Here is a 71,394-nt window from a genome sequence, read left to right as displayed (position 1 = left end):
GCTTTTAGCATTCTTCTAGCCTGCATAGTGATTATAAAAGAAGCATAACGTCATGGGTCTTTCATTTTTCCCGTGCTTCTTTCATTCTTCTGATATAAAAGCACTTTCCAGTGAAAGAAGCATCCATTCTTCTAGCCTGGGTCGTTATGCTTCTTTCAGAAGTATTACAATTCTAGCCTGCATAACTAAAAGAAGCATTCTTCTAAATTACTTTTAGTTATGCTTCTTTCATTTTTATGTAGGTTGCAAACATCCTGGGTCGTTTCCAGTGGCTGACTTGTCCAAGGCAGGCAAGTTTTCTGACACATACATCTGTTCCATGTAAAGAAACAACAAAAAGGTATGCCATGTTATTGCAAATAATTTATCCAGAGATGTATGCAGGATTTATCAACTGGTTGGCTTCAATGTGACCCTGGCCCGCTTTTCAAGCTGGAGTATTATTCTTTACCCAGATGGGTTCCTCAATGGGTGAGCCTAATTATTGAAATAATTATATTTAGGTTTTCCTTATGGTCCTTCCTAGAAACTGAATTTCTACTTGTGTTTATCTGACAAATGATAATATTTCCATTTTTATAGGTTCTAGTATGACCTTTGAAAGGTTAAATCAATTCCAAGAAGTTGAAATAAGAACTTGTCTTGTCTTTGGTTTAAGATGAAATTGCTAAAGCTTCAGGGTCCTCAATTTCCTCTACTAGCTCATTCATTGCTTATGCAGATTGAATTAAAATTTTGTCTATTGAGTCTGAGAAACTCAATTTAAGTATCTGAGAATCTATGTTTTATGAGTGCTCAAATCCTTTATGAAAATATTTGCAAGCTTTCTGTAGCTAATAACTGTGGTGAACTCCATTGCATAGCTGGCCAACTTGTGGTAGGGAACAGCCAATAACTGCTACTTGGATCTGTTCAACCTTTGTGGATGGGGAGGTCTAAATGGATTAGTGTGATGCCATAAATGGTCCTTTTTTTGCAATGTTGTTCCAGTGCTGAAGTCATCTTGTCAACCTATCCTACTATTGGAGTGGGGATCCTAAACCATTCAGGCCGCCCACACACACACACAAAAGAGTTGTTTTCTTATTAATTTCTCACTTTGAGGGTCTAGGTTTGTAGCTCGTGTGATACAGTTCTATGCTTAGTAACCAGAAACATAATGGGGAAATCATAGTTGAAAAGGGCAATAATGTGCAGTGATAAATACAAAGTATATTTTAGATATTTTTATTCCTCTAGAAATTACTAGACTCTGCTGTATTGCTAGCCCACAGATTCATATTATTGGAGGGAAGAGTACAAAAGATGCTATAGATTCATAATTAAGTACATACAGATTCATATTACATGATATACCACATGTATAGGCGCACTCTTCTATATTAAAATTGTGGCTGTTTAGTGGAGAGGAGTCTTCAATTGATTTGTCTGATTCTTTTTTGTTATGCATGCTTGAGGGAAGGAGGAAAAAAAAATACAACATCCAACTTACTAAACTAAACAGCCAAGTCAACCAAAAAGTCCTAAATCCTTCTTGCCCCTAAGGCTGCTATACTGTCATCAGGTTAGGTTGACTTTTTGTCCCATAGTACATTTTAATCTGATATAAACTTATTCAAGACCTCTCTGTTTTCCACCCTTAGGATCATCACAAGCCATGGTCAAGAATATCTTAACCTTTTGGAGTATGTCACTGGTAACTTGCTTTTTTACTGCTCAAGCTTGACTAATTGAAGCTAACAAGCTTGCTTACCTCATTCCCACCTAAGGCAGACAATATCTTTGTTGGCATTCCTGGAAATGGAAAATGGCACAAAATATACTTATTTCAGGGGTGGGGGTGAGGGATGCGGAGGGTTCAGAGTGCCAGTTTTGAAGTTGAAACACAATGTTCAGTTTTTCAGTCTTAGGCTGTGTGGAGGCATCCTTTCTATATAAATCTTTTGTTGATTTTCTGAGAGAGATGTGATGCAAGCTCTGGAGGAATAGGTTTCCCTTTCCCTGCATATGTATATTACATGTGCATTAATTGTGACCTCTTGTCAATTGTTTTGCAGAGATTTTAAGAAAAAGTCCAAACCAAGATAAGCTTGACAGAGGCCGTGGTTTGAGTCGGCTGGCCTTCAAACTTTAGTCAAATCCTTAGACCAGGGCCTTGCTGCTCCTATATTACTGTTACCTGACTGTGCTATACTGCTAGCCCAGTTCCGTTTACCTAGATTAGATAATCACACAGACCGTATACACAAATATTGAAAGTGAGTGTGAATCAAAAGATATGTTTTCAGTTTCAAACAATGCCGCATCTATTCAAGTATTGTTAATCTAGAAATTCCAGAATGGCCAGCATAACATTACTGGAGCTAGATTAATTGTGCAGGTTTGCTATTGTTACTAATAGGAGCATCCATTTTTTACTTTTTGTTGGCCAGACAAAGGATCCATTTCCATGATTTCATCTATATCAAATCTTAATATTAGAAGATTTACATAGTGATACTCAGTTCAGGTATAACTCTTTAGATTCTAAGCTTTTCCTTAGTCTAAAAATTTGTTTTAATTTTTTTTGGATATATATGTTTTATATTTTTTTTATCATAAATCTTTTCAATGATGACACTGCTAATATTTTGTTGAATCTTACAGTTTCCTTGGACAGAGATGTCAATTTTGCCTGTACAGTGGCATGCTTTGTGTCTGGGTTTATTTGCATCAATTATAGCTCCTTTTGGAGGCTTCTTTGCAAGTGGCTTAAAGAGAGCTTTCAAAATTAAAGTGCGTCTAGGTCATTATTTGCTTGCTTAAAGTTATATCAACAGTGAAATAAGATTTATGGCATTTGATCCTGTATCTACTTCTTGAATTATTGCAGGATTTTGGTGATAGTATTCCTGGACATGGTGGGTTTACTGACAGAATGGACTGCCAGGTCAGAGGATGAAAATTTTCAGTTTCTGTAGGCATAAATTTATACCAATTCAAGATTCCTGACTGAGATTCTTATGATACTATATTGTTTCATCCTAATACCTCTCTCTCTCTCTCGCATGCGCACACATGCATATTATTGAATTTTTAACCATCATCTCATCTAAAAGTTTAGGCTAGTAGATAGAGGGTTTAATTTATCTTTTATATTCTTATTTTGACTCTCAACATACCCCCTCATGTGGGACCAGGCTTCACTATATAGCTGGTTGCAACAATTTAAATATTGGATTAGCGGTGACGTTTGAACTCAATATCTTTGTATGCTTTGATACCATGTTGAATTGTTAACCACCATCTCATCTAAAAGCCTAAGCTGGTAGATAGAGGGTAAACTTTACCTTTTATGTCATTTATTTTAACTCTCAACACATATCTTGTGTGTAATCAGTGAGTTCAAGGTTGCCTGACATTCTCTTCCTAGTGGTGCCTTTTCCAGGTTTCTGTTAGAATTCTTCTTCTTGCAATTGTAAATATAATGTTGCTAAGTCTACAAATATCTTCTTTCATTTCCACAAGGCTGGTTAGGATGTTTCACACTATATCAAGGAGTGTATTCTGAGATGCACCACCACCACAAAGTTTTCTTCTGTGGTGTCATTGCATGCCAGTTTGATCTCACCTTTTATGAGTGATTCATAAATAAACCAGTCTGTGAGCTTATCTTATTAATTGAGTTTTCTGAGGAACCAGTTTAGTTCCTTGGTCTATAGTTACACATGCATATTAAACAATATGTGCTGGGAATTCACCCATGTATATGGAGCCCATTAGAGTTAATATATTGCATGCTGAACTTGTGAAATATCTTGAAAGATTTATGCAAGTATACCAAATCTTTAGACAACCAAAATCATGCCATAGATTCAGCAAAAGATTGCCAAGACCGAAATATTTGGTGAACTGAAATACTAACAGATTATTTTTAGATATGATCGTCTCCTGGCAGTATAAATATAGGATTGTCAGAAGAGGGAGATGTTCTTAGTGTGTGGAAGGTGAGAGACAGATACAGAAAAAAATAGTAGCAGACACTAGAGAGTAGGGTGATGATTGTAATTTCAGGAGCTTTGATTTGGTGTTTGAAATTATTGGGTATTATGGGGGAGTTTCTCAAATTTGTAATATTTTTTTGGATATAATCTCTTTCACTTGTGGACTTAGGTAGGCTGTGCCAAACTATTAAACATAGAATATTGGCTTTTCTTTTTGGTGCGTGTGCATGTTCATTTTTTGTATTCATTTTCACTACACCTGTGTGACAATTGTTCAAAATTCCCAACAAGTGGTATTAGAGTTCACTAATCAGATCTAGTTGGTTAAGTTGGTCTTGATGGTACATGCAGAAGAGAAGATAAAAGATATTGTCTGAAGCTACAAAGAGAAAACAAATTGTAATCATCGGTTGGCAGGTTGTAGTTGAAAGCATTTTTTAAGGAGAGAGTCATCCACTATATTGCAAAATACTGGATTTTCTTTTCTTTTCTTTTTTTTTGTTTGGGGGGGGGGGGGGGGGCAAGGGGCGCCAAATCATGACATAAAATGAAGAGCAAAAAAATCAAGTGTGTTTCTAAAGTCTTTGACTGTTGTGGATTCACTAGTAGGTACAGATTTTTCAAATTCTGCTTGCAAGATTGGACAAATCAATGGAGATCAAGATTGATTTAGTGCGATTGAATGAGATCAGTGATGTTCAGTAGTGGTCGGGTTTGATAGCAAGTGATATGTGACAAAGCTGGTGTCTGTCTGACATAGCAGAAAGTTCAGTCATTATAAAACTCAGTAACATCAAGGTGACAATGAAGATGTCAGGTTTTGTAATTGAACCCTTCAACAGGAATGACTTCTCCTTATGGTAGGAAAGAGTGAAGCATATTTTGATGCAAATACTGGTGAAAGCTCTCAGGAAGATGCCTGAAAAGCCAGAGTTGATCATGAACAAAGATTCATAAGATACAAGGTGGCCACATAAATAGTAGAATCCAATTGTACTTACAAATAAATAGGTCATAAAAAGAAATGACCTAGCTGAGCTTTAGGCCAAATTGAAGAGCAGTTATAATTCCAAGTAGTTGTTAAACACTCTAAAGATACAGTTATATATACTTCAAATGATGAAAGAAGCAAACTTCACATAGCATCTAGACATATTCACTAGACTAACAACAAAATTGAATGCAATTGGTGTCCAAATGGAGGAGGTGGATTAGGCACTTCTCCTATTGGTTTCCTTACCTCCATCACATTAGCATTTGAAGACTACACTAATGCACAGAAAGGATGCCCATGAATTAGCTGAGATAATTGATACTGTTAAATTTCACGAGATGATCAAGAATAAAGTGGGTGGTAAATCATCAAGGGGTGGAGTCATGGTTGCATTAAGTAATGCTGCAGTGGTCAAGGCTGAGACAAGACAAAAGAATGCAAGGATGGTACTGTATAAGGTCATTCTAGATCAAAGGGTCACAATATAACATATTATTCTTGTAACCAAAAAGGTTTTTCGAAAGGAATTGTGCAAAGTATTTGGTAGATATGGAAAAGGTTTAGTTGTCAGGAATGTTAACAATTGTAGAAGAATCTTTTAATGAAGAAATAATTATACTTGTGAGTTCTTCAAGAACAAATAAGCTAGGTTGGGTATTAGATTCTCGATTTTTTGGTTGGATAACATGGGGTGTCTGAACCTTCGGTCCGACTGATCCCCATGGGTCTATGCAAACCACTCCATCCACATTCACCGAGTAAGACTCCACCCAAGCGGATGGCTGGTGTGGCCTGAAGGGAAAGAAACTGGCAGTTCCCATGATTCAAACCCAGATCAACTCTGTGTTCTTTCCACTTCCTTACCAATTGTGCTGCCCCTTGGGGTTAGATTTTGGATGTGATATCATGTGTTCAATTGAAAAACACTTCATGATATATTATGATGCAAAGGAGATATCGTCAAGGTGGCAAAGAATACAAAAAGTACAGTTGCTTTGCATTCATGACAAGACAATTCTGACTTCGATTGAGGTAAAGTATATCCTAGATATAAAGGAAAATCTAATTTCCTTGGGCACATTGGCTTTGAAAGGATGTGTGTTCTCATCTTAAGGACTTCTCGAGGTTTTTTGTGGGAAACAAAGTTGTGGTACAGGGTTAGATGATTGGCAACTTGTATAGGCTTGCGGAAAGTGTTGTGATAGGTGGAACTACAGTTGAACATGGGACCAGTAGTGTGAATGGGTGACATGTGCAGGCAAAGTGTTTTGATAGACAAGGTGATCATCAATTATAGAGGCATAAACATTACATAATGATTGCTAGTTAGCAAAAATGGCATACAGGTGCCATGGTGAGCAAGATATATCATGCACAGGATATTGGCCAGAAAGAAATGCAAGAATTATTGAGTGTTCACAGCATGTTATGAACAAAGAGACAAAGTCAAGAAGGCAGTGGGAGATGAGACAAGGCTCTTTTTTGGTTCGAGGAAGAATCTCTTCAAATAGCTCAGTCGGTGGGAAGAGATGGTGCTACTGTGGTTATCAAAGCATTAAGAACTGTAGGGCAACCAGGTATGGCTAGCATCTCAATTTGGAGGGGTGTGATGGCCAGACTGAATGGACATTTTGAAGTCAACTGCAAAGTATTTTTGGTTGGTGATGCAGCAAAGTCAGGTGCATTTGGATAATGGATTGGGATACCCACGTGAAAGATGCAGACATATTTGTTTGGATATACAAGATCATAAGAAGCACTTACGTAATGAAATGCAGGCATCTCGATGAACAGGGTGCAGGCATTTGGGCATGAAGGTGCAGGATATTGTAGTGATGGACATGCCAGACTGGCATTCCAATCATATAGCACCAATATCCTAGTGAAGGGATGTGGGTCATGGAGATGATGATTGATCATTACACGATCCACCCACATGGTGGAGAGGATGATTGTTGGGTGTCTGCCCATGGATGGAGCCTGTTGAAATCAGTATGTTGCATAATAAATATCTTGTGAGATCTAAGCAAGAATACCAAATTTTATAGTTGACCAAAATCATGTCTTCTTTTTTCCCTTTTTTGAGAAAGATGTGGTCAAGCATGAAACTTTTGCAATTTGAAATTCTTGTATATTTGATGTTCAATGTATGGTTGTATAAGTAGTGGACAGTTAGAGGACAAAGAGATGTAGAGACTTTGTAAGAGAAACATTAGTGAGGGAGGTGAGAGATAGATATAATATATATATATATATATCAGTAGGCACTAGAGAGCAGGGCAATTGGCTGGTTTCAGGCGCTTTAGTTTTTGTGTCAGAAATCATTGGTGGTTTTGTAAAGTCTCACATATCAGTAATATTTGCTTCATTATATTGATAATATTTCTTTCACTCATGCACAGACAGGGTTGTGCCAAACCACGTAAATATTTTGCATCATTTTTTTCTCTTTGGTGTGTATTTATTTTCTCATTGCCACATTGTTCTTTTTGCATAGATTTCTATTGTCAATGTCACTTTTAGAAGTCAACTGACATTATGAATATTGTGCCAGTGACCCTAACTTCGTAAGATAAGGTGCAGTTGATGATGATTTATGTTCTTCCAGTGGTTTCATCGTCAAAAAAACCTAACGCTTTCTTTCAACTACATAAGAACATCAAGACTAAATCCTCCTAGGTGAAGTTAGTGTTCTTATTGCGTCCCAAGTAGATCTGCTACAAAATTGCATTTGATAAACTTCAACATGTTTGAGAAGCCTTGTCTTAATTCAAACATTAATATTCAGTAAAAGCTGCCCAGTACAAAAGCCTTGCTGCCATCCTTACTAATTCAGTCAGATGCTTAACTCTGATTTTTTTTTAATTTTCTGATATTTGAACTTTGAAGTCTATGCTGTGAACTTTTGGCTTCTTTTATCTTCACCTATTCTGTACATTTACATTAATTATCTTTTGTTGCTTGATATGCTAGAAATGGAAATTCGAATGTATTAGCTGATGTTCATAAATGGGCTTTAGGGCAGGTCTCTTGTTTTCTTGACACTGGTAATTGTCAAAGTGGTGTTATTGCATTGAACTATAGAAATATAGAAGACTTCCTTTTAGTGCCTAAGCAATGTGTACTAAGCTAAACGGATCCTGTTCCATTAATTTGGTGTTTATGCAAACATGTGTCTGTTGTATTGATGACTATATAATCTTTAAAATATACTTGTTACATCAAAAGATAGTTCATTTGTCCTTACCTTTACCTTCAAATGTTATTCAAGTTGAACCAAATCCACCGCTCTGCATGGGCAGCTTTGTTGCAATTATTATGCCTTACAGACACTGTTGAAGTAATTTACACATTTGCAAATGTAACCGATTACCTTGCAAATCTGCAGATGGTTATGGCTATCTTTGCCTACATCTATCATCAATCATTTATTGTCCCTCAAAGCTATCCGGTTGAGGTGCTTTTGAATCAGGTTGGTTCTGCACCTTATATTCTGATACAAAGGGTATTGTCAATTTGGTGGAAATCCAAAAAAAACTGTCAATAGGTTGAGTTTAAAAATAGTGATGGTAATGAGAGGATACCAATTGCCAAGAACTGATATCTTTTTTGGATGCTACTATTATCATAATCACATTCTTTTTTTAGATGGTATTATTATAAGCTTTAGATCCATTTTTCTAAATGGCAACAAAGTATGAAGCTCAGTTAATATGTTATTATGTTATGATTTCTCTGATTTAGATAACAAGGAACCTCAGTTTTGAGGAGCAGAAAGCACTATACATGAAGCTTGGGCAGATATTCCAGGAGAGGCTCCTTCTGAAATCTTGAAGCATCATATTCTCTTATGTAACTTATAGTCATTGAGTAAGCTCTGCATTTGCTTATTTCACACACTTTCTATTCATTCTTTTAGTATAAAACTACAAGCAACTTGCTTGTAGCTGTTTGATAGATGAGTTTGGTTTATACATGTTTCATTTATTGTATTGAGGCTTTTTTTCCAGCTGGCTCTACAGTTCTATCGCATTAGACTGCCAAACAGACTTCTTTTCCTAGTATAGCTCTTGCTCACCAAGGCAAATCTCTTGGGTGTCTTCTAGTTTTTACGCTCCAAAAATTTGAATCCATGATTCTAGTGCCTCAAATCACATGACGGGCACTTCACAGTAATTTTGCAATATTTAGTATTTCCATTAATGCTCAGATGATAACATTAGGTAATAGTTGCAGTGCTACTGTTAGTGGAGCTAACACTATTTACCCCCATCCCACCATCTCATTATTGTTTTAGATACCTTTGTTTATCTTTAATCCCTCATTTGTTAGTAAGCTTACTAAACACCAGAATTGCTTAGTAACATTATTCTTCAATTCTGTCATTCTTTGGATGTGAAGACAGGGACGAAGACTAGCAGAGAACATGAAGCAAGATGACTCTCTAGTTTGCTTTGATATGCCACTACCAGTCCAGCTGGGGCTTCTCCCTTGGATATTCATTATCATCTTGATCATCCAGCATTAGAGAAGTTGGAAGTTAGATTTCCCCAATTTGATTTCTTTGGACTGTGAGTTTTGTTAGAACTTTGTTGAGAAAGCACCGTTATGTTCCCTTGCTTCCTAAGTTAATAATAGGCTGTTAGGCCCTTCTTATATGTGAATTGATTCAGGTATGTCTTGTAATTTTTGAATTAAGGCTTCAGTATTTTATTACTTTTATTGATGAATTTGCCAGAGTTTCTTGGGCTTTATTTAATGAAAATCGTTCTGAGTTACTTTTTAACACAGAATACTTCTCTAAACCTCTTCAGGATTTATGATTGATTTCTAGCTGTATTCATTATTCCTCTAAAAATAGGTATCTTGTTGAAACAGCTCAGTTTGATTACTCTTTCTATCGACGTGCCCAAATTCTCCACAGTGATGCTAACTTTACAGCTTATTACCTTATTAATCAAATGACCTCCTCAGTCTAGAGGATCATCTCCTTACTATATCCTATTTCTCTATCAGTTGTTTCTCTTTGTCATATCTTCGATTATATCTCATTTGTTCATCAACTAGGTCTGTGGGGGTCGATAAGTTATATCCTCGAACTCATAACTATATTTTCTTAGGCTGCTGTCAGTCACAGGCACTCGTGCACACAAACAAAAAGAAGCATCTTCTTAAAATCCTATCCTTTGCATGTGCTTTCCTACTGATTGATGCTATATTTCTTTGAATCAATGCTGTATTTCACATTTGCCCCTATTAAATGTTTCAAATCCTCATTACAGATGCATCATAGATGTTGAGTAGAATAGCCATTCTCTATTGCTGTTCTGAAATGAACTAATTTGATGACAGGATTCCTTATCTTCATCATGTTATTCTTTTGCCAGCTTCTTGTCTTCCATATCTATTTCTAACTATTTTCTAGGCTTTGCCTTTGGGTGAAAAGTTGCAAGAGAAGAGGAGATATCTGCTCTTTGGCTAATGATACTTTAGGAGCTTGTACAGTTTCTGAAGGATAAGTCTATAGTTGGCTGTTGATATATAGGCCTATATATATTGTGAAAGTGTATGTTAATGGTATAATGGAAGGATTAAAAGCTTGTTTTGATGGCCAACTTCTATAGCCAAAAGTTTTTGTGTTGAATTTGTCTTGTGATCATTAGTCACTATCTTTGATTAGTCTTTTTTTTATCAATTCCATATTAAGAATGTATGCTTGCATGGAGCAACTTTAAGGGTTGTATTGCTCAGGGGGAAGGCTAGACAAGCACATATAGCCTCAAGTAGTCTTTTTTCGAGTTTGGTTTCACAAATTCAGTGATATTTTGATGTAATTTAATCTAGTGATCACCATTCAATTTTTGTCTATAAACGGTAAATATGATTATTTCTTTATTATATATGATGTTTGGATTGTATTCTTCAAAAGGGTAATCTTAGTGCATAAGGGTTTTCATTTTGTTAGAGTTGAGAGAAAATCATTTTTTACTATTTTGTAAAAAGGTTATTATTACGATTTGAACTCTAACATTTGGGATAAAGGGCTACCTTTAAATCACTTTCGAATTGTTTTTACTATGATTTCATATCTTTTTCAATGACATGTAATGTAGAGATCAATCCACTCTTTTGCATCTCATTCTCTTTTTAGTAAAAATTAATTACTAAAGTTTGAATACAACTCTTAAAAGGGTTTTGCTTGTTCTTTGTACATAAATCTTTGTGAGGTTTCATTAATTATTTAATTTTATTTGAACCACTAATTATTTTTATAAGTTGAAAATATTGAATTAAATAGATATAAAATACAATTATCTTCCAAATTAATTTTATTTATTTCTATCTTAATTTCTCACCTTTTTTTTCTTATCAAAAACATGCAAGAATAAACAAAGAAAATAAGACTGCGTTGTCTTTGCTTTTTAATTTTTAATTTTGAGTTTTGAATTCATTTTCAGTTTTCTATTTTGATAATTTATTTTTAGAAAATTAAAAACGCGTTCTCTTTGTCATTTTAAAAAATTTTTTCTCAAAACAAAAAATTAGAAAACGCCTTCTCTTTGAAATTTTGAAAATTATTTTTTAATAATATTTTATTCAATAAATTTGATTATTCAGTAAATTATAAATATTTAATGTTAATATATTATTAAAAATATATATATATTTTAAAGTTAATGAATTTTGTAATATTTTTTCATTACAATAATAAAATATGAATAAATAAATAAATAAATGTGTTTTGAATTTAGTGTTTGTTTTGGATGAAAACATTCAAAACAATTTTTTGTTATTTTGAATTTTCTTTATAATTTTTTTTTTGTTTTCAAAAATACATTTTTAAAAATAGTAAAATGAACACGTTTTCATTATTTTAGAAAATTAAAAACTAAAAATGACTTAAAAACAACAAAGAGAACACGTAACCTAATATTTTGATGTAGTTATAAAATAACTTTTGTTAAATTAGAATTTTGTTAAATAATTTATCTCAAATAAAACAAGAATAATAAACTATCGAACTTTAGTTTCACTATATGGGGTTAATTACATGAATTTTAGATTTTCATTCATTTTATTTATATAAAATTCATGTTTATTCGGCACTGATAACTTTGTTTAGTTTTTCAAACTTATAGTATTAAAAAAAGAGATCATTGCCCCCACGAGTATGGTGTAGTGGTAAAATACTTAGAGTTTCATATGAAATATAGGGGTTCAAATCAGTGCGGCGACTTGAAAGATAGAATTATTGTTGGAAGACAATAATAAAGTTAGAAGACAAGTCTCACATGAATTGCGTTGAATGTCCAACTCAAAGAGATCATTACATAAATATATGAGGTTTGTTAGTTTTAAAGAAATATGTCTAAATTATTTTTAATTTAACCTTAAATGTGACATAAACTTGCTAAGATCTATATCTTTTATGAAGAAAAGATAAGACTGCTAAAATGATAAGTAAAAATATAAATCATTTGATGGATTTTATCTATTTTCTCGTAATTGACTTTGTGATATAAAAAAAAACTCTTTAAATGCTTTTCTTTAATTAATAACTTTACTGTTGACGTTTAGAATTGGTTGATCGAGATTTGTCGGCTCGTATCGATCAAATAATCAGAAATACGAGGAGAAGAAAGCAATAACACTATCAGCAAACAATATACAAGAGTTTTTAACGTAGTTCGGCTAGAATGATGCCTAGTCCACAACTGTTCTCTGATCATCTTTTAGTAGAGTAACCGTATGTATTTTTTTATCATGTATGTACAATGATTTTTGACCCCTTATTTATAGTGCGAGGTATTGACAATTTACACAAAGTTCAAAATGGTGGGGCCACACCGTGAGGGACAATGTGCCCTTATTATCTCCCTAAAACAAGGAGTAAAAGTTCCGCACCATGTGGGGACGAGTTTTCACGAATAATGATAGGTAGACATAAGATCCAATTATTCTGCTTTGTGGTCTTCTTTGCGAGCTGATCGAGTTGACCAGCGAGCTTAGAGTCATCACTAGGAGCTTGCTTGCTATCGTGATCAGAGCTTGCATTTTAGCAGTCATGCGACCTCACAGATATAACTTCGGCCTTGGGCTTATTGGGCCATTCTCAGCCCATAACAGTCCTGTCAATGGCTCAAGACGATTTAGAAAATGTCTGTAACATTTACCAACATTTTTATTTTGTCCTAATTATGTATATTTTATTCAAGTAAATTTCCCGCTCTATCCTTGATGTTTAACAAAAATGCTTTGTCGTTTTTGGAATAATACACCTCCACTAAGTTTTATAACTACGAATTATTTGTTCTTGCTATTACTAAATGATTATTAACTCTGCGTAAATTTCTAAAATGCTGTCATTTTTTCTTTCAATGTAAATGCATAAAAAAATTATTCTTCACCACCATTGCCTTTTATTGAGTTCCTAATATATATATATATATATATAAATAAGGAATGAATATATAGAATAAGTTTTCTCTAGATTCGATTTGCACTAAGAAAGATTCAAAATTTGTAATAGGGTTTTGATTTTGATTTTGAAACCCTTCTTTGTTGCATATTGAACCTTGACCCCAATTTGATCCATAGAAAAATAAGAAATGAGCCCTAGATGAAAGAATATACATATATATATATAGTGTGTGTGTATGTGAATATAAAAAAGATAGAGGGTTTTATTTGCAAATTAAATGTTGATTGGGGTTCACTTACAGTGGAAAAAGGGTTTGATTTTGTACCCTCTTATTAAGGGTTCATTTGCAGTGAAGAAAGGTTTAATTTTGAATCATTTTGTAAATTGAACCCTCAATTGGGGTTCGACTTACAACAAAGAAAGTTTCAATTTAGAACCCCTTTTCAAGTCCAACGTTGAGCAAGGTTCAATCTTCATTAGAGAGAGAAAGAGAGTTACTTGCATCTAGTGAGAATACAATATTGAAAAAAAAAAAAGGAAAGACTGGAAAGTTTTTCTTAAAAAAGAAAGAGAAAAAGTGATCGCTGTTAATGATACTCATGGTGAAAGAAACAAAAAATGAGAATAAAGAAAAAGAGAGAATGTGAGGAGAGATAAATATGTGATAATTTAAATATAAGAACAAAATGATTAGTTGGCCTAATTTGTTAACCCTAAGAGAGGTCGATAATAATTCTGAAAAATATAGGGTTGTTGGTGACTTTTTGTTAAATTTTAGAGGTGTCACGTGAAATTTATTCTAATTTTTTTAGCAAAATTTAGACTACATATAAGTTTTTGTTAGATTCAAAATCATTTATATATGTTTCTATAAGGTTAACAAGAAATTTTAAAAAAATATATATTAAAATAAGCTTTAGGTATATTTATGTAATTATCCCTTAAAATATCAAAATTACATGTTTATAATAATTTGGCTAAATCTAAAGGAAAAGGTTGATGGATGGACCAAAATATTGGTGAAACTAAAGAAAGAGAATATGTGATTAAGAGGGAGAAGAGAAAGGGAAGAATAAGACATTCATGGTATGTTAGGATAATATTTGTTAATTAAAATATAGATTGACAAAAATAAGATATAGAAAGTATTCTAAACTTTTGTCATTTATAATGTATTTGTTAAACTTGTTTGGTGACTTCTTGAAAAAGAAATTACGTGACTTCTTATTTGACATTTTTTCGGATATGTTTATATCTTTTTCTTCTAAATAAGTGTATTTTGAACCTTACAACTAAGATAAAATGATACATATATCCTTCAATGCATTCTAAAAAATTTAACAAATAATTTGATAAAAATCTTGTAATGCTTCTCAACCTTATTTTAACCATTTCATATTTTGATTCAAAAAATATTATAATTTTATTTTGATACAATATTATGTTACTCATTTTAACAAACGCTACCCTAAGTAAGTCTATAGACTAAAAAATCGTATTATCCAGAACTCGGCTGTACCCAAACTTTTTTGGTTCACCTCGATATTCCCCACTTGTCTAACTTGGGAAGAACACGAGAAATGCCATGCCTAGGCAAATGAGATACTCTTCTATAATCGCGTAGGCTATTATTACCACCATGCCCTCCTTGAAATAATTGAGGACCAAACGCGAAGGTTTATTTTTATTTTTTTTATATTTTGGAGTTTTTGCACCAATACAAATGGTGATTCTTTTTTTATAAATTTACTTACCCTTGTTAATTCATTTATAGTTCCAACTTTTTACGTTTGAAATGGGAAAAGTGTGGAATTCAATCATAAGTTAAAAATAAAATATTAGTAGATAAAAATATCCCTTTTTTCTCCGTCACCCATATTAGTTTTTGTTTCTCACTAATGTTGACACTGACACTCATTATTCTGGCATTATTATTGGAGATTACAAGTCAAGTTGTCTTTGAGTATAATTTTATCTTCTCTTTATTTTATATGTAATTAATTTTATTTAATATATTTATTTATTATTTATACTTTTAGAATTAATTTTAAAATTTAATATACATATATAAATACACATGGAAAATAAAAATTTGCATATATGTTATTTAATAGTTATTTTTCTCCTATTTTAATAAAATTATTAAATCAAGATATTTTAATGAATTACTATATTTACAATGATATAATTTAAAATATAAAATTTAATTATATATTTATCAATTATTTTAATAGTAGTAAAGAGGGAAGTCTGGCAGTTGCTGACAGCTGAATACCGACTCTCTCGCTCTTCTCTAAATCCCACCGTCTCTCTCACTCCCTCTCTCTCAGCAATCTCCGTTTCTGGCAGAGGAAGCGGAAGGGAATGGAGGGAGCGGGGTCCAGGCTGGGGAGGGTGTCGTCCAGGTACGGCGGCTCGGCGGCGACGTTCAGCGGACCCGTCCGAAAATGGAAGAAGCAATGGATCCAACTCCCATCTTCCTCGCTCGTCTCCTACAACCACCATAACAGCACCCACACCTCTCGATCATCTACCGCCTACGCTTCTAATCTTTCCGGCAATGGAAAGCTCAATTCCACTAACAACTCCAGTTCTTCTTCCCCTTCCTCTGCTCCGCTGCTCTGCCGCTGGGCCCCCGCCGCGGACTCGGAGCCTCCCCGCCGCAAGTTCCGCTATACTCCGGTAATCGAATAGATTTAGATGGCGTCCCTTGTTTCTTGAGCACTTCTTCTTTTAATCTTGTTGTCTTTTGTGCTTGAGTTGGAATTTTATGGTATCTTTCAGTAGGGTTTTTAGGGTTTATAAGGGGTGGGTTTGAGGTCGTGTCCGTGGATGCGTATATGGGTGAAGTAACGGGTCTCTGGTGAGATTTTGAGGCTGATGGTGGAGAAAGCCATACATAAGGGTTTGGTGGTGATTCTTGAGCGGGGTTATTAGGGTTTAGAGAACGTGGGTTTTGGTTCCTTTACCTGTTTTTGTGGTTGGTGGATCAGAAAGCCAGAAAATGGATACAATTTTGGGTGTGGGTTTGGGCATATCTGTATTCTTGTGTTGTCGATTAAGCCTTTTAAGGTTGCTTTTGGTCATTAGTTGATGAACACAATGAACACTTTTCATGTGTTTCCTGGTTTTGGCATTTCCTGTCTTTCAATGCGGCTCAGAAATGTGGATTCTGGATAATTGGAAGGCAATTAGATTGGTTGAGTTACATCTCCAACTGCTAGTTATCCTGTAATTGATGGGAGATTGCTTGGTGTAGTGATTTCTAGGAGCTGCAATTTGGGACTGATAATAGTGATCGTTCAAAGAAGTTAAAGGCAGGCACAGGCTTGATTTGGGAAAAGTTAGTCAGAGAGAACATAATGTTTGGGGTTTGGGGGGGGGGGGGGGTGAGAAAAGGCATTGGAAGGTATGGGCAATAGGCATTTTGAGTTATCTTTTCATTTCTGGAGTACATTTGGTTTGATTCTCCTAGATTGAAGGCCAAAAATCTGGTGGAAACAAAAGAGAATGCTTTATGCATTCTGGAAAAGATTTAGATTATAATTGCTATTCACTTTTGAGGGTTTTAAGAAAGAAGCGGGGTGTCCATGCATCCATCATATGGCAAAATACTCAAGTTATCCAAAAAACGATTCTGACTGTTGTCTGTTCTCCTTTTAGTCTGGTCTTGTTTGGAAATGTAAAACAAGCACTGGAAGGGTTGATATTTAAGTTCACTGACATGGAATAAGTAGTAGCTGATGACTTTTATTCTGCAGATTGCCATCCTAGAAGAACAAAAAAAGGAGGCTGGAAAGGTTGATGAGAAAGCTAAAACAGGCATGTTCAAGGTGGCTACAACTGCAACGGAATCTGAGGCTGATCTTGCCTTTGAGAAAACCAACGCTGAGATTGCTTTTATGGAAGAAATTCTGGTGAGTTATTTTTTTTTTTTTTTGATTTGTTTCCCTCACAAATGCTAGATTCAGTTTTTACTGTCATTCTAATTTGGGTGGGTCTTGCAATTCAATGTATCTCCAGTTTTTGCATTTGTTAATAGAATGTTGGTTTCACCATATAGCTATGCTTAAGAATAAGGGATAATTATTTTTTAAGTTGAGGAACCATTTATGTTTGTTGGGTATCTGCAATAGATGCACATGCACTTGTACGTTGCTTAGTTTGATAGTGCTATGTCTTGTGAATTGCATTATGCACGAACAAATCAGCTCATGTAGTCATGTTACATATTTGGATGGTAGATTTAGGATTCTGCACATGTATGTTATGGTAAACTGAAATTGGTAGAAATGAATTATGTTTAGCTTATCAAGGGGGAACAAAAACTGAAGAAAAGATTTTAGGACGATGTATGCATAAAAAGAAAAAAAAAAAAAAAGGGTGAGTTTAGAGGTTGTTAACTAAATCTACAGAACATGAACTAGAAGCAATTGAAGAATAAATTGCCGAGCCAATTAATTATTCTTCAACTACTGGGTTTGACTGTATGGACTCTTTCTTTATTTTTCTGCGAGGTCATAATTTCAATTATAGATCACTATAAGTCATGTTTTTGTTTATTATTTCAACTCAAACTAATTTTAGCATCACCTAGCTTTAGCATATGAATGTTATTGCCTCTTAATCTCTCCATCCTTGTGTAAAACCGAGTGTAGGTACAAAAACTATCTGTCGTTTTTATATTTTTTTCACCTTTAATATTGATTACCCTTCTGTTACTACTTTGCTTTCTACTGAAATTGTATTTTATATAATTTAGTTTTTGTTTCATTCATGTTTTTGTCTTTATTTTCCCCTTTCTACCAATTAGTAACTGGTAGTCTTTATTTAAACGGTAAAATACACCGTCCACCCTTGAGGTTTGATTTTAAAAAAAAAAAGAAAAAAGGGAGTACCCTTCACATTTCAGAAACTTTTAAAAGTTGTATCATATAACCCCTACCATTAGCATGATTTAGTTTAAATAGAATATATCATGGATTGCCCAAAAGGCCCTCTCTCCCCACCACCCATCAAACCGAGACTAAAACGATCCCCACCAATGAATTGGTGATGGTGGTTTTGCATTGCCACTAAATCTGTGCCTCCAGCATCATTCAAACTGCAAGCATATATCTAAGTGAAATTTTGTTTTGTCTTGTGTCTCACCAGTCTTGGTAGAACCAACAGATGTCCCAAAAACAACAATAAACCTTCAAACTCTGCTTTATAAACCAGAAGTTCTAAACATGGAATTGTGGATTTGGATGTCTAGCAAAACAAACAAACAAAAAAGTTTATTATTAGGCAAGTGTGTCTATTCTCAGAGAGTGTTGTAAAATTGTTTGTCACATTTTTGGGGTTTTTCCTGGATGAAGAAGAAAGCATAAATGGAATTCCCTTCTCTGATTTTTGTAACAGAAGTGGCTCTTTGTAAATTTCTGGAATGTGCCCGTGGGGTTCACTGTATGTTTTTTTTTGTAAAAACCAAGGGGCGTCTAGATTGGTCAGTTCTATTGGATTACTGAAGGCAATGCGGTGGTTGTATTCTAATTTTACTCAAAATATATACTTTTTTATATTAAATACAATGTTTTATTTAAAGGACAAAATAGTAATTGCATTTATTCATTAATGCCTGTCAAATGCAGTGGTGGTTAGTTTAATTTCTGAAATGTGGTTGCTCTGTGTATTTCATAAAGCCACGGGTGCACACGGCATGATATAAATTACTCTTATTTAAATTATCATTTTAATGTTTTAGTCAAGAACCTCATCACCACCATGTAGAGTGGCAATCCAGTGGCCCGTGCAATCAGTAGGTAGTCCAAATTTTATCAGTCTGCTTCTAGTTTTCAGTGTATATTTTTGACCCATCTTGCATGGTGGCATTTATCGATCCCCTTTTTGTCGAGGGTAAAACGTTACATATGATTTATAGCATTCTATACATGCTACATAAGGTTTACCCATTCATTGTTGAAATATTTGTTTGGCAACTACTTATGATTCATAATAGCATTCCCTTCATAGCGTTTTAGACCCATCAAATACTTGTAAAGGGAGAGTTTAGATGGTTGGGAGTATCTAGGGTCTATTTTTTCTCTTGCGGTGGGTCAAAATCTAGCCATGGCCATGAAGAGAGAGACTTGAAAAGCTAGAACTTCTGCAGCGTATCTCCACCTGTTTGGATCAGGAATTGTGCATGTTGCTGTAGGTGGATCAAAAGTGGCCTTGCCTAGAGGGGTTCCTCTTCGGCATAAAATATATATATGAGAGAGAGAGAGAGAGAGGGGGGGGGGGGGGGGGGGGTGCTTTAGGTGGGTTCATATAACAGACTTCTAACAGCGGTGTAAATTGGTCTAAAGATAAGATCAAATCTGTGTGTATTGGCATTGTGTGTGTGTGTGTGTTTTACTAGTTGGTCCTGTAATTTCTTTACTTGCAAACAACTTTGCCACCATAAATTTCAGAAACATTACAAAAATGGTGGTGGATTCTTTTCATTTATCATACACTTTATAGGAAGTGAGAAAATTAAAAGAGGCTTCTGAACATCAAAACAGTTTATTTGTCCATGATTTCTTGATGAAGCATGGTGGTTTCATGGTGCAGGAGGACGCAAAGGAAGATGAAGTGGGAGTGGCATGGAAAGAGTCAAAGATGAGCTACCTAAATGTGGATTGTTGCCTCACACCACACTGAGTTGTTTGAAGTTTATCTGCATTTCTTTTTTTCTTTTCTTTGGTTGGGTGGTAGCTAATGTACAGTTCTTTACCTTTGAGTAGTAGTTTTAGGCTGTTTTTAAATTTAGTACTAGGTAAATATAAGTGAATATGAAATGATGGATGATTTTGCATATAATTAGTGGCTAATAGTACATGGTAATAGGGCTTGAAGTGTCACCCTCTGCCTCATGCAATCAGAACCCTTTTTCTGGGTATTTTTACAAGAATGAGCTAAAAAAGGTGTTGAACAAACCCTTTGAAAGATTTTCAAAAACATGGGAAACCAGCCCCAACCATTACCATTCATAAGTCTCTGATATAATGAAAATTGAAAGATTTTCGGAACCCTCCTTGGGCACCTCCTCATGACTAGCTGTGAATAACGTGAGAAGTTACTCAAAAATTGTCCTAAAAACACACACTGCTGTCACAAGGGCGCAAGCAGATGTGCAAAATGCAAAATTGTTTCTGAATTTTGTGGGTTAGGTTTAGGCTTCTGAGTCTTGATCTGTTGTCACACCAACTTCAGCTGGCCGAAGAACTCGATCATGCAACATGTATCCCGCCTGAAAGGGCAACAGCACAAAGGATCAAAGCTTGTTACTGCCATGGAAATGGATGCATTCTAATTTACCAATATATAAAATCTCACTGCTATATACGTTTGTATCAATCTATCAATTAGAGTATGCAACTTTTTGTTTAGTTCAAAATCCTAGCCTATCATTTACTACAATTACATTTTACTACTAATTGCTGACTGACAAGTGTTAAGACACCTAAGGGGTCGAGAGCCTATACAGATACTAGATTGGTGACAAAAACTTTACTCATCTATCAAACCACGTTTTAGGTTGTCACCTCGTCAAATCTAACATAGCTTACCACGTTAGTAATTAATTGTAAAATGCAACGACAGCAAAAGGTAGTCTAAAACTGAAACTAAATAAAAAGTTAGATACCTCAGATGATAAAATTAAAAGTTGAGTCTAAACTTAAAATCAAGGTGAAAGTTAAGTTTTTTTTTTTCCGGGTAATCTACCCATAAAAAGAAGAAATTGTTAAAGGCGGGGCCCTGGGGGTCAGTAACAAGTGCAAATGGACACATTTCAACTACAATGCACGGAAAATGATTTAATTTTACAAACACATCGAAATATGCTCTAAGCATGTTAATTCATACAAAATGCCCAGATGAAAATGAAGCAGGGACACATTCCTATATAATATAACGATAGATTTAGGGAGAACAAGGAAAACATAAAAGGAAATAGTTATGTTTACCTTCAAAACAACAGCTATAGTGCCAGGGGGCTTAGAAGCATCTGTAACTTGAAATACTGCATTATGCCTATTGGGGTCAAACTGCTCATTTGTAGGGTCATATTTTACCACTTCAAACTTTCTAAATACCTGCATCAAGACAATAAACAAACCTAATTAGAAAAAATGCACCTTATAAATTGTACATGTGATAAATCTAATCTCTATAGTGCATGATAGCATGTAAAATGTAGACTACATTTCAAAAAATGGGCACAGGACTACCAGCTGAATGTGGTTCTGAATGTTATTCATGAAACATAGATACAGGGACCTATCCCACTTATTTTGTAAAGAAACACAAATATCTACCCATAATTGGATTGAAGCAATGTTCCTCATAATCAGAAGGGTAGGAAAATTGCCGACTATATGCATTATGCACGCATGAGGAGAGAGACGGAGTAATATACCTCTGCAAGCTGTTTTTCAGTCATTTCAACACCTTCCAGAAGGGTTTTGAGAAGAGGCACTGCTCCAGCAGTGTCTGTTGTCACATCGATCTTTAAAAAACTTTCTTTCACAACAGAGGAAGCTCTACCCAGGTTATCCGCAACATCCAATAAACTCTTTGCAAAACTCTGCAGCAAATTCTCATAACAAATAGCAAGTCAGACTCCCTAATGCAGGGCTTAACACACTTGAAAGGGCATATCACCAGTTAAAAGGACAAGCCAACCTGTATGGAAAATTTTTTTGAGTTATCTATTTCACGTCTTGTCCGGTCCATGACATTTTCCATGTCTGCATAAGTTCGAAGAACTTTATCTTGCATTTTCTCAATCTCTTTGTGCTTTGCCTTTAGAAGTTCTTCCTTCTCTGCCACAAGTTTCACAAGATCCTCCATTGATAACTCATCCTCTGAATCTGATTCAGAATCAGAAAAGGCAGTTCGTTTAGGACCTCCTCTCCTTCTTTTGACAGATTGAGACATGTTAGATTCAGACTCCAAATTAGCACCTGATTCTCCTTTCTGATTTTCTGTTTGCTTAGGAACTTTGGTATCTCCACTAGTTTTGCCACCAGTCCCATGCTCAGTTCCAGACTCGGTATTCCCCTTTTCAGTAGTTTTAGGAGATGCAGATGATGAAAATCCAAACCACTGAAGAACAGACATGCTGGGGGCTGAATGATGTAAAAGAGAAACTTGGCTGGGTATGACCTGGATCAAAATAAGCATGTGCCTTTAGTTATTATTTAGATGAAATGATTAGCACAAGAAACACGGAAAAAGCAGGAAATATCTCCAGAACCAGCACAGGTATATGGCCATTGGCACAAAAACAAGGCGGGTGAGTTCCCTAATAGAATGGATTACAAAATAGGGTTATGGACAGATTAGATTATAGAACAAAATTATAGCCTGAAACTGACTTGGGGCAAAATATGATTAAACTCGCTCTAACCTGGAGCCACTCCAACTACGCTATAAAGTACGTTAAACTACTGCTACTATGTCATACTGTGTATATCTATACACATTACACCCCAAACACTATACTATGAAGTATGTTACAACAACTGCTACTATCTCATATCACATATGTATTACACCCCAACAATACCATAAAGTTTGTTATAACAACTGCTACTATATCATAATAATAAAAACACACCCTTAATACATGAAAAGGTTTAGTGTTTCATTTCCTAGATTTTTAAAATTCACTATCTTCATATTTTGTTATATTAAGGTTGTTATGCTTTGCATATTAGTATTGCTTCTTGTTTTGGGAAAGTAATTTTTCATTTCTCAGTTTTTATGTGGGTTCAACCTCTTTGAACTTGAACTCATTATGGTTTTTGCTTGGGGTATTGGGAGATTTTGTTCCCATCAGGCATGGGCCACTGGGGTGCCATTGATGACGATCAACAATATATAGAGCTAAAACTATTATTGGTGTTAATAATGACAACCAATCCTTAGTAACATGATCTATATTCAGAACCTTAGCAAGTAGATGTTGCTGATACATCATCCTTGCAGTATTGCACGCATCACACCCTCTACGATTTCAGTCTGATCTTTTGTGCTAGGGGGTGCCACCTCACCCTTTAAACTGGTAAAAACAAAAAGAAAAAAAGAAAATGAAAAAGAAACACACCAGATGTAGCCAACTTGAGAGGGGAAATATTTCACTTTGGATGCATATGCGACAGTGCACATGATGTCCAATAAATGCTCGCATCTTGGTCATACGACTTTGGGTAATAAAGAGTTTGCAGTTCCTAAAGTTCCACCCACTATTTGATAGCTTTCTCAGTGAACAACTCCATTCCAAATCCCAGGCAGAAAAGAAACACAAAGTCAATAAACCCCAGTGACCTTATCAAAAAGCTAGAATGACTTTCATGAGCAGGGACCAAACAATATGCACTCACAAACAAGAAGTCATGTTCGGAAGACCAATTTCATCTATGTGGGTATCAATGCACATTTACTCTGCTCTCACAAGGATAGTTTAATTCTGATTTGAAACTTTAAGCCATGGCCAAATGGGCAGCCCATATCCCGAAACTTCTATATAAGACCCAAAAAGGGCACCTTGGTAAGGAGTAAATACCATGTTCTTGCAAACCAGACCTAATGGAGCTGAAATCGTTATTGTCACTCATCTCAGAATTGTGCTTGTTTATGTATCTGTGCTAGCTAACATGGATCATTTTTCAGCAAGACTAGTGTTTCCTCCAAAGAAAATAGCAATTAGTTAAAGTTGGTACAGTTTGCAAAGGAGAATAACTTCAACTTTTCTTTTCTAAATCCTATACGTGAATAATATAAATTGTATTATATTGCACTATTTAGGATAACATCATTAAGTGATAAAACAAAGTCCCAACAAGCAAAGATGAAAAGCTCCGTTCGGTAGTACATTCTGAACTGGACACTCCTGCTCAAGGATAAGAAAAGGAAAATGCTATTGATAAAATTGCAAAATACGCGGAAGAAAATGGCACATCATACATGCAAAAGGGCTTATGTGGCTTAGTCCACAAAGTGTATTGATAAACATATGCATTGCACAGCTGAAAAGGCCATATTCTTTTTTAGCATTAAAGATTTCAGATATATAGATGTGTGTGTGTGTGTCTAACATAGACAAATGAAAACATAACATTTAGCTTTTTTGGCTGATCAAAAAACGAGAATGAAGTTCTTAAAAGCTCCAAATGCGAGCCTTAAACCCTTAAAAAAACCCTTGCTCGAATAAGAAGGGAAATTCTGGAGCGCTCAACGCGGCGTACCTCAGCTTGAGGAAGCAATTGATTGGAGCGAACTGGAATTGGATGGCGGGAGTGTTGTTTACTAGCATAGACCAGCAAGGAGTTTCGGCCCTGAGCCAATACGGCCCTCATCGGAATATGCGACGAAATTCTCCTACACAGCGCCATCGACGAATGCGGCTCTGATTTGAACGAAAAGAGAAATCGATTAGAAGAGGGATACAGAGAGAGAGAGAGAGAGGAGGGGTTTTGCGGAGAAGGAAGAGAGAGAATTCGTGCTTGGGAAGGAAGAAAAGAAGAGAAAATGGCAGGGAAGGAAAAGAAAAGAAAGTGCTAGCGACTGAACGGCGATTTTGTAATTACAAACTGACCAAACTACCCCTCACCATTCCTAAATGGACAATGCTGTCTGGTCCGAATTTGAAAAAGAATGGGTTAAATGCTTAGTTTACATATATTTTAAGGGAGAAGGTATAAAAATATTTCTATATTTTATTAACAAAATTGTGTGACATTTTAAATTTTCAAAACTTCTCCTTAAACATCTTTACTCTAAAAAAAATAAAATTATTAAATATTCATTATATACTAGAAATAACTTAAAAAAGTAAAATACATATATAAAAATACCATAAATCGAGTTAATGAGAAGACACCATGTGTGATGTGATAATCGTAAATGTTGCTTAGGGAAAGTTTTATTTAGACATTTTATATTAACATTTGTAGTAATATTTAATATTAATATTTTATATATTTATATTAATTTAAAATTTTAATACTTAGTATCACCACTAATATTAATGCAAAGTGCCCCATAATTTTAAAATCGTGGGCAAAATGCACATTATTATAGTGTTGATAAAGTCGAGGGAAAATGGACATTTTGCCCATTCACTTGGCCTTTTCGATCTGCAAACCCTAGCAAGAACATTTTTCTTATCAAGTTTCAGACTAATTTATTTATTTTTAGTGAGATTGCTTTAAATTTATATTTACATATTTCAATTTCAAGTAGAATAAAAATATAACTTTTAAGTCTTCGGGATTACTTAATTGATCTACTGCACGTGTTCATAAGCTTAAAATATCGTAAGATCGTATACTTAATTTTATTTCTATGTAAACTGTGAATCAATAGTATTTATCTAAAAGGACAAATCTCGAATTTTAACCCATGACTAACTTATATGTTCACTTAGCACGAGGAGCAAGTAAATCGTAAATTTATAGAGAGAGAAAGATGATTCGAGTCTAAAACTGACTATGTATCTCATGTTATAAAAAAAAAAAAAAAACTTTTGTAATTAATCAAAAACTTTGAGTTTAGATTTTTTAATTAGTGTAATTGACGAATCTTATTCTCTTTATAAATAGAGTTATCAATCTAATTATCATATCACGAAAAGTTTTTTTTTTTTTCAGTGTCTTTTTTCCTTTTTCGTAGACATGGCTAATTTATCAAATTATATTAAATTTAAATATCTTCAATTTTGGTCTTATGAGAATTAAGGAAGGTATAGAATTATTTTGTTCCTTAATGTTATTGTATTTTTTGATAAATTTTATCCTTATGAAAATAATTTTTGAAATAAAAAAATTATTTCCTCATAACCATTTTCTTTTATTTTAATTTTTATAAAATATTTTTTGAAAATCTTATTCTTTTCTTCTTTATCTAAAGAATGAAAAGTAATTTTTAAAAATGAAAATAGAGAGAATTTGGAGTAATAAAGGGTAATGTCGTCCATTCATTATTAGGTTTAGCGGTACCATGACTAGTTTTGGAAGTATCCAGAACCTTCGCCGAACAGCCCGTATTTTTTGTAGGTATAAAGTATATTACAAGAGTATAACTAATTAAATTATTAATTTATAAATTTTGTATAATAATTAAAAAGTAAATGAATTTAATGATAATAATAAACTCTATTTATTTGGATGTAAATATTTTATATTAAAATATATTTTTTAAAATTAATTATACATGTAAAACATATATATATGTAATGAATCATGAATGTATATGTGTTTGTAAGTATGTATATATATGCCTATACATGTGTCATGTGTATGTATACATGCGTGTATATAGACTAAACCTATAATTTAACCTTTATAAAAATTTTCGTTATTTTAATTATATCACTAGATTATACATTTTAGAGTCAATTACATATATTATTAGAATTGAGTTAGAGTGTGTAATACACGAATACTGAAATATTTAAATTATCGCTCCATCCTCTCTAACTCATTCCCATGAAATCCTCATTGGTAATTAGCATCTCAACCACAACTTCTTCCTTTAATGGTGTACAACGATGGGGATGCAAAGGATAAAGAAAAAAATATGTTATAATAAAATGGGTTTGTAGGGGGGTACGGGATTAGCGGAGACTGTGGCTTGTAACGAGGTTAGGTGGGTAATGTGACAGGACAAAAAATAGCCAACAACGAGATAAGAGAGATAGCTGACGACAAATGCAAAAGATGAAGAATGTGTGGTAAAGACGGTGGCACCGCATCTCTACCATACCTTTCGCGCCTTTTTCTATAAAGCCACCACCTCTACCACACCGTCTCTTTCATCATTTGTACTTGTCGAGTCAATTGCATATCTTGTCTATCTCCGCCATTTATACATCATTCTAATATTATAAATTAAGTAAAAGTAAAAATACCAAATCTGCCCTTTTAAGTAGAGGAAAAATAGTAATAATTAATGATTCAAGAGGAAAAAAATGACGGGGAGAGAGTGAACTGGAAGTGGCAAATGAGCTGTGAGAATGGAGACGCATGCCTTTGCTCATGACTCTTCACGTGGAGAACCACTACTTCTCACAAGCAAGAAAGGTAACAAGAATGCCTTTTCGTCTTTAATTTTCTATCAGGCCGTTGCAACCGCCCAACACATTCCGTCACGCCAAAACGCCATTGATGTTTTGGACGGAACGAGACCAGAATCAGCAGCGGCTGCAAGCGACAATATATACAATGCGCAACTGCCGCTCAAGAGCGTCGCGATCTACAGTTCCGCATCGTTGGGGCCAATGCGAGATTCGGAAATCGCAACAGATCTGGTAAGCGTAGTTTCATGTTATCTCTGTTATTATCAATGAATTCTCGATCGATTTGAGTTAAAATTGACTTCCCGTTCGAACAAATTATGATCAAGTGAAGAAGCTTCTCCGACGGCAGCAACCGTGACAAAAAATTAAAAGAAAAGAAAAAGGACGAAGCATGATGTAATCGCATGAATTCGATGAAAAACCGGTGAAAAGCTTCCCATAACTGCCAACTGCAGACATGAATGCTTTACATTTATTTCTGCTTCGACATTCTGCGCGTGCTATCCATGAAAGTTCTTTCTTCCTTCTATAAAACTCAAGATATGGAGAACCTGTTCTGAGTTAGGAAGAGGAAGCCAAGGAATCATGGCAATTCCTCTGCTTCTATTACTGCAATTCCTGCAAATACTCAGCGTCCAGGCTAAAGTTTCGTCCCTGATTGTGTTTGGAGACTCCTCTGTGGATTCGGGGAACAATAACCATATCTCCACGATGCTAAAGAGCGACTTTGTGCCCTACGGCCGTGACTTCTATGGCGGCAAGCCGACGGGGCGGTTTTCTAATGGTCGAATTGCCACAGATTTCATCTCCGAGGCTTTTGGTCTCAAACCGACCATACCTGCTTATTTGGATCCAACGTACAATATATCGGAGTTCGCTTCTGGAGTTTCCTTTGCTTCAGCTGGGACCGGTTATGATAATCTTACCTCCGATGTGATGGTAAAGTTCTCAAATACTTGCTTTGAATTTAAGCATTTTTGTTACCAAATGACCCAACTGTTGATATCTAGTAAGATCTTGCCATAGCATCCATTTCTTTTTTCTTTTTGTGCTAGGGCAATAGCATCCATTTCAATCCATAGTCTAGATCAAGATCAGACTCTGATCTTCGGTTTGAAGTCAACTGTTGCAGAAGCAACAGATTTTATCTCTCGGCCCGTGCTGATCATTCTAGCAAATTTGATAAAAGCCATATTTGGACATGTTAGAATCGGATCACAAGCATCACACATAAATTAGAGAAAGACAGACATGGAAAATTAGCTTGGTTCGGTCTGGATAAACCTATGCTCACAATCTCACAATAATGTGATAAACTCAATCAATGTTAATGTAGTTTTGAACAAGAAAATTGTGAACTCTCACTATCGCTAACTGGCCACTAATTGTTAAATTGGCCCTAATTATTGAGTTGGTACACTCTTACTTGACTTAATCACTACTGCTAGGGAGGTCTATTTAGAGGCAAATTCCCCAACGATTGTGTCGCCTATCTCTATTCAAAATCAGATGAGGTTTACCAAGATGAGCTCACCCCATCTCTATCTGAATTGAATTTGCGTAGTCATCTACTACAAGATTCGAAGGCACTGAACTAATATTGACCCAGATCAAGTTCAAGTAAATAGGCATAGCGTAAATCATGTTGCATGCATTTGACTGAAAACACATTCCATCTTCTTTTGATCTTCAATATGATTATATCATATATAAATTTAGTCTCAAATATCTTTCATTACCTTCATTACTTGCAGTCAGTAATACCTCTGTGGAAAGAACTGGAGTACTACAAGGAATACCAGATGCAGCTACGAAGTTTTCTTGGCGACGAGAAGGCTAACCAGGTCCTGAGTGAAGCACTGTATCTGATAAGCATGGGTACCAACGATTTCTTGGCCAATTACTATGCAGTTCCAGGAAGATCGACCCAGTATTCCATTGAGGAGTACCAGAATTTTCTAACAGGAATTGCAAGCGACTTCATTATAGGGCTCTACAAGCTTGGAGCACGGAAGATATCTCTAACTGGCCTTCCTCCTATGGGGTGTTTGCCACTGGAGAGAACAAGAAACTTCATGTATGGCAGTGGTTGTATAGAGCTGTATAACAATGTAGCCAGAGATTTCAACGAGAAGTTCAGAGGATTGGTTGACGTGCTGAACAGGGAGCTTGCTCAGATCGACTTGGTTTTCTCAAACCCATATGACATCCTTTCAGAAATCATTCTGAATCCTTACTCTTTTGGTAAGTTCCCAATATTACATTTCAAAGTCAATATATTGCATTACATTTCAAAGTCAATATATTACATTGCATAAAATAATTCTATACTACAAAAGATTAATCAACTATGCCGGACAGCCTCACTGAGAGGCTGACCGAAAGGCGTGGAAATGATAAAAATATCCTCATCTAAATTGCAAATTTGCTTCCCCAGCCCCTTCCATGCTCACCTCCTATCTCCTCTTTCTCTCCTTCCATAGTAGTCGATCGTCGCTGCATTGCCTCATTACCTCGTAGCGAGGCTGAAAGGCGAAGGTGATACAGTAGTGATCGGCTCTTGCTAGAGACGACTATAGAAAAAGAAAGAGATGAGAGAGGACACGGGCAAAGAAAGGACAAGGGACCTAAATTTACAATTTAGGTGATGGCATTTTTTTCATTTTCACACCCTTCAATAAGCCTATCAGAAAGGTTATCGGGGGCTCTATAGTATGATCCATACTACAAATCACATGCATTAATCAATGTCTAACAAGCCCTTGTAGAATAAAGAAATTCTTCTGGGGGGTTACATCCACCGCGTTGGTTCATGGATTCAACTAATAAAAATACTATATATGTCGACAAACTTGTAACATCTCACATGAAAGCAAAAATTTATATGACAAGGATAAAGGAAACATGAGGTGTTTTAAGTTTGCTGATATGTGGTGTTTTTATTGATTGACCTCACGAACTGATTTGGCGGTGGACATCGGGTACTCACAAGAATCCCCATATCTCACTTTTCTTTGTACCTGAATTTAGGGTTTAAGAAAAGGAAATGAAACATATAAATTCTCTTGATTTTATTATTTCACCACTCTCATTTTTGTGAGAATCCAACATTATTTTAAGAGAGAGGGATATGGTTGCCACTTTGTTTATTACTTTATTATTATCGTTCTAATCTCATCCCATTCTTTGTCTAAATAAAGGGAAACTTCACTGCTTTGCATTCCATTCTTTTTCAAAATGGAGAGAGTAACACCTCTTGTGTTATTTTATTAATTCATGTATTTTGATTTTTTTAAATAATTTAATTTTTTTATTTTAATTATATTTTCGAATCAATTTAATACATATACTTTTATGTGCAAAAAAATTTGAGATGATAAAATATATATCACATTATGTTCACATCAAAATATAAATGTTAAATTGAATAAAAAATACAAATCTAAAGGTATAATTAAAATAATAAAAAATTAAATTATTACATAAAAATAAGAATTAAATTAATTTAAAAATACATGATTAAGGATGTAATAGAAACTAATGAAAAAAATCAAGTAGCCACATGAGAAAAAAAACTTAAAAATATAAGGATAAAAATATAAATTAAGCCATTTTATAGTAAAAAGGGCTGCCTTTTTTGGTGGGAGTAAAGTTTAACGAGTCATGTTATTTGTACATTATTTATGTACACTTTGAGCTACACAAGACACATAAATAACATAAATACCCCTCGTCTCATTGTATCTCACTGTCTTGGGTAAGGATATTTTAGATATTGGTATATCATTGTGTAGTCCAATATGTACACAATGATATACTAATAGTATTTTCTAAAGTTTAACATTAGTTGGTGTTGGTGATGGCAGGGTTTGAGAATGCAGCAGTAGGCTGTTGTGCAACAGGGATGTTTGAGATGGGCTACATGTGTGGCAGATACAACCCTTTCACCTGCACGGATGCCAGTAAGTATGTATTTTGGGATTCCTTCCACCCCACAGATAAAACAAACGCCATTGTGGCTCATCATTCTGTCATGAATTCCCTGGCCAAATTCCTCTGACCCTTCCCTTAATTTTGTACATTGTGTGTATCATCACCATTAATGCTAGCTTCAATACTACTCACTACTACTGCATGCATGCAGCTCTGTACACAACTTATATATATATATTATATACATGTGTATTTCCTTCCGTAAATTCCTGTAAAAGATTTTGTTCCTCAATTGATGTGAAGAGGTAGAAACCTCCGTAACCAGAAGACAGGTAAGAAGGAAAATGAGACCAAAATTAGAGAAGAAGAAAGATTTCCCCTTTCAAAATATTCTTTATCCGGTGTTTAATCATCAATATTGATACAAGATAAATAAGGTGCCATGGAGACCTACAGTTATAATAACTTAGATAGCTATTAATTATAATCATAACCAGAGAGATCTAGGAGTAGATTTGGGGGAGGGTTGACCCTCATATCCATAAGCCATTTCAACCTTTCTCCCCTCAAATGAGTCAGATTTGCCTTGCAAATTTGGGGGAGGGCTGCAGCCCCCCCCCCCCCCCCAACCAAATGAGCCAGATTTGCCTTGCAAATATGGGGGAGGGCTGCAGTCCAAATGAGCCAGATTTGCTTGCAAATCTGGGGTGCCCCCCCGCGGGGCGCCCAAACCCGGCCCTGATCATAACAAACTAACAGTAAAACTAAGCTACTAACAGACTATAACAGATAAGGATAAGCAATCTTTGAGTTACAAACTGGCCGACTTTCTTTCATGAAAGTGTGAGAAAATATTAGTTTTACGTGTTTGGACATGCATAATTATTATCAATTTTTTAATGACAGCAAAATTATTGAAAAGTTAGAATTTATGGAGGTGATGAACCCCCCACACACAATAATAATAATGAAATTAAAGTTTGATATGTTGTGAGTAATTCAATATATGTTGTTTACCATCGCAAGAACAATCATTGTTGTAGAATTTAATTATGAATTAGACATTCAGCTTTAATTATAACAATAAAAAATGTTCAGAGTTGATATAATGCTATTTAGACATTATGGATATAATATATATAAAGTCAACTTATTATATGCTTTCAGACTTTCAGTCATCTTATTTTTCCAAGTAGATCAATTGAATTAAGTTAATAACTTGCATTGAATCTCTTCTCACTTGGTCTCAATTCATATGTTTATTTACATAACATCATTACAGGACACGTGCCCTAATTTTTTAAGTTTATTTTGGTTCATTTGGCACAAGTGATTTGTATTATAAATGTCGAAGGGCAATTAAGCTTTTGTGTCCCAAAAAAATAAATTTTAATTGTACTTTAATTAATGTTAAGGGTAGGATACACTGAATTCAAATTTAAACTAAAATATTTTGAGTTTAACTCTTATGTTTATTGTACCTCTATTTTTTTTTTTTTTTTTTATCTTTACTTGGGTTCCCTAGGTAGATATATGGCAAAGCATATAACTTTCTTAAAACAATATAACACCTACTTGATTTGTGATGTATCATGAATGAAAGCATGCTAAAAGACAAAAAAACCTAACAAAAAACAAGGTTTAAATTAAGAACGAAAAACAAAGACACAAACTAGTCTTTGGGAGATTAGGTTTTTTGGAGACCGTAAATCGCCTCTAGAAAACTTCAGACACCGTAATTGATTTTAAATGATATAAGAAATGAGTTAAATGCTTGATTTACTTTTGCTTAAAGCCATGAAATATCTATTTGATTTGAATTACAGTATTTTTTTTTATTTTAATATGATATCAAAAGCCTTAATATAATTATTCAAACAACAACTTTTTCCTTTTTAGATTTAGGAAAAGACAATGATATTAAATAACAGCTTCATTATTTATATTTCTAACAAAATAAATTAAAAAATAAATAATTGACAAAAAAAAAAAGAAAAAAGAGAGAAAGAAAGGCATTAAATATTGGCAATGGTCTTTCCAAGCAACCAAAGGACGAGGGACAACTCAATCCCAAATATAGTGTGGAGCGTACCCCTGTCCAGCATAAGTCCATATGACGTGATTCCTGCTCTGTTGTGCTCAAAATATGTCACTGCCTCCACCAACAAAATAATAAGTAAATAAATAAATAAAAGCACAAATTAATCAGAGAAAAGAAAGAAAACTTCAAATAGTAGAACAAGGTTATCAGTGTTAAATGTTAATGGTCTGATTTGATTAGTAATAAAAATAGTACTTTTTTACTAAACAAAAGAGAAAATTATGTACTAATAATATGATGTATTAAATCTCATATATTAGAATGTCCTTTATTGAGCTTATCTGTCTCCAAATCAGAATATACTTTTCAGAATGAGCCTAAATTTTAGAAAACAAGTTCATTTCTAATTCCATGTGAACTTGAGATAAAAAAAAAAATTATTTCTTACTTCCTAAATTCGAAATATTTTAAAAAATCAAACTTTTGTAGAACAGCCTACCCGAATTTGGGATTGACTTTTTTTTTTTTTTTTTGTAATTTAACAAATTTCTCTTTCACAAAAGCTAAAAAGAAGAGAGAAAAAGGAAGATTTGGGAAGGGAGAAAACACACCTAATGCTTGTCTTTTTTGGAATGAGATTGTGCTGTAGGCGTAAGCTGGGATAATCCTGGTGTTGTCAATCTCATCTTCTTCATAGCCCACATCTTCGGTATCCGATGTTAAGTCTGCGGTCACGGGCACAGGTCTAGTAGAGCTCACTTGAGCCATTGGAGTCTCGGATTCGATTACTGCCTCAAAGGACTCTATCGTGGCGCACACGTGCCATTTGGCTGCCAGGCTCGTTATAGACTGCGCCTTGTGCGTGATCTTCGTAGCACTTCTTAGAAGTATCGTCAGCCCGGCGAGGAGGCTGACGGAGCATAGCTTCAAAAAACAATATAACCGTGTTAAGGAAAAGGTACGTAGAGATCGAACGGGCTGACCCTAATAGGGTGGTTCTTGGCTCTGGGTTATTTGGGTCTCAGAATTTACCTAATCGCCAAAAGAAAAAAAAGAAAAAAAATTCTAACCAATCTTAACTTAATTAACTTCGACTTAAATTGGGTTCTATCTCGATCCTAAAACCTATATATTCTGACGTAAATTTTAGCACTCAAAGCTCAAATAGCGAATAACGACTAATTCTTGTTTACTCCAACATTGAAGACACGACTTTCTGTGATTTCACATAGTGGAAAGAAAAAGGAGTTGGGGCAAAGCAAACAAATTTGAGACGGACCGAAGTAGGAAAAGAAATGCAATTTTGGTTATATGGGCTCTGTAATTGTGTATTAGTAAGGTCCTAATGGTTTAATCCAGACACGCTCTATGTCTCTCAATAGTCTTGTCCAAAAATAGAAACCAACACCCAATAATGTTAGGAAAAAAATTAAATATTTCATGATATTGATTCGATTCAATTCCATTCTCTGTCAACTTAGACCCAAAAAAACCTCTAGGCCATAACATGCAAATATCATATTAAGAGCGTGGTTCTTACCGCAAGTTCTCCGGCTTTGAAGACGCTGACATCGGCGCCGGACCTGGTGGTCACGACAAGCGACGCCAACTGACTCACGGTGACGAAAATAAGGGCCCACATTATGAACCCCCGGTATCGATGGCTTATGATGCGGAGATGCCTCCGGATCCTAAGGTGCTCTCTGAGCACCGATTCGACGTCGGATTCGGCTTGGAACACCTGGGCGAAGTCGTGGAGCCGGAGAATCTGCAAGTAACAGATCAGACGGAAGAGGACGCACACCAGGAAGAAGACGACCGTCCGATAGAGCCAGGAACACAGCTCCAGGATGCACGCTGCTGTGTCGCTCACGTAAGCGTTGCCCAAGAAGGGAATGCGAGTGGCCCCTGAGGTGTACCACCATATCTTATATGCACTCTCTGCAGCGAAGCAGGGCAGCACGACGATGAACAGGATTTGCATGGACCCCTGCATAACATAGCCGGCCAAAATAAGATATTAAAAAATTCTGATAATTTTACAAATTTTTTGTACCATAATTTTATAGAACAATGCATATGATTATAATATTATTTTTACAAGAATTTATGATAATTAATTATGCATCGATTTTTAAAATAGATTATACGTTTCTTGCCCTCAAAATTGTAGAAAGCTAAAGATAATTACTGTAGAGATCTCCGCGTTTGGCGTGACAAAAGAACAAAAGTTTTGTAGATTTAACACATCGTAATCGGAAAATCATCTTTGCCTTAACGATTACGTATTATCGTATCGCCATTTTCAAAATGGAGATGAAATTGTGATGAAAAAGGAAGTGTTTTGTAGATCTGAAGGAAAAGGATGTTATTCGCCTTTCGTTTGCGTATCGGCAGTGCCGGTGTTGTTGAAACTTTGCATAATTAGCTTTTGCTTTGGTTCTTCTCACTCCAGTCTTGCAGATCTAACGCCGTAAAATAGAAAGAATGGAGTTGAGTAGCGTAGAAAACTTTCAGAAGTTTGAAAAACAAATTAAGAAACTCCGAAAGTAAAATTCACGAATTAAATTAAATAGCTAATGCAAAATTTATAGGCTAATTCGAACACAAAGTTCACAAGGATCTCACTGGAGATGTATCGTTATCATCACGAGTTTGAGATTATTTCTATACAAATTTGGTAATATCGGATAATTGTCCGAAAGATTTAACATAGATGATGGAGGATCAAGAGTTTTGAATCAAAATCAAAGAACTGCAATACAGATCGGTGAGTTAATTAACGGAGAGAGAGAGAGGAGAATACATACGTTAAGCTGTTGAGTATAGCAGTGGCGAACGGACTCGCTCTCATCGCAGAGTTTATCGAAGAACAGAAACCTCCGGAGGCCGAACTTCCTGACGAATGAGGAGAGGGAGAAGAAGGAGACGGCGGCGACGGCGCTGAGAGACAGCTGGACGACGGCATCGTACGGCCTGCTGTGGCTGGCGTCGCAGTCGGCACAGGCGAGGTAGAAATGCGAGAGGCAGGGGACGACGACGGCCATCGCCACGAACACCGTCCACGACAGGCCCGCCGTCCACGCATTCGACTGGTCCACGCACATCCACTGCAGCCACCACCTGAAGCTCTGCAGCTCGTCGTGCGCGTGCGAAATGCTCCGAGCGTACATTTGCCTCTTCTTCAATAACGCCTCTCTCTCATCTGCCATGGCTCCCAACCTGTACTTTCCGATTAAAACAAACAATAATCGTGGTTTTGAATCCCTGCTTACCAGCTATATATATATATATGTGGAGAGAGAGAGAGAGAGAGAAATTGGTTGGAAATGGTATGAGACGCCGACTTGAGCAGAGTCTGTAAACCGTAACGTATTCAGTCAGGAAGACTGCAGACTTGTAGAGGCGCGTGAAGAGGTTATATCATTAATAAAAGTAATTTTATTCAATTTTTTTTATGTGTAAATTTATTTTTTTATTATTTTAATTACCCTTATATTTTTATATAAAAAAATAAAATAAAATAATAAAATATATATCACACAAAATATAAAATTATATTAATTTTAAAATATAAATTTAGTGGTGTAATTAAAATAATAAAAAATTTAAATTATTATTAAAAAATATTAAAATAGAAAATTAAATAAATTAAAAAAAAATTAGAGGTATAATTAAAATAATTGAAAGTTTAATTAACCACAAAAAAATATATAAATGTATAAAAATATAAATATAAATTTAGTCAATTATTATATAATAAGATGATTAATATATAATTTATAATTATTGAATATTTTTAAAATGGCAATAGTGGAATAGACAGGTGGCAATAGACGACTGGGTTGCACAGCTGGCATAAAGTGGACTTACGAGTGGAGGGAAGTACTTTCCACGTAGGAAAGCTTTCCCATTTCTTCCAGACCCTTCCATCAATTAATATATCATTAATATTAATGTGTAGTTATAATTATATTAATTAATATATAAATATCATGATAGACTGTGACTGTTATATATTATTTTTAGAATAAGTAAACTTTAATTAGAGTTACTCATTTTAAAAGTGAATATATTATACATCACTATTAAAAATTATTAAAAATATTAATATTTAGTACTCAAATAACATTTATATATATAACTAACAGCAATGCTTGTTGTCCACTCGCGGACAACATAGCATTTGTCCACTAGTGAGGGGGGCGCGGAGTCATGCACATGGAGTCCATATGCAGACGTGGACCCCACATGTATGGGACCCGTGCCCTTTTTATTGGCGAACCAATGCTATGTTACCGGCTAATGGGTAACATAACATTGTTGATATAACTAATGCATATGATACTTAACCCGTCGACATGTTTTGGTATTCCAATTGGAGGATTAGAAATTCTTGGCTATGATCCAAAGAAATGTACCACGGATGTTATTTTGGTATTTTTAAAACATTCGTAGGTTATTTTTTATAATTTTATAATTATTTTATAATATTAAAATTATATTTTTATTTTAAAAACACGTTTTTATTTATGAAAAGGTTAGAGTTAGAGATAAAACTAAATCAAAATTTTTAAATTTAAAGGTGATAACTTTTAAAACTCATTACATCTCTGCCCATGTGCAAACATTGATTGAGGGAGAACATGAAGCCTCAATTAAAAATATCTCATGGGTTGATTAAAAATAAAATATAATATTTTTTAATAAATAATGTCATATGATCTCTATTACTCTCATGATACGTAAAGTAAACGGATACGATAATGACGGGATAAAATTAAAGATGAGATTTGTTATTGTTTAAATATTATCCGTGAAAAACTCAATCAAAAAGTCAAAAAATCAATTTGCGATCACTCAAAATAAGAAGTACAATTAACTAACAGAGTCCCGAGAAAGTAGAGACCTAATTTTCTAAGCATCACTATGATTGTAGGAAACCTTTTCTTACTCGGTTGCTCCACCAAACCCTTACAAGAGACCTATATTTCTGGTCACTCAATGCCAAAGTCTTTCAAACTCTTTTAAATCTCGCAAGAGACTCGCCTTCATGACTCCTCATAAATTTATCTCGATCAAGACACTTTTTCACTACAATTTTTTTTATTATATTTATACAACAATAGAATTAAATAATATTATTTGACATTTGATAAAAAATATATTAGTAGACCTAAAATTAACCTTTACTTAGTTAAAAAATTCATATAATAATACTTAGCTTAATATATAATTTGACAAAATTGCACATCACCTCCTATCACTCAACCCAATGATAATATTACCTTATTTTTGGTTTTTAAGTAATTCTATTAATTAATTAAAAATGTACAATAGAGGAGAATAGTTAACCTTCAATAAATACATCTATTGTTTTTAATTTTAAAATAATTTTATTAATTAATAAAACATTACATCACATTTTCTAATATTTGATTGCCACGTGTACAGTTCAGAAAGTTAGCGACAAGGCAGCGGCGGGACCCAGCATAAAACGTGTACGGTTCTGTTCACGGAAATGGCGGGGATTCGATTGCCGCGTCGCGTGGGATGCTGGAGGGAAAAATTACACCGAAGGACCTGATGTTTTCGGCCGATACGAATTTAGCATCATGAGATTCAAAAATTACGTTTCATTCCCAGTGTTTTTAGATAATGACTTTAAGCCCAAATTTAGGCTTGTCACTGCCCTTTTTCTTTTCAAAACCTTTTGCATATTGGACTTCAATCTTTATTGGATTAAGCTACTTGTACAGTTGTACAACGTTAACCGAAAGCTTATCGAAACAAACGATTTAATTTTTAATTTATTTTTTTTAGCTTTTATATGCCTGTCTATTTTCTTTCTCTGCCATATTTTTTGCACTGCTTTCTCTTTCTCTCACTCTATTTCTCTCACCGTCTCTCCCTCAAACCCACACGCTCTCTTCCTCAAACCCATTATCGCTAAGAGAATCGGTTGTCGCCCCCCCACTTGCTCGACCAGGTCCACAAGCACCGCCGTCGCGCCCCCCATCGCCGCGAGCACTTTTCGCCATCATTTCTTCCATCGCAGCGAGTAGAGGTGTTCAAAAAAATCGGTGCACCGAGAAAATCGGCCAAACCAAACCAAACCAAATCGAACCGGTCTTTTTTTTTTTTTTTTTTTTTGCGGTCCAAAACAGTTTGGTGGTTATACAAACCGCACGGTTTGCGATTTGTATGGTTGGTAGTTTGGTTAAAACCAAACCACCCAAGAAAATATAAAAAATATATATATTATTATAAAAATCACCCTTGCAACCCTTATTATTATAAAAATTTTATAATAATATATAACAAGTTTATAATAATATATAACTATTATAATTGACAATAGATTATAATAGTTTATAATAATATATAATTATTCTTTCCAATATTTTTATACTATATTATATGTTGTTAATAGTTATTTTCAAACCGCGGTAAACCGCACCAAATCAGACCGCAAATGCGGTCTGGTTTGATTAAAAAATCGCACTAGCGGTTTGACTTGCTAAAAATGGTTTAGACCGGTCAAACTACACCATGAACACCCCTAGCAGCGAGCACCTCCCACCATCACCCCCCGCCGTGAGCACTGTCCGTCGTTGCCTCTCTCTCTGCCGCTCGCACCGTCTGACCCCACCTGCCGTCTCCCATCCTCACATAACCTCTCGAACCATCACCGACCCCCACTAGCCGCTCGCATCATTCAGCCCCACCGAAAATATGAAACGTGTCAAAAAAGACATCATTTTCCCAGGTTTCTGTCCACCACCTTGATGGGTTTCCTGTAAAAGACTCGCTCAGAACTGAAACTAGAAGACCCAGTAATCTCCATCTTGATGGGCCCGAATGATATGAGCGGCTCACGGGGGTGGTTCGAGAGGCGGTGTGAGGGCGGGCCACAGCGGGTGAGGCAGAACGGTACGAGCTGTAGAAAGAGAGACGACAATAGACAATGCTCGCAGCAAGAGGGTGATGGCGAAAGGTGCTCACTACAGTGGGGGAGACGATGATGGGAGGTGCTCACGACGATAAGAAAGCGACAACGATGCTCGCGGCGCTGGCCGGGCAAGCGGGGGGGCTGACGGTTGGTTCTTTTAGCAGTAGTGGGTTTGAGAGAGAGAGCAGTGCGAAAGAGAGAACAAAAAGAAAAAAAATAGATGGGCATACAAAAGCTAAAAAAAATAAATCATTTATTTCGGTAAGGGTTTCGATAAACGCTTATGTACAAGTAGCTTAATCCATATTTATTTTGGGTTTGCAATTTAACCTAGGTCTCGATATTTATCCCAATTAAGCATGTGATAATGCGTACATTTGTCAATATCTTAATACGCGTAGATTAAAATAAGCTTGTCCGGTCGAGATTTTTTTTTTTTCTAATTGTAGAATATGTTAAAGAGAAAAGTGAATTAAGTTTGTTTTTACCTTTTAAAAAAAATAAATAAAAAAATTAAAAATAAAATCACACACATTATAGAGTGATTCATCTTAAAAGCTTAATTCACTACCTTGGCCTTTCACCAATGATTTTGGCCTAAAGGTTATTTTTGAGTAGGATAATAACCTTTAGGCCATCTCCAACCACACTCCTTATCTTACTATTTATTATATTATAAATAATTCACTCCCTATTCTAATTTTATCTAAAAAATTGTGCATGCTCCAACCACACTCCTTATTCCACTCCTTATCCCACCTCTTATCTCACTTATTTATTTATAAATTTCAATTCTATTTATTTTACTTGACTAATAATTTTTATTACTATAAAATTTATTAATTATTTTATAATTTAATAAATACTCTCATTGTGATATAATAAATATTATTTTAAATGAAATGTTAAATAATCTAATTATGTAATTTAGGCATCCATTGAAATTGTGCAATATACATAATTAATAATTAAATATATAAAATAATCAAATATACATACAAAATAAATAATAAAATACACAAAAAAATAAAATACATCACACACAAAATCTAAGCATTTGGATCAAACACATCTTAATTTAAAATCAACCAAGAGAAGAAATAATTAAGAATTATCCAAAAATATTCTTAATATTAGAAACTAAATAAATAAAACAAAAGTAATAAAAAATAATTTATATAACTCACTATATAAATAATACAATTACACAAACCCACAAATCCAAATCCACGAACCCACCCACAAATCCAAACCCACAACCAGGGGAGGAAGACCAGTCGCTGCTACTGGAGGAGAAAGCGCTGCCGTCGCCACTACTGGAGGAAGCGCTGCTGCTGGAGGAGGGAAGCGCCGCCGCTGGTAGGCAGATCTGATGGCCTACTCCTTCTTCTCCGCGCGCTGCGCCTTCTTCTCCAGCTTCTTCGTCGCAGCTACACCTTTTTCTCCGCACACCGCTGCTGCGCCTTCTTCTCCGCTTGCCACCGTCGACTCCTTCTTCTTCGTGCAACGCCGCTGCTCCTCCTTCTTCGCGTCCCGCCACCGCTGCTCCTCACTGTCGCCAGCTCTGGTTTTCTCCGCTGCTGCTGCTCTTCTTCAAATGAACACAACCATTGATCTTCAAATTTTAGAAGCAAATAGAGCTGTTGAGAAATGTAGGGAGCAAAATATGACTCCTCAACTGTAGGGAGCCATTTCAAGCTCCACAAAAATTTGAGGAGTGATTTCATAGATAGGGAGCAGCGTTGGAGCAAAATTTTTGAGAAATGCTCTCCAAATTTTGACTTAAGGAGGATGTTGGTTGTGGGTTGGAGATGGCCTTACACAATAGCTTTTTAATCTTGATTCATCCACAATGCCTTTTATAGGATAAGACTTAATATTTACAAATTTCACGATAAAATATGAAAATGATTTCTTAAGAAAAAAATAAATATATTATAAGTAATCAAGAACTTCTCTTGATAATAATAGAAAGAGATACATAAAAATAATAAATTTTAATATACTCTTGGCTCAAGTAAGAACATGAAAGCTTGAGAGATTGTGAGAGTAGGAAAAGTTCAGCTCAATTGATTGTGTGTGTGTAACATTTTTGAGCAAGTTTCAGCTCTTATTTATAATTTTCTTGTATTGAATGCAGTTGCTCACTTGAATAAAATAATTGAAATTTTGGTTTTGTATTATAATTATCACTTTTTGTCTCCATAATTCTCGAACAATCAGTTAGAAATTCATAAAATATACATATATTGTCTAAAGATCATTTAATACACTGAAAAATAAAGACATACTACATTTAATGAGCTATAACGGCTATATTTTTTAAAAGAGTCAAATTTTACTCGAGTACAAACTAGGCATTACTTGACTAAGTTTGATCTTTAGTCGATTATATACATTTTGTAATCGATTACATTTACTCAATTAATTTTGAGTCACAGAAAAATTATTTATATACTCGATTACAAAGTATTATCTACTCGATTATAAGAAGATATTTACTTGAATACAAATATTCTTAATCAAACTTAAGATCCAAAAATCTAGATTATTTTCAACCTATATTTACTTAATTACAAAGAAAATTTATTCGAGTACGAAGCAATCATTACTCGATTACAAAAATAATTGACTCGAGTATAGATTAAACATTACTCGATTACAAATTCTATTACTCAATTATTTTTAACATGACAAAAAGATGCATAACATACTCAAATACAAAAACTTATTTAATTGAGTATATTTCATCTTTACTCGACTAAACCTACATATGCAATCAATTATTTTTAGAAATAAGAAAGCATTTACTCAATTATGCAATCCTCTCACTCCATTAACCAAATCTTGAAAAATTTACTTAACATTTTTACATACTCAATTACTTTAACCTTATTATTACTCGATTAATATTGAGATGAGATGATTTGATTAAAACTTATTTTCTCAAAAACTTTTTATATTATTTATAATGGTTTAAATCATCATTCTTTAAATTAAATTTATTAATTTTCTTGTTAAATCAAAATATCAAATTTCTCAAAACCAACGTTTTAATTTTGACCCTTATAAGTAAGGTACAATTTGTGTTACCTGACATTTCAATTTCAAGTATAAGTAGGGTTCTTTTAAGGTAAGATGTATTTTAATGTTAAAATGACTTATTAATGTGTTATATATATATATATTTCTTTTTTGAATGTGAGAAATTCAAATAACTCCTCCATCACATGCCTAACCTATCCACACTCTTTCAAAACTCATTATCTTTGTCATAATTGATTACGTATTTTCATACGAAGATAGAATCGAACTCACAATTTCAAAATATTTTAAACTCCTGAATACGTGTATTGACCCGTCGCAATATCCCAACCCACGATTGGCACACAAATTAAGTGCATGTCAGTATATATGTTTTACGCTAAACTGTTGAGATTATGTTTCAAAATTTTTACTCTTTTGATATAATACATTAAATATTATACATGCCATTAAATGTATCTGTATATATACTAGAAGGGTGATCTACACTATATAAGTGCAAAAGGTATAAAAAAAATTTAATAAAAATTTATTAGGTGACACTTGACAGTAACTGTTTAAATTTTAATATTTTTAAATAAAATTTTATTAAATAACTTATGGTGTCGTAAAAAATTATTCTAGAAGTGAGTTATTATTTAGCATAATTAATTTTTATATTTAAATAAGATATATACAAATATTTTAAACAGCGTGGAAACTTCAATGCGCCGTGTTAATGATTCTGGGCCTGTTGGGTCAAGCCATTGGTTGGGATTAAATAAAGCATTGTGGACTGCCCTTTTAATCTTCTTATTGGGCCATGAATCCATCATATTTGGGCCCAAATCTGTGCTTACATATTTAAGACCCAACGGGTCCATCCGGACTTCTTTCTCCATTGATTTTTTCGAAACAACACAACAATGATAGAATAAAAGCTCCACTCTTAGTGGTGGGTCGATTAAATAAATTCTAAATTTTTAAGTATATTTATTTATAATCATATCTTATATCGTGTTTAAAGTTTTAAATATATTTATTTACTAGTCAAGTTTGGCAACTGCCACACCTACATAAAGGGAGGAAAATATTCGACATTGTATCGACGACTTGCTAATGCGATATCACAATTCAATAATCAGGATCCCTTTCCCAAATTGATGGCCACCAAACTACACAACCCACAACACGCCACTTCCACACACAAACCACACTAGCCCGAAAGCTTCATTAGCCACCACTCAAAATCTAATGGCCACCAATACAGCAAACTCAACAGGTCTGTCTGGCCTTGGAAGAGTTGAAAAACCTGCACAGCCAGAAGCATATAAACAAGGGGACAAAATGGCCCCCTCCACAACCAGACCAATATCTCTCATTGCAAAATGCCATCCACAACTCAGCTCTCTTGGGGGGACCTGGTAAGGCTTTGGTCTCTGGGTTGCCCGGCAAGCAGCCGTGTCCACGCAGTGCTGCTTTAAGAACACTCACTTCCTAGAGAGCCCAAATAGTTGTTCTGATCAGCCTCAAAACCATATAGATCGCAAAAAAGCGCTACAAAACAGCATCGGTGATATATAAACCAACATGAAAAACACGAGGCATTAGAAGAGTCGGGTCAGCGAGCCACAAAGGTAACAACACAAACTAACTTACACCAAAACTACTTGGTCGTAAGCAGGCAGTTTCACCTGTGTTCTTCCAGTCACCAAATCCGAGATGAAAACCTACCTCTCCGAACAGGGCATAATGCATATGTAATGCTCCCTATATAAAACTAATACATAAGCTCATCTAAAATGCCAGAATGCTCCATGCTCTTGAGATATAGCAGTACCGAAAATGACAACTAAAGAAAACACATCTAGGCATACTGGAAATGATTTCAAAACCAATTTTGCTTCCCTTGCTTTTGAGCAGCCAAATATTCAACAATCTATACATAAAAGACCACGCACATCCCCTGGAAAAGCATCCCAAAATACAGTATTTTTTTTCCCAGGATATAATGATATTCACAACAGATCTGAGAGCAAACGAGTCAATCATTCCTTACCTTCCAGGATCAGTTCCTGATGCATTTGTGCATCTAAACCTGGTTCTACAGGGAAAAGAAGCATTTATATACCAAATGTGAATCTAACAACATAAGAAAACAGCCAGAAATTAAAGATCAGGGCATTACGGCAGATTAGTAAGGGAATGAATTTAGTTTGAACAGTGAAGTAGGTATTTGTTTTCTCAACATCCACACGTGTTGGAGAAGCAAATCTGTTTATGCGCACACAAACTTATAACCATAACCAAAATAAAACAACCAGAAATTCATGACCAGGGAATAAAAAAAAAGATTAGTAACTAGGGAATAGATGCAGTTTGAGCACTGAAGCAGGTATTTATTTTACCAGCATCCACAGGTTGGAAAAACAAATCTGTTTATGCACAAAAAAGCTTATAAACATCTAGTTATGGGGCGTATATGGGAAGAAGGCAAGAAAGGGAAGATCTTCAAAGACCAAGTGCAGAATTTGATGGCGTACCCAACAAGAAGAAGAAATTAAACAATGGAATAAAAAGCAGGTTCAAAGTAACCACAGTTTTGATTCTAATTACCTAATCCTTTTGTCGGCATCCAACCGCTAGGAGCATTAGTGTCTATATCTGAACTTACTAACGGTCAAGTACAGACAATATTCCCATCACAACGGTCAGTTGCCCAAAATGACAAATTAATGACCATCGAGAACGCGATAAACTACAATACAATACATGATCTAATGATGGCATCAGACAACTAGGAGTTACACGTAAAATATATAAAAGAATTGCCACCAACGGAAGGAACACAAATCGAACAAAACCAAAGTACACTACATCAATCATCATCTTTCTTGCCTGTTCTTACCACAGCCTAAACAAAATTCAACCCTATTCTGCAGGGTGAATGTAAGAATTTGCACAGGAGCTAAAAGTTTACTCAGCTAAATGATTCATTCAACAATAAGATAAAGCAGCAAGTAATAGACTAAGAGCTCTAGGTCACCATTCAATAACACATATAGATCTGTTTAGCTTCAATTCTCTCCACAGTTAAAACATTAGCCAACTCATAAATACTTCAATAGAAATAGGCATTTAAATTATGCATGCAGGAAAGGATCTATTGCAAATTTGCAATGAGATGAAAACTAGATAATCGAGGATTATAAGTCTCTCTAAATGGCATTGAATTAGATAGAACCCCTATACAGGAAATTTAGGGCAAGAGGCATCAGAAATCAAGATGAGGAAAACTCCACAACCACAACAGATCAGAACTGATCCCTCTGTCTTTACATGTAAATAACTTCAACAACAACAGACTGAAGGCCCATACATAGTTGAAGAAACGCCCAGTTCATCATCTCATAATAGGATCCTCCACAATTCCCTAACACCTAACAACAGAGATTATGAAGAAAAGTAAGGTAAATTCTCTTCAAACAACAGGAAAGGTCTGAGAGCATACTCAGAATTATAGAAGACGATTTTGATCATCTCTTATAATAGGTTTTATCCATCGTCTTCTTTTTTCTCCGCATAAAATAAGAGAACAAAAAGATTAAAGGTTTAATTTTCAATGGTTTTGAAACGATCTATCATCATCATCATCATCCACAACAACATCAACATCAGAGGCGAAGGTCTGTGCAAAATAGATCATCATCACCGGCCTGATCGGAGGGTGGAGGGAGGTTGAGATCGAAAGGCAAGGGCTTGCGAAACGACGAAGAGGCGATGTCTCCATCTCCGTCGTCGACGACCGAAGACGAAGAGTCACAATCGCTGTGACAATCCTCCGGCGACACCGGCGGCGTCCGAGGGTGTCGCCGCGCCGGAACGGCAGGCTGCGGAGGCCTGGGCCCGCTGAACGACTCAACCGTGCTACTCAAACTGCTCGTGGTCGGCCTCTGCGCGACAATCTGGTGCTCCGGGAAGTGATGCGGCGCGTACAACCGGTGCTCGATCATCGGATCGCTAGGGTTTTGGTGGAACGGCGAGAAGGGAGACGACGGAGGGAAGTTCGTCTTGGCCTTGGGACCTCGGAGCGCCCGTGCGGCGGAGTCGTAGGCCCGTGCGGCGTCCTCGGCCGAGTCGAAGGTGCCAAGCCAGACGCGAGCCTTCTTCCAGGGGTCTCTGATCTCCGCCGCGAACCTTCCCCATGGCCTCTTCCTCACGCCTCGAAACCTAACCTCCTTGGCGGCGCTCCTAGATCCAGATCCGTTGGCTTCTCCGGCTATCGCTCTCTGCCCCCGCATCGCCGCACAAATCGAGTCTAAACACCGGTCCTCTCTTCTTCAACTGGAAGAAGAAGAAGCAGAAGAACAAGATGATGATGATGATGATGATGATGATGAAGAAGAAGAAGAAAAGGAAACCATCAATCTTACCTTATGTCGTTCTTTGCCCCTTTGCTCTCTCTCTCTCTCTCTCTGTACCTCTAGAGATGGAAGAAAGAGAGAGATTTGGATTTCATCTCATCTCGAACTCTCTCAATCTCTCTTCTCTTCTCCTCTTCTCTTCCTTCTCTTCTTTTTATTAATTTGTTTCTTTTGCTTTCTCTCCTCTCTCCCTGGCTTTCACTCGCCCCTACGAACCGACCTTCTCCCTTCGCCTGCTCTTTCTTTCCTTGTATTTTTCCTCTTTTTCGGAAATTAAGAAGAACCATGCCCTGAAATGACGCTAACGCCCTCCAACCATTCTTTAATTACCCTTCTGTCCCTACTTGGTTTGGCTTTTCAGCAATGGTCCCATTACGCAAGGGCCAAGGCATGACCTTGCTGTTACACCATGGGGTCATGATTTTCTCTTCTCCCCAAAATATATTATTTTTTATGAACAAATTCTATTATTATTATTACTACCATTTTTTATATTTATTTTTTTAAATATCACATGTATAATCGAAAAGAATTGGGGAATAGAACTTTTCGATTGGATTATGAGAGGATAAATATATTAATTATTTATCGAGATGGAAGGTGCTTAGGAGTTTAAAGTGATTTAAATTCACTTCAAATGAAGAAATTTAAATAAAGAATATGTATGGTATAACTATTTAAAACTTATTTTCATAATATTCATTTTTTAAGAGGGTGAGATGATTTTTATTTTCGAGGTAATATTACCTAGAATTAAATTATAGGTAATGCAATCAAACATACCCTAATAGTTCATGTGGTGTTGTTATTATTATTTTTTCTTCAAAATTTACATAATAGCCTCCTACTAGGGGCCCGCTATGCCAAAAAGTGAAAGAAATTTCATCTTTTTTTTTTTTTTTTATTTCTCCTTTGTCGCCACACAAGAGCATGAGGCCGTAAAAAGAGGAATCTTATCAACTTATTCCGGTCTAGGATAATAAATTTATGATCTTACTTCATTGTAAAACTTTATATAAGTTGAAATTAGGACCCGAATCAAATTAACCCAAATTTTATTGGGTTGGATTCGTTCAGTTTTAAGTTAAATTTTTAAGGTTCGATCAAGATGAGTTTAAACCTAAATAGTTTAAAAATTCGAACCGAATCAACCATGAACACCTCTAATGAAGACGTGAATGTATATTCACAAAAATAAAATTCTAATTGGAACACCTTTTAACCGTCCATTGTTTCAGAATAAAATCTCGTGACAACACCTCCTTGATGTCATGGGACTATAGACAGCAAATTTGTCCCCTCAAGTTTATACAAGTTGAAATACTTTTTCAAATTTGCCCTAATTATGTATATTGTGGAGGTCAATTTATAAAAAAGAAAAAAATTTATGAATAACAAAAAAGAAAAATGATGAATTATTACATAATTGATGTGCATTTGGACCAAGACTTAGTAAAATAAACTTAATAGGAGATCCAGAGGGAAATCCAAAGAAAAACTTAGCGAGATATTATAGTGGAAAAATGCTTGGGACCAAGTATTCGTTTAATGAATACACATCAATTAATTACAAAGCCTACGAAAGAACAAAGTTCAAAAGTTGAAGATAAAGTAAAAGAGTAAAGAAAGCAAAACTTTAGACCAAAAAATCCTGAAGACCGTTTCAGTTGAACGGTCCCCAAGAGAGTCTTAGTAGATTCCCGTGAAAAAGGTCTCAAGAAAACCTTAAGGTCTCCTAAAAGAGTCTCTCGTGAGATATTTCCATAATTAAAAGCGCAAAGAAGACAAATTTGAAGATCCCTCGAGGAATCTTGTAAGAGATAATGCTTATTCATAAGAGTCCAAATTTTAGTTGAGTTTGAAATACCATAAATATTTATCATAAACCCTCAAACATCTCTATAAACAGGTGAGCCAACATTTAGAAAATATAAGCCTCTAATATTAATTCAAGAGCTTTGCAAATTGTTTAGGATTCTTAATAATTTAACTTGAGCATAGCAAGGTCACAAGAACTGTCTTATGCCCTCTAATCACTTTCTTTCTTACAGAGTTCTAACAACTTAAAAATGAATTTCTCGACAAATAAATTTATTATTATATTCAGACAACAATGGATATAACAAAAATTGAAATAAATTCAAAAATTTACTAATAATTAATTGAAATGAAACAAGCAACTTTTTCGTTATTTTAATTTATTTAGCCATCTTTATGTTAATAGTGATAATTAATTATAATCCTTTGTATGACTAACTAATTGATAGCCTTGAATTATATTATATATATTAAAATTAAAATTAAAATTTATTGTTTATGTATAGTAATTTTACCTGTTGCAACAATAATCATAAAAAAATATTTTCAGCACTGAAAATATTTAAAAATTATTTGTTCAAGAGAATGAATTTAGGTTGGGTGAATGTTTTCTTGATAATAAGTTAATGATTTTACAATGCTTTCAAACCACGAATATTGTAGAGAATAATTATAAGATTTATTTATTTTATATGGAATATTAATAATTCATTTATTTTTTATATTTTCAATTTTTTTATTTTAAACCTAATATTACCAGCCTCATCAAGAATAATTTTTTGGCCTCACCCCCATTGAGCTTGAGTCCTAGATTCGCCAATTATTTATGCTAGAGATGTGACTTGCATCATGTACTTATAAGTAAAAAGTAAAAATATTTCAAATGAAGATTCTGTCACAAATTGGGAAGAAAACTGAATGTTTATTTTATTCATTCTGTCCAGATCTCTCTCTCTCTCTCTATATATATATATATAGAAAACTAAGTCAATCTACGATAAAAAAAAAACTCTTAATTAGAAATTTCCTCTAATAGAGATAATCTCTAAGTGATTTACAGAACCTACCAAATTTGTACACCTAATTAATCTTCTATTAATACATTAGGAAATGATTCAAAAACAACTTAATTGACAGTCCTTCAACTTTCCAAGGTAACTCCTGTAAATCTGCTTCAATCAATCTTCAATTAATTTGTTATATGATCTTCCACATTGCCTTTTAAGTTAGTGAATAGATTTTTAACTTGAAAATTAATGTCTGAAATTGAGGATTGCTGATTCCTTTTATAAACATATCTATTAGTTGAGACCCTGAAGGCACATATAGAGTACAAATGAAATCGTTATCCAATTTTTTCTTGATAAAATATCTATCAATTTTTATGTGTTTTGTTTAATCATGTTGCACGGGATTATGTGTTACACTGATAACTGACTTATTGTCATAGTAGAGCTCCATAGTATCGTTTCACTCAATTCTTAAGTCTTCTAAAATAATCTTTAGTCATAGTAATTTACATATACCTTGTGTCATAGCTCAAAATTCAGATTCAACACTCGATCTTGCCACAACATTTTGCTTCTTGCTTTTTCATTTGACCAAATTCCCCCTTACAAATGTGCAATACCCAGAATTAGATATTCTTGCTTTCATTAATTAAACTTGCATAGTCAATGTCGATATAAGCTTTGGGTGCAATCTTGGCATGCTTCTTGAACAATATTTCTTTCCTTGGAGTCTCTTTTAAATAGTGCAATATTATGTAGACCACCTGTATATGTATTTTCTTCGGGTTATGCATAAACTGACTCACAACTCTCATTGCATAAGCAATGTCCAGGTGTGTGTGAGATAGATAGTTCAATAGACCAACAAGTCTCTAATACGCCTCTCTATTTGCTACTTGATCATCCCCAATTTTCCTAAGTTTGTGATTCTAATCTATAGGTGAATTAGCTGGCTTACATGCCAATTTCCGTGTATCCCTATATCAGTAGTGTACTTTTGATGAGAAATAAAAATCCCTATCTTGGAATGTGTCACCTCAATTCCTAGGAAGTAATTAAGATTTTAGAGCTTTTTTATTTCAAATTCCTTTTTTAAATGTTGTCCTAGACTTTGCCTCTTTTGCTAATCTTTCCCGATCACTATATATTATGTTATCCACGTATACAATAAAGGCTGTGACTCCCTCTAAGCCTGAATATTTGATAAAAAAAATGTGGTCTACTTAACTTTGTTTGTAGCCCATATTTACCATTACTTTAGTAAACCTCCCAAACTGACCCTAGGCGACTATTTCAAACCATACAATTCTTTTTGAATCTTGCACACCTTATTAAGAGCTACATTTCTAGTGTGCCCAAGTGGAATCTCCATATATATATTTTTTCTTCAAGATCTCCATGTAAAAAGATATTTTTTACGTCAAACTGTTGGTGTGGCCAATCAAAATTTGTAGATAAAGACAATAGATTTCTTATCGTGATCACCTTTGCTACTAGAGCAAATGTTTTTTGGTAGTTTATTCCATACGTTTATGTGTACCCTTTTGCGATCAGCCTTGCTTTGTACATTTCCAATTGCTTTGTACTTCACCATGTATACCCACTTGAACCCTATTAGTTTCTTCCCTTTTGGTAGTTCTACAACTCGCCATGTTTTGTTATTCTCCAAAGTTTGCATTTCAACATTCATAGCATTTTTCCAAATCTTTCTTCTTCCAAAAACATCCTCATTTGCCCCAACTAAGGATACATTTTCCGGTTTGGATTCAGGCTGGGCATCAAGTTGAGGATCAAAAGGTTAAAAAAACTCGAGTTACTAAGGTTCAAGGTTAGGAGCAAAAGCTATAGCTCAAGAGACGGTGTTTTGGTTCTAGTTAGGTCTAGCAGAAAAAAAAATCCTTATCTTTCACTAGTGTTGTCTCCTTCAAAAGATAAGATTGAGTAAAATAGAATGTTGTCTCATCAAATGTAACATAAATCGATATGAAAAAGTTTTTGGTTGATGAATGATGACATTTATATCCTTTTTGGGTTGAAGAATATCCCACAAAGATAATTTTGAGAGCTCTTGGATCCAATTTCCCTCTATCAATTTTGACCATGAATACGAACATAGGATATACACTCAAATATTCTAGGAGCAAGATGGTTAATGATGTTAAGATGTAGGGTAAAAGTGTGACAGTACTTCCATAAGGCTTTGGAGATTCAATACTCAAGTAGAAAGTTGATTGATAATGTGAGTTGAACTTACCTCAGTGTACCAATGAACAAGTACCTAATGGTTTCTCAAGAGTTGCCAAAAAATCCCCCAGCTTCTCAACTTTATCTTCATTGAGATATGTTGATTATGGACTTTTATCTTCTCCTTGCTGCATTGGTATGCCTACCTTTTATGTTGATTATTTTGTATTTCTTTCGTTCCCCACTCTTTACTAGGTGGTTTTCCATTCAATTTTCAACACTTCTTTTGAGTGTGCCTTAGTTTGTTACAATAGGTGCACCATAGAAAGTCATTATCCTCGCTACTTGTTGTCTTAGATTCAACCTTTCAATTTTCTTTCAGACCATGGTTTACAGTTTTTGTCAGCATGGTCGAGGCTCCCAATGATTTTGTCTCCAACATCACTTCTTTTCTACTTTCTTCTACCAAAATAATTAAAACTTTTTCATTAAGAGTGGGTAGTTCATCCTTACCTAAGATCTAGATTCTTACAGGATCAAATTTTGCATTCAACCCTACTAGAAAATCGTATATACAATCATTTTCAATAAATGCCTTCAGCAATGTAGCATCTTTATTGTCTTTCATCTTTATTACTCAATATTGATCCATTTCCTACCATATCCTTCAGCAAGTTTACATAATTTGTGATAGTTTTATCTCCTTGTTTTGTCGACATAATTTTGATCCACAACTCATAAATCTTGGCTACATCCTTGACTTTGGAATAAGTTTGTTGAATTGACTCCCAAACCTCATTTGTAATTGGTAGAAATATACACGTGTCATTAATCTGTAATTGGTAGAAATATACACGTGTCATTAATCTCTGGTGACATAGAACACCAGAGTCAAGCCATAATCATTGAATTTTGCTCGTCCCATAAGGCAAAATTGGGATCTCCTTCCTTAGGTCCAGTTTTGATGATGTGGTTGAGTTTGCATTTTTCCTTTAAAACAGTCATAATCAGTTGTGACCATTTTAGATAATTCTTTCCATTAAGTTAGTATACATCACTGACTCGCAAAATACTGGATTTGTCAATACTTCTTTAGCGTTGTGGAAGACGACTTCGACAGATGCAGAGATGGTTGACATCCTTTCGAGTTGCTAAAATACTTCAAAAAACTGATAGCTTCGAGGACAATGAAGGCCTCTTGAACTACAAAGACAATTAAGCTGAAAAGCTAGCCATATATATATATATATATTTATACAAATATATTGATGTATATATTTTTTTATATATCAATATATGTTTAGATATTAGAAATTTTCTTTACCTATAAATAATTTTTTATATTTATATTTTGGAAATTAAATTATATATATTGTTTAGGAAATGTAGATATGTATTTAATTTTATATTTATATATATCTAGATAATCTTTTAGTTGTTATTCAAATTTCAAAAAAATATTTTTATAAATAATAGAAAATATAATTCTGTAATAAAAAATTCTCTATAAATATATTTATATATTTTAGTTTATATTTGTATGTTACAAAATATATTTTTAGTTCATTTTATATTTTTTAATTAAAATGCATTTCTATTATTAAAATGTATCTCACGTAAGAGAGGAGGGAGTGTATAAAAGTTAGGGGCAAAATAGCATTCTTATACAAGTTGTTAAGACATGGGCTGTTTTTATAATTTTTTAAAATAAGGGGATACCATGTGTAATTTCACTAAATCTTAGATGAGGTCATTGTAATTATCCCTTAATTTAATTAAAAGTAGAAATGTGTTTTGAGAAAAATTTAAATCCGAAATCTAGGAAGTATCTCAGTTTGTGTTGGAGCAAAAAGAAAGTTAATCCAAGGTTTAAATATATTTATGAAGGTACCCAATGAAGGTTATTTGTTAATGCCATCATGATTAAGGGTGTGCAAATGAACTAATCAAAATTTACTAATCCATTAAAATGAATTGAGGAGTAAAATCAAACCAAATCAATGAGCAAAATCAAACCTAATTGACTGATTAACCCGATAAACTAAACTAATCGATAATCGAATTAATTGAACACAAATTATATAAATCAAACCAAATAAATGCAAAAAAAATTAAGGAAAATCGAAATAACCAATAAAAAACACATAAACTAAAAGAAAACAATATCATTTTATAAATATCAAAACAAAAATTGAACCGAAAACTGAATTTTTAAAAAAAATTAACTGTACCTAACTAATGTAAGAAAAAAACTAAACAGAACTAACAAGTTCAATCGATTCGATTCAATTATTTCAAGTAAATCGAACTTTTGTTCTCCCCTAACTATGACCACGCTCTTTTGAGCAAAGTTTTACTCGATCCATGTGTAGGGATCAACATATATGGATTCGAAAGGAAATTTAGCAAATGAAAAGCCATCTAAGCATGAATAACAACAAGAAATGGTAATATATACATGAAATTATATGAAAAGTTCGACACTCCCATTAATAAAATTTAAAATTAAATTTAAAATGAAAGCATTGAAAAAAAATGATGAAACTTTTAATCCCGACTTGTTCGATAAAATATAAATTCTAAATTTTTCTTATTCTCATCAACAAAAGAATTATTTTAGCTATCATACAAAATTGTTAGATAGTGAAAATTAATATATTTAAAAAATCTCAAGTTTGAGTTCCACAAGCAACTTTATTTTTCTATTTCGATTTAGGATTTAATTTTTAGAATTTAAGGTGAAAGATTAAATATATATCATCATAACAAAAGCTTAGCAATGGTCACGTCAATTCCATAAATGACCCTTTGGTCCGTCGTACTTAATTTAATGGGCATCATAAAAGTGCTCGGCCAATTCTTTCTATACTTAGATGTCTATTAGAATCCAAACTTATCTTCTTCTTCTTCTTCTATTTTTTAATCAAAAAAAGGCAAACTTCTTCACTTTTTCCAACCCATCAAGGTGAAATTGACATTTAGTGACTATAATTACAAGGTGCAAATGAAAATTTTATTCAATTTAACCTAAAAAATTTAATTTGGCTTAAATTAGATAAGATCGGACCAAGATCGAAATTTCTAAGAATCCTATATCAAAGACCAGATTAGATCAAATTAGTTCGATTTAGTTGGTCCGATCCTAAATATTTTTTCTTATTTTTCAATATAATTTTCTTAAAAAAATTGCATATATATTTTTATGTGTATATATATATATATATCATTCAAATAAAAAAAATCAAACATGAATCAAATAGTTTATACTTTAATAATATATTATTATTTATTATGAATGAATAATAGTATTTACTTTCTACTAATTTTTTATTTTACGTCGATCTCAAACAAGGTTGAACTAAAAAATTGTTTAAAATAAAAATTAAATCAAATATCGAACTAAATCGAACTCAAATTGTATAAATCAAACTAAATCGATTAAATTGAAGACAAACGCAAAAAACTCGAACAAAATCGAGAAAAAAAAATACACAAAATTAAAGAAAATAATATCGTTTTAAAATTCGATCGATTTAATTAGTTCGGTTCTTCTAATAAAAAAAAATTGAATTGAATCCGAAAATTAATTTTTTAAGAAAAATTAATCGAACAGAATTAACGTAAAAAAAAAAATTGAATCAAACCAACACGTTTGATCGGTTTAGTTGAATTAACTCGAATATACTGAATTTTTATTTATTTATTTATTTATTTTAAACTCGAATCCAAACTAAAATTTATGTGATTGGAATTAAAATTTGAATGTCCCATCACAATAAAGTGATGGGTCACAAGGATGGATGATGAATGGTGTGAAAGGAGTTGGGGGACTGTTTCAAACATAAGAAACCCACAACCGATGCTTGTGAAGCCACTCCTCCATCCAATGACCAGATTGTGAACGAAAACTGCACGAGACCAGATTGCGTGGTTGAGCGGAATAAGTGGGTTCAAAGATCCAACTTGTCTTGTACAAACACTATTTAATTTTTCTAAAATGATATTTGGACACTCATTCCTGACATTTGGCTATTAATATATTATATAAATATTATTATGTCATAAGTAAAAATACTTTAAAAGACTAAAAAAGTCTAAAAATTCAAAATAACGTTTTGAACTAAAAATTTGTAATTTTTTTGCTAATTGGTGGTCTCAAATAAAGCACAAATATCATCATTTCAAAAATCCCTTCAAAAATTTTACGAAAAAAATAAATATTATCTACGAGAAGCCTAATTCAAAGAAATTTGAGAAAATACTGCGTTCTTCTATAAATGAACAAATATTCATTCTAAAAAATATACATATTTGATACTGATTTTTATACGATATTTGAGTTTTCAGTGTCTGACTTAAGTATCAGAGTGTTTGCGTGCGAACTATCATATACCATCTGATCGTTCTCTTTTTTATAAAGTCACAGCGGCTTAACGATAACATTTTTACTAAATAAATTAATTATTGTATTGAGGCGAGAATAAATATAAATATATAGTATAATTAATGTAGTTATTAAAAATATTGAGCTTTGTAATAACATTTTTGTTTAATTTATTTGCTCTTATCCTAATTGGTGGGAACAAGCAATATATGCGTATGCATTGAATTTAGAAGCCGTCCAAAGAAAGTCACCCCCCAAACAAGTTGATGGGGCCGACGCGTAGAATAAGCTGCTATTCCCTAACGTTCATACTATAGTGGGTTGGTACAAGAGCACTCTTAAAATCACCAAAAGTTGGATCTTCATTGGTGAGACCCCAACATGTATTCACATTTTATGGGTTGGTTTGGTATGATCACTTATGATAAGCTTTTTGAGTTTTATGAATGTTCTCGAGACGTTTGTTTATAAAAAGTTTGTCGATTGTTTGGCACAAAAATATTAACAATCGCTTCTTATAGATTTTACGACTTATTTTAAAGTGTTTTTAGAAGTCCAAAAAAATGGACTAAACTTTTCACTCGAAAAGTTATTTATAACTTTCCAACTAAACAATTGAACTTTTTAATGGGTTTCTAATAATACGTAAGCGACGTAAAAAATTCACACTAGATAAACCCTAAATTATAGTCTTGTATTTAGCAATTTTTTTGGTAGTTCGTTTGTCATATAATTTACATGACGCTGATTCAAATAGTTTCTGGTAGATGTTTTATGGATAGATAGTAAGTAGGAGTGGATAGATAATGTTTTGACCTTGGTAGGTTAAAATTTACACATATTATGATAGATGTTTAAGAGTTAATATATAAATATAATTACACACATTCATATATATTATGAGTATTTTTCGTATCATTTTTTATAGGTTGAACTTGATCTAAGCAGGCAGGCCCAATCGCCTGAAGTCTAATAGGTCCAAGACCGACTTCGTCAAAAGAAGATCACACGTCACCGAGACTCAAGTTCAGACTGCAGAAATAAGCGAGCTCCCAGCTCGCTGGCCTAATCGAGCGAGCTCTCAGCAACACTTCCATCTCGCTGGTCTAATTTTTTTTTAAGAATCACAAGATAAATTTAATAAATATAATATAAAATATTTTTATTTAAAATATTTTTTATTTTTTATCTTAATTAATAAACACTGTTTAAATAGCTTACGACCAACTCATTAAAATCTCATCATGCATTGGTTCCACATGTCTCGTTTGGATTGGGTGATTTAGTGCTTCTGAATCAGCGGGTAGGTTGATTATTTATCTTCATCATTTACTTTGTTTAATTTCAATTATTCAATTCATAATATTAAACTAGTTTTTATAAAGTTTAAATTTGATTTGATTTATAATGTAACATATATATATATATATATGTGTGGGTGTGTGTGTAAGCGCTCAATTAATTCAATTTAATTGACAAATTACTCCATCACCCATCACAATAATAAAGAAGAATTATTTTTTCCAATGGCAAAAATAATTTCTCTCGAAGACCCGAGCTACGAGGATCGTGTAAAAACGGTTATGTTAAAAATAATTATTTCTCTTAGAGCATGACGCAAGTGATAAAATTTTTAAGTTTTTTTGAGTGTGACGGAAGATCAACTCTTGGTGGAGATAAAAATATCTCATTTAATAGAGATTGACCATTTATCCACTTAAGAATGTATAAACTTGCGACCACATTCGATTTATCTTGACGTCGAATTAAGGGAAAAGCCGATTCTTCTCCAGGACTAGATAGGGCGAAGCCTGAATACTCGAGTCATCAAAAAAATAAAAAAATAAATAAGAATTATTAAGATTAGGTAACGTTGATATTATTATTATGGGGGTTGATTTTAGTAGGGTTTTGCAGACGTTGTTTTCTTCAAAATCCCGCCTTTAAGGGCAGCTCTTAGCTTAAGACAGACGTTTAATCATTAATAATTAAGCAAGAGATTATTAGTAAAACACAGCTGTAAAGTGGCTCTGCCTTCCACCCGCCCTTTTTCTCCTCCTCTTGTTTGAATTCAAATAATGGCGTTTGTTTGGTGAACCAATTAATGAATTTATTAATCCTCCCAAAATAAAATTCCACTTTTTTTTTTTTTTTTTTTAAAGGATGGACGGTACCTAACGTATTTTGTCATTTATAAACGATCACCTTCGTTTTGGACTTCTTTAGTTCAGGGGTGACTTAAAATTAAAATTAAATTTAAATTTATGAATATTTTTAAATAATTTAGTTAAAAGACATCAATTAAAGTGTTACCCATTAAAGAAATTTTAATTTTTTGAGAAGTTAAAGTTGCGTTCTTTTTACTTTTTAATTTTTAATTTTGAGTTTTGAATTTATTTTTAATTTTTTGTTTTGATAGTTTGGTTTTAGAAAATTGAAAACATGTTCTTTTTTTCATTTTAAAAAACTATTTCTCAAAACAAAAAATTAGAAAACGAGTTCTTTTTAAAATTTTGAAAATAAATTTTTAATGATATTTTATTTAATAAATTTGATTATTCAGTAAATTAGAAATATTTAATATTAATATATTATTAAAAATATATATATACATTTAAAAATTAATGAATTTTGTAATATTTTTTCTCATTACAATAATAAAATATAAATAAATAAATATGTTTTGAATTTAGAATTTGTTTTAAATGAAAACACTCAAAATAACTTTTTATTGTTTTGAGTTTTCTTTATAATTTTTTTTTGTTTTCAAAAATATATTTTTAAAAACAGTCAAGAGAACGCGTTTTCATTATTTTAAAAAATTAAAAATTAAAAATGACTTGAAAACAACAAAGAGAACGCAACCTAAAATTTTTGTTTTAAGTGTTGTTATAAGGATAAAAAATGAGATGAGTTTTTCACTTAAAAAATTACTTTTAAGATAGTCGTTAAATGTTTAATTTTTTTTAAAAATATTCGACCAAATAATCTCTCTTTCCGAAATGATAGACCCAAATTGTTGAGACGATTATAGTGTCTTTTTTTTTTTTTTTTGTATAGTTTTTTAGTCATGGTCGAGTCCAATTGATTATTTTGTTAAAATTTATTTATTGGTAATTTAACCCCCTTGACATGCTTGCTATCTTTAATGGGTCGTCTAATAATAATGACGTTTGTTTGGTGAACTAATTAATGAATTATTAATACTCCTCAAATAAAATTTCACTTTTTTTTTTAAAGGATAGATGGCACCTAACGCATTTTGTCATTTGCCCATGATCACTTTTATTTCGGATTCCTTTAGTTTAGGAGTGACTTAAAATTAAGTTTAAATTTAAATTTATAAATATTTTTAAACAATTTATTTAGAAGACGTCCATTGAAGTGTTTGGTACAAGGAAAATCCTAGAAAGCCAGACGGGCTTACCGACGGTCTTACCGAAAGGGGGCAAAAAGACAATTTTGCTTTCACGTTTTGCTCTCTCCTTCCCCTCCCATGGATTTGCCCCGCCCTTGCTGCTCTTGTCCCCCTGCCATGGTGGTTGCCCTAGTCTCGCCTCGTCGTTGTTCCTTCGTCGCCTCGCTGCCCTCGCCACCTCGCCTCGCCCGATCGTTGCTGCATCTTCAGTGACGATCGACGAGACCAGCGAGGCGAAGGCAGCAGCGATGCTAGGGCAACGATCATGGCAGGGGAGACGAGAGTAGTAGGGGCGGGGATAATTTTGTCTTTTTGTCCCTTTTCTATAAATCTCTCTGTGACTCTATAGTGGAGCTCTTTGTACAATAACATTAGAAGTTATGTATTAAAGAAATTTTAATTTTTTAAGAAACAAAAAGTTTTGTTTTAAATGTTGCTAGAAGGTTAAAAAACGAGATGAATTTTTTACTTGAAAAGTTACTTTTAGAATAACCGTTAAACGTTTAGAATTTTCTAAAGAGGTTCGACCAAATAAGCCCTCTTTCCAAGATCATAGACCCAAATTGTTTAGACGATTACAATATTTTTTTTTATATAATTTTTTATTCATGGTCGAGTCCAATTGATTGTTTTATTAAAATTTATTTAATGATAATTTAACCCCCTTGACATGCTATGGGTTGTCTAACGATCCAATAAGGTGGTTTGAAAAGTATTTTTTTTAAATTAAATCACTAATGATAATTTTATTATTTTTCAAACCATAATCAAATAACCCAAATCATAACTTGACAAATTGACAGTTCGAGGAATATAAAAAATATAGGTTACGTTCTCTTTACTGTTTTTAAGTCGTTTTTAGTTTTTAATTTTCTAAAATAATGAAAACACGTTCTTTTTACTATTTTTAAAAATGTATTTTTAAAAATAAAAAAATTATAAAGAAAACTCAAAACAAAAAAAAATTGTTTTGAGTGTTTTCATCTAAAATAAACTCTAAACTCAAAATATATTTATTTATTTATTTATTCATATTTTATTACTGTAATGGGAAAAAATATTACAAAATTCATTAACTTTAAAATCTATCTATATATAAAATAATATATTAACATTAAATATTTTTAATTTATTAAATAATCAAATTTATTAAATAAAATATTATTAAAAAATTATTTTCAAAATTTCAAAGAGAACACGTTTTTTTAATTTTTTGTTTTGAAAAATAGTTTTTCAAAATGACAAAGAGAATGCATTTTCAATTTTCTAAAAATAAACTATCAAAACAAAAAACTAAAACTGAATTCAAAAATCAAAATTAAAAATTAAAAAGTAAAGAGAACGCAGCGATAGTCATTGGAGTTTTAAGTATTAGTACACACTTAACAAAAATTGAAGTAATCTCATAAAATACTAAAAAATACAAGATACATAAAATTTCAAATTAAATCCAAATTGACACAATCATCAAGAATTAGTGGTTACAAAGAGTTTTGTGAATTTCAATTAAATGGTATCGATTTTATATATCGGTTTTTTGAAATATGAAATCAAAACACAATTCGACAATCTAAACCACCACCAATCGCTAAAATAAAAATAAAAAAACACAATTTTACAATTTATGTCTATTCTATTCGGGTGATTTTATTTTTTTTCGACACACCACTAATCCTCAACATGCATTATTAGAAACTATATACATGACATTGTTATTTTCACTTAAATCAATAATTTATATGTTCTTCGATCATCCAAAAAATAAAAGTTTTAAATAAAAGTTTGTTAAGTAACATTTGATAGTTACACTAAAATAAATTTTGGTTTTGCAGTGAAGTTATTTGAGTAATTAACTATTTTTTAAGGATAATTAGTTTAAATTTTGTCTATATAATTTATTTTTTATGTTTTAAGCAAAATACATAAAAGGTATTTTAGGGATACACTTTATTAACATAACTTCGTAATACTAAAACTTAATATTTGTTTATATAATAAAATAGATAATAATGTAAATAATGTGTCATAGCCAAAAGCCTATAACATTTTGAGCTTTAGGAAGTATAGATATTAACATCTTATTTTGAGTTTTTGGAAGGATAGGAGACCTTTACGGTCTCTAAGGGATTGGGAGCCTAAAAGACGAGACCCGTAATGAGAGATTATTATCGTCCTCCCAAAAACTATAATTAAGCTTCATTTTTGACACTTTAAATGGTGGGTCTCAAAAAAGTGCAAACATGATTAACATCAACATTCAAAAATTCTATTTAGAGTTTTGCAAAAGTAATATAGATTATTCATAAAAATCTTAATTTTAATAGATCTCATAATATAATAATTAATATTATTTGTAATAATCTTAATTTTAATAAATTTTAGAAAACTCTATTATTTTCTATAAATAAATTAATTCTCATTTTAAAATGAGTATCTATCTAATACAAATTTCAATACTATATTCAAATATTCATAATCTGTTACGAGTATTTTTTGCTTTACTCCTTATGGGCTGGACTTAATTCAGGGGGCCGACCCAATCTCATAAGATTCAGTAGACCTCGAGCTGAGCTCGTTGAAGCGAGCTCACACATTGTTGGAGCTCAGTTCAGATTGTGGGGCCAAGCAAGCTCCCGAAAATTTCTCTAATTCATCAACTTATCTGTGCGAGCTCTTAACCACACTTCAAGCGAGCTCTTAGCGACTTTTACAGCTCGTCAGCTTGACCAATCAGCTTGTATAACGAGAAGGTCATGCACCAAAGAATAATAGTAGACTAGGGGCAGGCCCAAAGTCTCTCGGCCTATTTGACTGGCCCATGCCAGTTTCATCCTGACCCTTTGCAACAATATCATTATAACCGCGTTTGGGTTTTCGCGCGTTCACCTTAGATCACATCCTCATTAATGACGGATTTCATCCTCATTAATGACGGATCTCATCCTCATTAATGACAAATCTCATCCATATTAATGAAGGTTCCGTCGGCACTTTGCTGTTGCATGGACGTTCTAGCCGACGCCAGGTATTTTGTCCCATCTCTTGTAGACGTACTATACATGCAGGGGGACACCTCCTCTTATATATCAGCCAGCTCTTTTGAGAGTCAGGGTATGTTTTTTTCTACCCATTTACTAATACCTTGCACACTTACTTACTCACTCACTGACTTAAGTATCGGAGTACCTTGTAGGGAAGGACTGACGGGTCAACAAATAGGACCAGATATCCCATTTTTCTCTTTCTCAGATCCACCACACCAGTGCGGGCTAACAAATCACCGTCGATCAATTCTGAACGTTGACAGTATTTAATTTAAGTATCGTAGTATTTGCACAGGTACTGTCTTATGCCATCTGATCGTTCTTTTTCTTGCAAAGTTCAAATAGTTTAATAACAATATTTTTAATTAATAAATTTACTATTGTGTTTAATTGATAATAATAAAAATAATAATTTTAAATTTCTTTTACTAACATTCAATAAAATGATTTAAAGTACGTATAGAATACTATAGAAAGAAGATAAATTAAATATTCTGATATTTTCATTAAAAACGTTCGCCAATTAATTACATTAAAAAGAAATTAGCGATTAAACTGTTTGTAAACAATAGAATTATGATCAGAACACTCGGAGCGTAACGCAAGGAACAACAAACATTGGAGGGCACAATCGTAATTAAGACGCTGCGAACGTACCCCTGAGAAATTTACAAGTTACAGCCACGATGAGCGGGAGCGGGACGAACGACAGGCCCAGTGGGCCCAGCCGTCCCACGCGAAGCCCACTCCTGAAGCTGGCCACCGCGTCTGACAGACACCTGTCCGTCGCAGATAGATATCACGGAGACCGAGATCGTTTCACCGGCTACCGGCAAAATCCAGCAGCCCTTTACACATCAGTTCACCGGATAGCGACCGACACGTATGCGTGGTCCCCGCCTTATGATTGCCACCTTGTCTTTTAGAGGGTCTTTTGACTTTTTTTTTTAAAAGAGAGTTTATGAGGTTTTTAATAGTTTAATTTTTAATTTTTGTATTTATTAATTTTTGAATTTCGTATTATAGATTAAATAATATAATTATTTTTACTTGTTGAGAATTATGAGATCGAGTAACGAAACCTTGTAAGGGAGGATATCCCAAATAATATAATTATTATATGTAATAAAATAATTTTATATTTTAATTCATCTTATAATAAGTATTAAACTTTTAATCTTATTACAATTTAATCTCTCTTTAACATTTTAAAGATTTTATACAAATATATATCTATGTATACTTAATTTCACATATATATGAAAATTGCAGTCGAAGAATTGCATAAAACGTTATATAAATGGGAAAATGCTACTTGTATAAATAATTGGATTACTGAGAGATTGATTGAAGGTGTTAAATGACAAAAATGTCTTCATTCAATTTGCAAATTTACCATCCTTATCATTGGCCGCCTCCTCTCTCCTCTACCATGTCTATCTTCAGCAAGTTTTGTCTCGTCTTGCCTCATCATTGCCTTCGCCGCATTGCCTTATTGATCATCGATGCATTCTCTCATTACCTCGTTGTAGCTCATTGCACGATTGCAGCTGTATCTTGTCATCACCTCGTCGCAATGTCTCGTGCCGACCACTGTTGCATCCTACCATTGCCTCGCGTTGACCACCATTGCACCATTTGGTTGCCTCGCTTTTGCTATCTCTGGTAAGCTTCATCCAGCCCTGATCAAGTTTGATGAAACCTAGACTTCTCTCGTTAGTAATGTCTTGATTATCGATGATGAATTTCAATCCATGAAGTCTTATCGGTCATTCAGCCTCTCATTATGTCGGTGAATAGAGGAATCTATTTGATTTTGATGATATTGTTTTAGAAATTAAATAAAAAGTGATTGGGAAAAAAATTCAACAACGAAGAGAAAAGAATCTAGCGATGCGTTCTTGGGCATGGGTCCATAAACAGTGGTAGCCGGCACCTACCGTTTGGCAAGCACTGCTTCTATAGTTTATATTTTTTTATATTTTTTTCTAAATTTAAACAACCGTCAACATACACATTCTTCACTTAAAAGTTATTTTTAAAAATAAAATAAAATTACAACCACCAAGTAACATCTCTTAAAAGTGAACCTCATTTATTTTTTTTTCTTTTTTACTTTTCCAAACCGACCCTTTAATTTTTTTTAAACGAACGAACAATCAAATTTTGTTAAATTACGAGTAAAAATGAATTAGCTTTGATGTCGTATTAGTAACTATATGTAGCGATATTCAAAGTATAAAGACACAAGGGGGCTCTTGGCTAAAAAAAAGTGTACTTTAAAAAGATAAGTTATAAAGACATAAAATACAAAAATAAACTACGTAGAATATATGTAACCAAACAATGTTGTTTGGGTGGAAGTTTGGGCTATGCATTACGTGAAATTGACATGATGGGCATACATTACATGGACCCAAAACATTTGAAATAAGATAAAATGGTCCACAAGAATTAAAAGCACAGTATCTTATTGGGCCAAGAAGATTGAAAGGCCCTTTGGCAGGGGCCATTAATTTCTTGAGTTGGGTACCTCACAAAAGAAGTGGGCTTTTATCGCTATTTGGTATTTAGATTAAATAATGATGGGATTAAATTAAGAATAGTAGAAAATAGAGGCGGGATCAAATGATCCCGTTTGATGTTTGGTACCATCACAAGTGTAAATGGAGGTGTAACTTTGGAGTAAATTGGTTAGTAGCCATAAGGCATAAATATGCCATTTAAACTTTTTTTTTTTTTATAGTCATTTGGCCTCTTCAATTTAAAAGTGGACCTAGCATGTCCCTAAAATTTTAGGGTATATTTAATAGTATGAAAAATATATGAAAAATGTCATATCCAAGAAATTGAATTTTATCTTTGATGTTTGACACACTATACTTTTCATGGAATTAAATTCTATAGTATAATCATTAAATTATGTTTTTATATTTTTTTCATGAAAAATTTCATTTAAGGGGGAGATGATTTTTTTTTTTCTATGCAAGACTGCAAGTTAGAAAATATTTTATTTTCCAACTAAATGCTATCAAACACACCCTTAATTTTGCTACAATCGCATACCTTATTTCTAAAATAAATATGTATTAGATACACACGCATTGTTAGTGGGCCTTTGACTAAGGAAGGGGAGGAAATAGAGGTTGGTGGCAAGGGAATAGGAGAAAATAGAGGTTGTCGATGATCCACCCATAGCTGTTCTTGCCTTGGTTGGCCATTGGCCGATCAGCCCACCAGTCGAGAGTCACTAACCCATTGCCTCTTTCACCGGCAATCTTTGTTTCCTCCCATCTCCCTCGCTATTGATCGACCCACTAACAATACCTATATATCTCAAGAACACTCATTTGAGAGATGAGTTATGTAATTATAGCAAAATTGAAAGTTAAAAAGGACATGATAGGTTCAACTTAGATGGCATATTTATGCTTATACCTTGCTTGATATCATAATTTTGAGTTCAAAAGCAACCCATGGTTTAGCATGAAAATGGGCCAAAGAGGTGAAATAAGCCTAAAAACTTGGGTGAAAATGAGCCTATAAACTTATAAAACTGACTCCTTAGAATTGGGCAAATTAATGGCCTCAAAATTGGGCAAGGAAAAGTGTCTTGGTGGGTTTAAGAATCAGTGGACAAAGTGATAAAATTAAGAGGCTAAAATGAATTTAGAATATGGGACCAAATTGAAACATGAATAAGGGACTTAACATTTAAAGAAATGATTGGATCAAGTAGGTTTGGGGTTAGGGTTACTATCAAATCTAAGTTATCTTGATTTATAGATATTCTTAGTACGAATTGTATTTTACTTATAAAATTAATACTTGTATGATATTAAATCTGATATCATTTTTATCAAGTTATATCGTGCTTAGCATATTTAGCTGGCATATCACATGTAAGCCAGATCAATAGTCCCACAAGGTTTTTTAAGGTTCTCAGGGCACAAGTTTTGTGATTGAGTCATATTAAAATAAAATTCGCACCAATAGGTTATGAGTTCGATTTCTTATCTTATGTAGTGAGGCAAAGTCTCCACCTGTGATTTAGCTCTTTTGTTAAAATTGAGGGCATGAGCGATTTTAAGTTCTAATTTCTAATTTTTGATATATATATATGTAGTTTTTAATTTCTTAAGTTTTAATTATTACATATATTTATTAAAAAAATATTTCACTACTAGCCAAAAGCTATATATTACGCATAAGGATGACAAAAAAAAAAAATTTAAAAGCCATGGCCATTAACAAATTAAATTAACTCAAAACCATACCAATCGAATGGAATTGGATTGAAATGATGATGTCCACAAGAGAAGTTGTTGGGGATTGGTTGAACTATTAATCTAAACTCTCAAAGAGACAGAGGATACAAGTTTGGTTTAATGTCACTTTACCAACACGCATTCAATTATTTATTCATTTGCACCCTTGCTTTTGTAGCTTTCTAGTTGTACACTCAACACCAACCATGGATTAGGCAAGACTTGATAGAAAAATTAATAAATTAAATTAAAAACTCCTGTGGGTCCCATACAAAATTATTATATTTCACTTAACCTTTGTTTTTTAAGACTTTTTTTTGACCAAAAAAACTAAATTAATATGTTAGATAGGGACAACAATCACACCCAAATTATTTTTAAATAATTACATATAATTTTATTATTACATATCAATAAAAAATTCCAAATATATCTTTAAATGGAAGAAAATATCGTGAATCCTTAAATTAAACAAAATTTTAATTTATTTCTAAGCGGATGCAAAGACTAATTCATTCATAAGATAAGCAAAATGTAATTTATTTTTGAATTAAAAACAAATTAATTTTTAGGCAAATAATTAAATTTTTTAATTGGATTATTTCTCCAAAAATATAAGTTTTAGTCAAATTTTCAAATAATATATTTATGTTTCTAATTTTAAAAATTAAAAAATACTTTATTTTTGTGACTCAAAAATAAATAAAAAACTAATTTACTTAAGGAATCGTTACTAGAATTAATAATTATTTTTTTCTCAAATCAAAATAACCATCACATTAAGTAAGAATCATGGGGTCCAATCAATTCAAATAGGAATGAAATAATTAAATCATGAAACATAGGCTATGATGGGTTTGGGTATACACAAATGTCAAGCCGCCCTAAGAACAAGTGACCAAGTGCCTATCCAAAGTCTCCTTCAAATCCAATCTTCACTCAGTAGCCTGTTGGAAACTCACAACTGCCAAACTCTGCAAAATTCCAAAATATAAATTAATAATAATAATAATAATAATAATAATAATTGACAGTAAAATAAAATTTTGTCAAAGAGTGTTTAAAAGTTTGTTAAATGAACAATAACTCATTCAACTAACTTTGAATAAGTCGGGTTTTATAGTTTTTGTCTTTACCGTCAAATATAAATAATAATAAAAATTTAATTAATTTTAAATGAATGACGTGAGTTAACATTTATTTAATATAACTTTAATTAGTTAGGGTAGTGACAGAAATCGTGTGACAATGGTATTTTTGTAATTATGTTATTTTTAATGTTATTTTATATAATATTATTAGGTTGAGAGGGAGGGTAGGGTACGTACTCGGAGGCTGGGTGACCACATAGGCAGCGCCCGCGAAATTGCACGTGCCGCTCCCACGTGCGTTCTTCTGATAATAGCTATTGAAGGCGTACGAAGCGTGTGCCTCCAGGGTGTTAGGATCGTAACACGTGGCATCTTTCTGAATCGGACGGCAATCAGCGCCTCCCTGGCCGCACGCATAATCAAGGGCAGCCTGCAACTTCTCGCGCTCAGTCTTTCCGTTCGCCACGCACCACGTCTGCCCGGCCGCGCTCGACGACACCTCGCCGCCGGCGGAGGGCGGGACCTGGGTTTTGGTGGTGTTGACGGCCGTTGGCTTTTCGGAAGTGTTCAGAGCCGCCTTCGTGAGCGGAATGTCGTACACTTTCTCCTCGTTGGGATAGAAGAGGCCGTAGTTTCGCTCGGAGGTGGGCCCCGTCTTCTGGTTCTCGTTGAAGAGAGCGAATAAATAGACGTTGAGCGGTTCGTCGGGCCTCAACGGCGTCCCGCCGCCGGTCAGAACTCGGCGGACCAGGTTGCCGTTGTAAGCGGCGGCGTTGGCTTGGCTCGCGCCGACTTCGTTGGCGTCGCCCTTGGACGGCCAGCCGGTCTCGGTGATCACTATCTTCACGTCTTTGTATTGCAAGGCGTTCATGGCAGCGAAAACTGCGTCGATTTGGGCCTCGAACAGGCTGTAGTAGCGGAGCCCATTGCCGGCGTCTACCACGCCTTGCTTGTCCTGAAACAGCGCGTAGTCCAGGGAGATAACGTCGGCGTTGGCCGTGTAAGCGAAGAACGGGTAAACGTTCACCATTAGGAAGGAGCCGGTTTGCTGGAGAAAATCGAACATGGGTTTGATGACCGGTTCGACGAGGTCCGATTTGAACGAACCGGCGGACGAGGGGTACGAGGTTTGGAGGGCGCTGAGAGCCAAAGGGGAGCAGATTTTGATGGAGTTGTCGAGGCTGAATTTGATGAGTGATGAGTGGAGGTTTTTCATGGCGGGTATGAGGAAATCGGTGGTGTTTTTGGGGTCGGCGAATACTTCGTTACCGACGGCGACGGCCTCGATTTGGGTGGCTGGGTGGTAGGGGAGGATGTTGGATTGGACCCAGGTATCTGTGAACGATTGGGCTGCGGCGGCGGAGGACAGCTGCTCGTTGGGGATGGCGACGGTGACGGAGATGGACGAGCCGGAGAGGGCTTTGAGGACGGCGGCATTTGTGTCGAAGAGCTTGACCCGGGTGAGGCCTTGGGACTTGAGCAGTTCCACCACTTTGGGAGGCTCCGGCAGGTCGTCGGCCACGCGGCCGTAGTTCACTCCGATCAGACCCGTGTCGCCGGAGGAATCAACCGGGAAACGGCATAGGCAGAATATAAGAGCAAGCCAAAAGTAGCTGGGTTTTGCCATTCTCTCAGACCGATTTCAAGCAGCCAGAGAGAGAGAGATAGAGATAGAGATTGGGCAAACTTAATGCATGTGGGTTTAGTTTATATAGAAAGAGAGAGTTCTCCATGGATGGAGAGAGAGTGGAGAGAGTGGGAGAGCCGACGAGGGGATGGGGCAACCCGAGTGGAGGAGGTGGGACCCCGTACTGTTAGCGTAAATGGGAGCTCTCTTCTCACTGTCGTCTTTCCAGTTTTTTTACCTTTGCCACTCTCCTAATAATTTAGGAAATTAAATTAAATTACCCAATATTTTCTTATTTGGAAAGTAATCTTGTTATTACCTTCTATATTATCATATTAATGCAGAAATAATTAGTTCAGTCTGAAGTAATTAGATTGGACAAAAATTAAAATTAGAAAAAAATATTGGGTTCAAGACCATATTAAATAACGATAAATACAACCTAAATAAGGATAAGATGAGACTGATTTCGTCTCTTTCAAATCGATCCAATTACATGATGTATATAATTATATTTATTTGATTTTTGATTCAAAATCGAAACTAGATCAAATCGGACTAAAAATCAATTTTTTAAATTCTTCAAATTGAACTTATTTGATATTAAATGGGACCAAAATTTTGGGTCCAAACTAAAATTAGAAGGCCACTAATTTGCAGGGAAGGG

At 34.0% G+C, this 71,394-nt stretch overlaps 7 protein-coding genes across 15 annotated transcripts in view; 3 read left to right on the top strand and 4 right to left on the bottom strand.

Moving 5' to 3' along the window:
* The window catches only part of LOC127791368 (phosphatidate cytidylyltransferase 1-like), a 20,931-nt gene extending 11,290 nt beyond the window's left edge, over positions 1-9,641 (top strand). For 4 of the 6 annotated variants that reach the window (XM_052321194.1, XM_052321195.1, XM_052321192.1 and 1 more), the window contains exons 7-13: positions 243-290; positions 373-471; positions 2,647-2,775; positions 2,873-2,929; positions 8,366-8,449; positions 8,722-8,847; positions 9,379-9,641. In XM_052321194.1, coding sequence (XP_052177154.1) covers positions 243-290; positions 373-471; positions 2,647-2,775; positions 2,873-2,929; positions 8,366-8,449; positions 8,722-8,811 — 507 coding nt within the window. In that variant the 3' untranslated portion in view covers positions 8,812-8,847; positions 9,379-9,641. The remainder of the gene's footprint in view (positions 1-242; positions 291-372; positions 472-2,646; positions 2,776-2,872; positions 2,930-8,365; positions 8,450-8,721; positions 8,848-9,378) is intronic. The other 2 variants (XM_052321193.1, XM_052321197.1) reach the window with 2 other exon arrangements.
* Positions 9,642-15,653: 6,012 nt separating this feature from the next.
* Positions 15,654-20,286, top strand: LOC127792585 (uncharacterized). Its single transcript, XM_052323129.1, has 3 exons — positions 15,654-16,081; positions 17,161-17,316; positions 19,997-20,286. The coding sequence occupies exons 1-3, from the start codon at positions 15,764-15,766 to the stop codon at positions 20,084-20,086; spliced, it is 564 nt and encodes a 187-aa protein (XP_052179089.1). The 5' UTR covers positions 15,654-15,763; the 3' UTR covers positions 20,087-20,286.
* An 87-nt stretch (positions 20,287-20,373) lies between these two features.
* Positions 20,374-24,985, bottom strand: LOC127792583 (grpE protein homolog 2, mitochondrial-like). 2 transcript variants are annotated; one of them, XM_052323128.1, is made up of 6 exons: positions 24,679-24,985; positions 22,393-22,594; positions 22,112-22,299; positions 21,846-22,013; positions 21,394-21,522; positions 20,374-20,675 (listed from the first exon to the last, which is right to left on the bottom strand). In XM_052323128.1, the coding sequence occupies exons 1-6, from the start codon at positions 24,823-24,825 to the stop codon at positions 20,598-20,600; spliced, it is 912 nt and encodes a 303-aa protein (XP_052179088.1). In that variant the 5' UTR covers positions 24,826-24,985; the 3' UTR covers positions 20,374-20,597. The 2 variants fall into 2 exon arrangements, with proteins under 2 accessions (XP_052179088.1, XP_052179087.1); XM_052323127.1 differs by having other exon boundaries at positions 22,112-22,594.
* A 2,527-nt stretch (positions 24,986-27,512) lies between these two features.
* LOC127792238 (GDSL esterase/lipase At4g26790) lies at positions 27,513-31,742 on the top strand. Of its 3 annotated transcripts, none has more exons than XM_052322686.1 (4): positions 27,513-27,740; positions 27,841-28,448; positions 29,264-29,753; positions 31,376-31,742. In XM_052322686.1, the coding sequence occupies exons 2-4, from the start codon at positions 28,095-28,097 to the stop codon at positions 31,567-31,569; spliced, it is 1,038 nt and encodes a 345-aa protein (XP_052178646.1). In that variant the 5' UTR covers positions 27,513-27,740; positions 27,841-28,094; the 3' UTR covers positions 31,570-31,742. The 3 variants fall into 3 exon arrangements, with proteins under 3 accessions (XP_052178646.1, XP_052178644.1, XP_052178645.1); XM_052322684.1 differs by having other exon boundaries at positions 27,836-28,448; XM_052322685.1 differs by having other exon boundaries at positions 27,513-28,448.
* Positions 31,743-33,332: 1,590 nt separating this feature from the next.
* Positions 33,333-36,848, bottom strand: LOC127792225 (uncharacterized). The gene is made up of 4 exons (XM_052322667.1): positions 36,294-36,848; positions 35,024-35,473; positions 34,095-34,407; positions 33,333-33,594 (listed from the first exon to the last, which is right to left on the bottom strand). The coding sequence occupies exons 1-4, from the start codon at positions 36,693-36,695 to the stop codon at positions 33,458-33,460; spliced, it is 1,302 nt and encodes a 433-aa protein (XP_052178627.1). The 5' UTR covers positions 36,696-36,848; the 3' UTR covers positions 33,333-33,457.
* A 9,888-nt stretch (positions 36,849-46,736) lies between these two features.
* On the bottom strand, positions 46,737-48,129 carry LOC127792467 (ethylene-responsive transcription factor 3-like). Its single transcript, XM_052322965.1, has 2 exons — positions 47,893-48,129; positions 46,737-47,803 (listed from the first exon to the last, which is right to left on the bottom strand). Exon 2 carries the CDS (start codon positions 47,758-47,760, stop codon positions 47,134-47,136), a length of 627 nt encoding a protein of 208 aa, XP_052178925.1. The 5' UTR covers positions 47,761-47,803; positions 47,893-48,129; the 3' UTR covers positions 46,737-47,133.
* Positions 48,130-68,788: 20,659 nt separating this feature from the next.
* On the bottom strand, positions 68,789-70,829 carry LOC127792617 (glucan endo-1,3-beta-glucosidase 12-like). The gene is made up of 2 exons (XM_052323199.1): positions 69,338-70,829; positions 68,789-68,983 (listed from the first exon to the last, which is right to left on the bottom strand). Exons 1-2 carry the CDS (start codon positions 70,725-70,727, stop codon positions 68,949-68,951), a joined length of 1,425 nt encoding a protein of 474 aa, XP_052179159.1. The 5' UTR covers positions 70,728-70,829; the 3' UTR covers positions 68,789-68,948.
* Positions 70,830-71,394: the final 565 nt, after the last annotated feature.

Source organism: Diospyros lotus, chromosome 15 (genome assembly GCF_014633365.1).
Source record: "Diospyros lotus cultivar Yz01 chromosome 15, ASM1463336v1, whole genome shotgun sequence".
In the NCBI taxonomy this organism is placed as follows: domain Eukaryota; kingdom Viridiplantae; phylum Streptophyta; class Magnoliopsida; order Ericales; family Ebenaceae; genus Diospyros; species Diospyros lotus.
The sequence above is the reverse complement of the archived record's forward strand: the minus strand, read 5'-3'. Positions and strand labels throughout refer to the sequence as shown.

Bases quoted from the DNA above. Each gene is read 5' to 3' on its own strand.
- LOC127792585 (XM_052323129.1), top strand. From the start codon at position 15,764: ATGGAGGGAGCGGGGTCCAGGCTGGGGAGGGTGTCGTCCAGGTACGGC. The intron at 16,082-17,160 runs GTAATCGAATAG...TTTATTCTGCAG, and splicing joins GCAAGTTCCGCTATACTCCG to ATTGCCATCCTAGAAGAACA. The intron at 17,317-19,996 runs GTGAGTTATTTT...TTCATGGTGCAG, and splicing joins CTTTTATGGAAGAAATTCTG to GAGGACGCAAAGGAAGATGA.
- LOC127792583 (XM_052323127.1), bottom strand. From the start codon at position 24,825: ATGGCGCTGTGTAGGAGAATTTCGTCGCATATTCCGATGAGGGCCGTA. The intron at 22,595-24,678 runs GTACGCCGCGTT...ATTTTGATCCAG, and splicing joins AATTGCTTCCTCAAGCTGAG to GTCATACCCAGCCAAGTTTC. The intron at 22,014-22,111 runs GTTGGCTTGTCC...AATTTGCTGCAG, and splicing joins CAAAAAAATTTTCCATACAG to AGTTTTGCAAAGAGTTTATT.
- LOC127792238 (XM_052322686.1), top strand. From the start codon at position 28,095: ATGGCAATTCCTCTGCTTCTATTACTGCAATTCCTGCAAATACTCAGC. The intron at 28,449-29,263 runs GTAAAGTTCTCA...CATTACTTGCAG, and splicing joins ATCTTACCTCCGATGTGATG to TCAGTAATACCTCTGTGGAA. The intron at 29,754-31,375 runs GTAAGTTCCCAA...TGGTGATGGCAG, and splicing joins TCTGAATCCTTACTCTTTTG to GGTTTGAGAATGCAGCAGTA.
- LOC127792225 (XM_052322667.1), bottom strand. From the start codon at position 36,695: ATGGCAGATGAGAGAGAGGCGTTATTGAAGAAGAGGCAAATGTACGCT. The intron at 35,474-36,293 runs GTATGTATTCTC...TATGTTATGCAG, and splicing joins GCTATACTCAACAGCTTAAC to GGGTCCATGCAAATCCTGTT. The intron at 33,595-34,094 runs GTGTGTTTTCTC...TGGTGGAGGCAG, and splicing joins CCAAAAAAGACAAGCATTAG to TGACATATTTTGAGCACAAC.
- LOC127792467 (XM_052322965.1), bottom strand. From the start codon at position 47,760: ATGCGGGGGCAGAGAGCGATAGCCGGAGAAGCCAACGGATCTGGATCT.
- LOC127792617 (XM_052323199.1), bottom strand. From the start codon at position 70,727: ATGGCAAAACCCAGCTACTTTTGGCTTGCTCTTATATTCTGCCTATGC. The intron at 68,984-69,337 runs GTACGTACCCTA...GGAATTTTGCAG, and splicing joins TGTGGTCACCCAGCCTCCGA to AGTTTGGCAGTTGTGAGTTT.